Source organism: Myxocyprinus asiaticus, chromosome 8 (genome assembly GCF_019703515.2).
Source record: "Myxocyprinus asiaticus isolate MX2 ecotype Aquarium Trade chromosome 8, UBuf_Myxa_2, whole genome shotgun sequence".
In the NCBI taxonomy this organism is placed as follows: domain Eukaryota; kingdom Metazoa; phylum Chordata; class Actinopteri; order Cypriniformes; family Catostomidae; genus Myxocyprinus; species Myxocyprinus asiaticus.
This window is the reverse complement of record NC_059351.1, coordinates 20,558,907-20,628,480: the sequence shown is the minus strand read 5'-3', so window position 1 is coordinate 20,628,480 and position 69,574 is coordinate 20,558,907. Positions and strand designations below refer to the sequence as shown.

At 38.6% G+C, this 69,574-nt stretch overlaps 2 protein-coding genes across 5 annotated transcripts; both read right to left on the bottom strand.

Annotated features, from left to right (window-relative positions):
• Positions 1–10,413: 10,413 nt before the first annotated feature.
• LOC127444694 (sodium/potassium-transporting ATPase subunit alpha-1) lies at positions 10,414–38,942 on the bottom strand. 4 transcript variants are annotated; one of them, XM_051704232.1, is made up of 23 exons: positions 30,852–31,099; positions 27,519–27,625; positions 23,369–23,529; positions 22,970–23,029; positions 22,643–22,846; positions 22,424–22,537; positions 22,202–22,336; positions 21,976–22,093; positions 21,524–21,792; positions 21,090–21,398; positions 20,095–20,229; positions 19,815–20,007; positions 19,545–19,720; positions 19,293–19,429; positions 19,066–19,216; positions 18,809–18,977; positions 18,569–18,723; positions 18,355–18,478; positions 17,465–17,610; positions 17,247–17,377; positions 17,070–17,171; positions 13,785–13,876; positions 10,414–13,096 (listed from the first exon to the last, which is right to left on the bottom strand). In XM_051704232.1, exons 3-23 carry the CDS (start codon positions 23,396–23,398, stop codon positions 13,068–13,070), a joined length of 2,979 nt encoding a protein of 992 aa, XP_051560192.1. In that variant the 5' UTR covers positions 23,399–23,529; positions 27,519–27,625; positions 30,852–31,099; the 3' UTR covers positions 10,414–13,067. The 4 variants fall into 4 exon arrangements, with proteins under 4 accessions (XP_051560192.1, XP_051560193.1, XP_051560191.1 ...); XM_051704233.1 differs by having other exon boundaries at positions 23,369–23,488; XM_051704231.1 differs by lacking the exons at positions 27,519–27,625; positions 30,852–31,099 and adding an exon at positions 38,924–38,942 and having other exon boundaries at positions 23,369–23,488.
• A 4-nt stretch (positions 38,943–38,946) lies between these two features.
• Positions 38,947–42,935, bottom strand: LOC127444695 (sodium/potassium-transporting ATPase subunit alpha-1-like). Its single transcript, XM_051704234.1, has 6 exons — positions 42,610–42,935; positions 42,391–42,525; positions 42,026–42,142; positions 39,658–39,806; positions 39,156–39,366; positions 38,947–39,067 (listed from the first exon to the last, which is right to left on the bottom strand). The coding sequence occupies exons 1-4, from the start codon at positions 42,637–42,639 to the stop codon at positions 39,780–39,782; spliced, it is 309 nt and encodes a 102-aa protein (XP_051560194.1). The 5' UTR covers positions 42,640–42,935; the 3' UTR covers positions 38,947–39,067; positions 39,156–39,366; positions 39,658–39,779.
• Between the last annotated feature and the right edge of the window lie 26,639 nt (positions 42,936–69,574).

The window sequence follows — 69,574 nt, the reverse complement described above, 5'->3', positions numbered from 1 at the left end:
CTAGAATCCCTCTACTGCTTCGCCATCGACTACGCGAGTCAGCAGGCAGGATCTTCATGCAACGAGAAGACTTCTCCGCTGAAGAAAGATCTTCTCTCTCAAACACAAGGCACAGTTTGGCATCCCCAGCCAGGGCTGCGAAGCCTACACATTTGGCCTTTGAACGGAGCATACTAAATGCGCCAGAACTGACGCATTCAGTCATGAACACCATTTTACAGGCCAGAGTGCCTCTACATGCTAAAATGGAATGTGTTCACTGATTGGTATCCTTCCCAGTAAACTGCCCCATACATGAAATTCTCATATTTCTTCAAGAGCGATTAGACGCAGGACTCACTCCTGCGTCAACACTCAAAGTTTATGTACCGACTATATCTGCACATCACGCACCTGAAGCCAGCACCACTATAGGCAAACATGATTTAATCATAAAGTTCCTTAGAGGAGCAAGACGATTAAATCCACCTCTGCATGGCTACATTCCTGACTTGAAACCTAACTTTGGTCCTAAAAGTGCTTACAGAGCCCCCCTTCGAGCCTTTGGACTCTGTTGATTTGCGCATGCTCTCCATTGAGATCGCACTACTGCTGGCCCTGTCCTCAGTAAAACAGGTCGGTGACTTACATGCATTATCAACTGACAATTCATGTCTGGAGTTTGACTTTAAAAAGCCATTGTCAAACCCAGAAAAGGCTATGTGCCTAAGGTTCTAACCACACCCTTCACAGTGCAGGTGGTTCACCTTCAAATCTTCTTCCCTCCTCCATTTAATTCGGATGAGGAACAATCTTTACATTTGTTATGACCTGTGCGGGTGCTACACGCATACATTGAGCGCACCCGACAGTTCAGACTGTCTGATCAGCTCTTTGTGTGCTATGGAGGATGCACAAAAGGAATGTCCGTCTCCAAGCAAAGACTTTGTAACTGGATCGTTGATGCAACTGCCCTGGCTTACATGTCGCAGGGTAAGATTTGCCCAATTGGTGTTAAAGCATGATCAACTGGAGGCATGGCTTCCTCATGGGCATGGAGGAACGGTGTGACTTTAAGACATATGTTTTGCAGCAGGATGGTCTTCTCAAAACACATTTGCAAGATTTTACAACCTAGACGTAACGACTCTCACTTCACAAGTCCTCTCTGTTTAGAGCGCTTGCTATTTCATTTGCCAAAAATATATTTATGCCCCTCTCTTTAAGTACGGGCTCCCCATAATTTTACACAACGACCTGCATTCAGGTTGTTGTAATTTACCATAAAGTCACAAGCACTTTCATTATAAATAAACTCCCTTTCCAACTGGGTTTGTGAAGAGGTTAATTCATACTATATGACTATAGTTCATATGTTCATTCTGAGTGCTCCCCTCCTGGCCCAACATGAGGGTCACTCACTTGTGGCATACTCATGTCGGTCGCCGTCCCGCGGGACTGTGGCGTCATGTTTCCTCTCTGGAAGGTTATATTGAGTAGTGCAGCGTGATGGGATTCTGTTCCCCATATGCGTTAGCTAACGCAATGTCAAGTGTACTGAGTCTTAAGGGAATGTCTCAGTTATGTATGTAACCTCAGTTCCCTGAGACGAAGGGAACTAGACATTGCGAATGCTGGCCGCACTACAAGGCTCAGAGTTCTTTTGAGGTGTGAGTGATGCGCTCTTTGTCCCTCAGTCAGAAAATGAGGATTAGTGTTTGCACGCCTGCTTTTATAGGGAATAAATTCACACTTAAAGTGTGGGGCTCAAACACCATAGCCAATTAAAATATTTGCATTATTGTAGAGAGATTTAAACTAGGTCATGTAGAAAGACACTCCCCATATGCGTTAGCAAACGCAATGTCTTATTCCCTTTGTCTCAGGGAACCGAGATTACATACGTAATCAAGACATTTTGTCTCTCACAGGCTACTCTCTCATTTGTTTGGGTGTGAGATGATAAAATACAGACTGTGTCCGCTATAATACGGAACGCAATTCTGATCCCTTAAATATTGGATGTTACGGACTGTTGGCAACTGTTATGCAACACATGATGAAAGTTTGTCAATCAACATGCGGACCTAACCGGCCCAATTTTTGACTGGCCCAGCGGGAATTCTCCCGATCTTCCCGATTAGCCACTCCGGCCCTGGTTTACGTCCTCGAACCTCGGAAGTTATTTGTTTCTAATGCTGTTTACAAGTAGGAATCTCTTAATTAAGGTAATTCCGACATGACGTTAAAGCACCGTTAGCTAAAATTGCAACAGTCCAATACTTTGTTTAAAGAAAGAACACATCTTTGAACAATTGGTTACCTGTTCCATATCTATTTTTATGCAATACAAATGACTGATGAATGTCAATAACCTGTAATACGCTTCCCTCGTCTCATTCAAACCCTGTCATGTTGTATAAATTACCCAACTGTCCTACTTAAGTAAAAGTAAAGATACATTTATGGAAATTGACTCAAGTAAAAGTTAAAGTAGCTCATGAGAAAAATACAGAAGTAAAAGGTAACTGATTTAAAATGTATTTAAGTATCAATGGTACAATTGTTGTAAACAATTCACAACGTTATTAATGTTTAAGCCTAAAAATGTATTAAATTAATTTACAGCCAGAAACACAGATTAAAACAAATCTTACATAAATCTCTTTTCTTTAGATTCTCGAGCAGAGACGCAACACACAAGGCTGTAGCCAACTATGAGGCCACCGAGGTCCGGTAATTATTGAAAAAAGATTTGTCTATCTATAAACATTTTTCTAATAAAAAAACAATCGGCGCTATTTAACTGTATAATTAGGAGTTGAAAACATCTGGTCTATCCTCACAGCGGGTGTTTCCATGGAGCTACATCTTAAATTACTCTCTGATTGGTGCGTGATGCTTATCTCCGTGTTGATTAAATAGCTGCTCAAGTTCATAGCCAGCCGGGATCAAGCAATCCAGCCACATTCCAATGTCAAACTGACCTGGCATGAACTCAAGTATGTGATTAAGACAGCTTACAATCATGAATTAATTAAGTAACCCAGGGTGTTTACTATAAACTAACTCTATAATATTTGTTTTGAATAATTGTAACTTAGTTAACGTTAAGCTAACCTTAAGTGCACGGCACAAGAGAAGAAAGCAAGCAATGCTAAACAATGGCATTCGTTTTTTCTATGCAAATAGTTAGCTAGCTACAAATACTATGTATGTTTTCAAGAAAGACTTATCAACTCTGTTATTCTGGTTGAATTTATTGAAGTATTTTTCGAAGCTAAAAGTGAAAGAAGGAGATGAGGGGACCCTGAACTGGGTCCAAATATGTGCACGTGATTAAGTGCACAACTGCTCTTTCGCATGATTAAGCCCATGGCATCAAAATCTTACTACAGCCAGGTATCCAAACTAAGTAGGCAACCCTGTAAAAGATAAGTTATTGCTAAGAAGTGTTCATTAACTAGAGCATCAATGCTGATACAGTATGCAGCATTTTATATATTTGAAGTAGTAACAGTTAGAGTTAAGGACTCAAGCAAGGCTAGCTGGCTTGAGGTTATGATGGCTAACTAGCTTGTTAACATGTGCAGGACTCAATAAATTCAAACCAGTAGTAAATTATTTTCATGCAACATGCTGTGATGTAATCAATTAAGGTCTAATCAACCTCCATGATCCCTCCTCTCACAGAAAACAAGTCAGACAGAATAGTGAGAAGAATAGTGCCAAAATGTCTTTTATCCTGTTATAGACCACATCACTAGTGAGCTGGATGCCAGGTTCTCTCAAAGGAATGAGCCTGCAAAGCTAGCAGCTTATCTGGTACCAAAAGCTCTAAAAAAGCTGACAGAAGAAAGGTAGGAAGTGCTGGTAGAGTGGTACCGAGAAGACCTACCTGACCCAGACACAGTGAAGCAGGAAATAGAACGCTGGAGGCACAAGTTTCACTCGGAAGATGAGTCCCTGCCTACATCAGCTTTGGAAACTCTGCAAGCAACACAAATGGCCTTCTTTCCCAACATAAAATGTATGTTGAAACTGCTTCTAACACTTCCTGTGAAAGGTCATTCTCTGCCATGCGAAGGCTCAAAACATGGCTCAGAGCCAGCATGTCCAATGAACGGCTCACAGGACTGGTGCTTATTCATGTTCACTGGAAAGTGAAAATTGGCAAAGAGAGAGTTCTCAGGCAGTGGGATGCTTCTGGCCACAGAAGGATCCAACTAGCCTTCCAAAAGATAATGCATGTTGTGAAGATTAATATACCAAGATTGTCACATTTGCACTACCTGATCATAACTTGTGTGTCTGTATCTGCCTTATTTTATGCAATTTCAGTGAGCCAAGAAGTGCAGAGAAAGACCATGATGAACGGCCTGTAGTTAGTGTGTTCTTCAACCAAACATTGCTTTGCCCACTGCCCGGTTCTAGCCTTCACTGCCAGGCAGGAGCCTTAAAGAGCCACTTTGAATATAATTATGGCCTTCTTGGAGCAATCATTTCTCTGTGATTGAAAAGAGATCACTCTTGAAAGTCTTTAAATTGCAACTTATTATTCTCCCTGTTAACCAGAACAAAGAAATGTTATACATTGTGTATCATACAGGGTTTCCAGCACAGATCAGTGTATTAACACCTCAGAGGGGGTTGGCGTGGTTGTAATGTTTTTGTTCCAAACTGTATATAAGTGGCACTGACATTAATGCACATTATGGCTAACATTATAGTATCTGCAAAATGCTGTGGATCTCCTTTTTTGCATCTGTATTGTCACTTTATATAGTGCACAATATAATCTCAGTTTTTACATAAGAGAATATGAAAACTGATGTAATCAAATAGTCTTTTTCAAAATTGTTTAATAGCTTTTTTGGTCTTATCTTCTCCTGACTCTCTCTCTCCCTTTCTTTTTTACTATCTATCTCTCTTCTCTCTCTCCCTCTCTGTCACAAAACTGACACACACAGAGAAGAAGAGATTGTGCAGCTTTAATAAAAGTATTTTTGCCAACAGTTCCCTCTGTATGTATTTCATTATAGATAATGAGTTTGTGTGACTGTAGTGTATAACTTTGATTGTGTTTAGATGTAATTTTGGTATGAATTGCCATAAATAAGATCTATTAAAAGAAGAAAAAAATCTGGACCTCACTAATTTCTAAACCCTGGCTATGGCCCTGGCAACACATGCTGTTCGGGGTTCCCTAGTGATTTTGATTCAGATTCCAAATTCATTTGGAAAATAAATCATTCAGACCAGCTTTTGAACCAGTTTTAAAGATTCAAAAGAATCAAATTTATCAAAAGATTAGAATCAAGTGCATGCAGTTTACATTTACAGTTGTTATTGTTTGTTTGTTCACAAAAGTAACAAAAGGGAATTTCTTCTTCAAAATGTAGTGAAGTAAATGTGAAAGTCATCAGAAGTATTTATACAAGATTAAAGTAAAAATATATAAAACAGTATGCAACCTGGTCTCATAGTGAAAACATGACTCTATATACATTTTTGCAAAACTTATGCGTTTTGTCTCCAGGTACAATTAAAATGCAGTTTCCAGGTGAAATGAACACTAGAGGCGATACAACAGCTGTGTGTTCCCTATCTGTCACTCACTCAACGTTGTGTCGATGTAGTGACACTAGGGGTCACTCTTGGGAGCCCGAAACACCTCTGGTCTTTGATAAAAGGCCAATGAAAATTGGCGTGTGGTATTTGCATACCACTCCCCCAGACATACGGGTATAAGAGGAGCTGGTATGCAACCACTCATTCAGATTTTCTCTTCGGAGCTGAACGGTCGATGCTCACGTAGTTGAATTCCCACGGCTGTTCATTGACCTTTGCTGGATCTGATGGCGCATTTCAGCGGCTTCTCCCCCTTTGCACTGGTGCACTGCAGAGAATGCCCCTGGGCGCTAAATAAGAGTATATTTCTCTAAAAGAGTATATTTCTCTAAAAGAGCGGCACACACGGAACGTCTTTTAAAGAGGCTTCGTTTTTAAGATGTCTTTCCGTTTGTGTGTTATTCCTGGTTGCGGTTGTTATCTCTCGCCCTCTGATGGCCACGATCACTGTCTTTCATGTCTGGGTGCTGCCACATGGAGACAGCATTCATGGATGGGTCATGTACTCATTGCGAGAACATGTCCATGGCAACGATGCGGTCACGGCTTGCCTTTGTAAGAAAGCAAGCCACCCCAGAGGCTCTCTGCCTCAGTCCTTCTACCCACGGGTATGAGGCCAGCACGGCTAGCACTGGGGGCGATTTGGGGACCCCAATGGGACCACCTCCGCCGGGTATCCCCCCACGGACCTCCCATTCCCCAGCACACTCGTCTGCCCCGATCAGGCTTCTGGATGAGTCCGCCGGCTCGTCTTATGGCGAGTTCAACCTCTTATTCGGAGCCCGCGAAGGTGATGAGCTCTCGAGCGCAGCATTGGAGAGCGGGCTCGTCCAGTCGGGCGCGGAAGCCTCAGCTGGGCTCCTCCCTTCGGGTGCGGTCGTCCAGTCTCAGGCTGACGTGGAGATGATGGACATGCTTTTCCGGGCAGCTGCGAGCGTCGGGCTAGAGTGGAACCTTCCGTTCTCCCCTGAACCCTCGCAGCTCGATGATTGGTTCCTAGGCCTGCGGCGGTGCTCACAGTCACGTTCCTTTCTTCCCGGAAGTGCACGAGGAGCTCACAAAGTCGTGGGAGGCACCTTTTACTGCCTGGTCCCGATCTTTCAGCTCCCACACCCTCACTACCCTCGATGGTGGGGCGGCCAAGGGCTATTTGGCAATTCCCCCAGTGGATAAGATGCTCGCGGTGTATCTATGCCCGCAGAGCACCGCCACCTGGCAAGGGCGCCCAAAGCTCCCATCCAAGGCCTGTAGGTTTACGTCGTACTGACGGCCAAAGCCTACGGTGCCGCTGGACAAGCCGCCTCCGCCCTGCATGCCATGGCTCTCCTGCAAGTCCACCAAGCCAAGGCGCAAAAGGAACTGCACGAGGGTAGTTCTGCCCCGGGATTGATGCAGGAGCTGCGCTCTGTGACTGACCTCGCTCTCCGGGTGACGATGGTCACGGCACAGTCTCTCGGGCGGGAAATGTCCACCTTGGTGGTCCAGGAGTGCCACCTTTTGGCTCAATCTGGTTGAGATGGGAGAGGCCGACAAGGCACGGTTCCTTGCTGCCCCCATTTCCCAGGTTGGCCTGTTCGGTGACACCGTCGAGGACTTTTCCCAGCAGTTCTCAGCAGTGAACCAGCAGACGGAGGCTATCCAGCACATCCTGCCCCGGCGCGGCTCAAGATCCCGCAGCCCGCACCTATGGCCCGGCCCAGGCGTGGAGCCCACCGCAGGAAGCAGACACCACCCGTCTCACGGTCGGCCGCTAAGAACCTGCGAAAGGCTTTGAAGTGCCTCTGAGACGATCCAGGGACGATGAAACCCGCTGCTCTGGAGCTGGTAAGCAGACCACATACAGGGGCTGGGAAGAGAATCTTTTGTTACCTTTACATTTAATTGCGCCGCATGCCCAAATGGCTGCGTACTCAAGAGTTCAGCATGAGCGGTTTCCTTCACCATTCCATTTTTGCAGGTTCGGCGCTCCAGCGGCGGTCTCCCCACCCCTACGCACCCAGCTGTGGCACAAATCCACCCCTGATGTGACAGTCTCCACGGGTCATGAGGACAGGCCTCTTCCTCCCCCGTCCCAGGCTGTTCCGGGGGTGGTCACAAGGAGCCAGTTAAGTGCTTCAATGTCCCTGAACTCAGCACGGTCACGATACGGTGTGGCACCTCAGACTCCGCCCCGCTGCGAGACCATTGCGGCATTGCAGCATCAGGACCCGCACTAGCCAACTGCATGACAGTTTCTTCCCCCAAGAAATCAGACTTTTGAACTCTTAAACTCTCATGATCAATACACATCAGCACTGCAATTTATTAATCGTATTATCTCACATCGGACTGTCATAAAATATATTCTCTCTTAACAACACACTGGCAACTGACTATCAACCGACAGCCTGAATGTCAATACAGTACAATATAACCTACTGTATATTTTATATATACTTTATATACTATATTTATTGTAAGTGTATTCTATATTATGTGTATGTGTATTCTATATTGTGTGTATTGTATACTGTACATTGTATATTATTGTATTGTGTAATTGTGTATGATTAGATATGTAAATTGTGTTGTGTAAATCTGATGTGCATTGTAAATTGGTATATGTCTCATCACTGTCATGACTGCTATGTTGCTCGGAACTGCACCCAAGACTTTCACCCACTGTTGCACTTGTGCATATGCTTGTGTGACAATAAAAGTGATTTGATTTTGATTTGATTTAGGGTCATGGCAACGAAGTTGTAAAATTGGCTATAAATTTACACAGAAAATATTAGTAAGTTATTTTATCGAACTAAAATTATGTTTACATGCATATTGTTTGTCTTGTGGCTATACTTTTGAAAAAGTGAGTATTTTAACATTCAAAAATTGGCCCCCATTCACTTCCATTGTGCCAAGTCTGCGGATTTCCCGCGGAATTGGGCTACATTTAAACTGTTTCCGCCTGTTCATTTTTTGTTCCACAGGTTGGATATTTGACAATGACACGTTTAAATGAAGGCCCCGGCTCTGTACTGGCTTATGTAATGGTTAAAATGGACCATACAATGTGCAAAAGCCTAGAACTGTGTAGAGCTGCTATATTGTGCTCGCAGATAGAGCACTGTGGTGGTGGGGGTGAGGTTGAGCGCAGGCTTGTGAATGGGGAGTGAAATCGGGAGATGAAAACGGCAAGGACCATCACCTGATTGTCTCTAACAGCTGTTTGCCATTGCAGTGAGAGTGGAGACGGGGTTTAAGAGTGAGCCGGGGCAGTTTGCGGATCATTCATCAATGGTTGATTCATTCTGATGTTTCAAAATGATTCACAGCCACGGACATCACAACATTTCAAAAGGGAGGGCATCAGAGAGTGCGCTTATTGTCTCTGACTTTGCCTATGTTTTTTGATTGCTGTCTGTTCACTATGCATGCTCATGCTTGCCAACCAAATGAAAGGAGCCCGATCATTTTGATCAAACGAAAGAGTTATGAAGAGTTATCCCATATAGCCATTCTGTAACATCATACATAAAAACACTGCTCAGCACCAGGTGTGTGTGTGTGTGTGTGCATTGGCACTGAATGGACATGATAAAGAGAAAATGTGAATAACCCAAGGGCAGCGAAATAAACAAAAGCTCTTGCTTTACATAAAAAGTACTATTATAGTTATAGTATCTGTGTTTAATAAACTATGTATAAAGTTTCATTATCACTTACCCAATAAAACTACACTTCATGAAAAAACAGCTATTTTGATGTTACGATACCTTGGTGATCAAGTTATGCTCCATGTGTGTATCAAAAAGAAAGTATAGGTATTCATACTCGTTCTCTTAAAATGCTATCTGTGCATCTCTAGTATTAATTATATTTGAATGAAATGTTTGAATTACATTTTCATATGAAATGCAGTATATACAGTTGAAATCACATGACACCTACAGAAGCATTTTCCATTGATGACCAACCTCAGAGTTCATTGTTTAGAAATATATATTAGATTACTTTGGCCAACTTATCACACGGAAAATCTCAAACTGTTGTATTCTGGAATTCTTATGCGCTGCATTTGCGCTCTCAACTAGGCCAACAAATGAAGAAAAATCATCAGAAAGTGTTTATTAGGTTTAGGAGTGGTATATTTTGAGTTTTGATATTGGGCTAGTTTTATAGGATATTTGGCAAGTTTTGATTGGCTATTGGCTGGTTTTGTAACTAAGACCTGGCAACCCTGATTGTAAGTGCCTCAGTGTAACTTCGGTTTTTGCTTTTTACAGAAAAGGAGAGGCAAGTCAAAATGTATTTTTGTGGTAATCAGTTTTATACCACAAATGCTGTCGATTGAGCTTAACTTGAACTGAAGCCAGAATATTCCTTTAAAATGATCAGAACACCAAAGCATGTATAAAAAAAAATAAAAATAAAAAAAATCTTCAGAAAATGTAAAAATGTAGTTTGTCTTTGATACTATAATACTGTTTTCCATTATGGTGGTGGTAGTTTGAGCAGGTTAGAATCTTTTATGGTGGGCTTTACATAAATTTGACATTTCTCAATTTGTTTTACATGCAATGTAATTTGTTTGTTTTTTTTTTAAAGTGATTACTTTAAATTGAGCAATATTCCTTTTTTCTTTGTCTCTTAGAATGTGCCATTAAATTAAACTTAACCCCAAGCTCTGACATGCTCCATTAATGCTCTTAAGAAAAGTTAATGGGGAATGTGCATTTGCAAATGACTATAGAGGAGACTCCAGGGCCCTTGCTGATTGCTCGCACTCACAATGAAAACAGCGAATGCAACGCTTTTGAGAGACATGGTAAAAAGTCTGCTTTATTGGTTCCACTGTAACAGTCTTCATTCTCATAGGAATCTAATCACATTTAGGATCTGCATAACATGATTTAGTAACATGATCAACAATCTCCACTTTTAATGGATTGCGTTCAGTTTTTGAGTCCAAAATGGTTTGGCATTTATACATATTGCACATGCAAGTCCATCTACTTTTAAGGTTATAAGCACTGAGGCTGGTGACTCTTGATTTGAAGAGTTTATTTGAAGTCTCTTCTAAAGGTTTTTACTCCTCAACTGACCCACATGCTTATTTCAACATTTATCAGAAAACAATGTAGTTTGAAAATGCATAGTCATGTAAAAATCATGCTCAAACACAATGTGAACAAACATGGTTTGTACAAACTGAACAAGAATTTATCTCCCCTCCTTTGTAAAGGATTACTCCCACTGCACTGGACTGTGCCAAGTTGCGTGCACAAACCTCCTCTATTGACCTCCCCCTGACCCCTCGTTTCGGAAGCCCTAGAGAACACTTCAAGTACTCTGCCATTGATTGATGAGTAAAATGGGATTCGTTAACAGATAGCAGAGCTGAAAAAACATGGAAGTTGCAACCAATAGCATAGTGATGATATTTACCACTACATTGTATTAAAAAAACGACATGGCAGTGACGTTCTGCTTTGTATCCAGACATGGCACACTGTAAAAAAATGCAGCTTCAATTTTGTCAGATAAACTAAATTTTAAAAGTTGAATGAACTATCAAAAGACATTTAAGTCAGAGTAAATTTTTAAACAGTGAGCACATACATTGTCAAGTTTTCTGGTGAAGGTAGAACTTACAAGATTTTGAGCATATATAAAGAACATCTTTTTATATATTTTCAAAATTATGGACAGCTGTACTTAAAAATGCAAGTTTACTGAACTTAATAATCATTTATATTTTTTAAGTTTGCTGAACTTATTGTTTTGAATTCATGGAACTTACAATCCAACAATCCAAATTGTTAAGTTGGTGCAACTAATTCACCTGAAGATGAGTAAAGTCAAAAATGCTTTGCAGCTGGTTGCCTAACTTTTTTTTAAGTTAACTTAACTTTCTATTTTTTTACAGTGCAGGGTAATTTTTTTTCCCGCAAAGAAAATAAATACGTAATTATATTTTGTATACATAAAATGAAGCTTATTATGGGACCATTTACAATTAAACGTTCAATACAAGTTAAGTTCAATCAACCGCCACAACATTTTTTTAGACTCATCCCTCCTTTTCTTAAAAAAAAAAAATTTTTATTAGTTTTATTTTACTTAGTTATATAGACAGCAAAAATGACTATTTAAACAACTTTACAGCTAAAATAATACACAAGTTTTAACAGAAGAATTAATGTAAGTGCCTTTATAAAATAATTAGCTTAATATTCCTGCCTTTAAACCCTCCAAAAATTTGCCCCAATCACTTCCATTGTACAGCAAGTGCCCCACTGAAACCAAGATTTTTTTATTTATTTATGAAAAGGGAGGGACGAGTCTAAATTATTTTTGTGGTAATCATCAACATTGCCACAAATGCTGTTGATCGAGCTTAACTTATATTAAACCCAAAATATTCCTTTACATTCATATCAACACAACTTAAATCTAAAAACTACTTGTCAAAATGTAAAAACAAAAATATATTTAAAAATCAGTTCTGTAGTTGTTAGACATTTAACTTATCAATTGGAGAGAGAAAAAAGCATTGGTTAATCTCTACATATATTATTGCATTCACTGCCCACTTTGTTGATTGTGACTCAGGATACTTTGGCCAAAACCATGTAGAGCGGGTTTAGGGACATGGTGCTCCGGTCTCCTCCACGCATGAGACCTGGATTAGACATTTTAAACCTGATTAAAATGTGCCCACTCTCACTGTACAGTAAAGTTATTCATTTGTGTTTTACTTTTTAATAGTTGAGGCTGTTAAAATGGAAAGGAGACTGGCAGAGAACCAGCCAGGATTTCTTATTTGGCTTGCTTGCAGAAACTTGTTTTCAAACAACGTTTAAAAAAAAAAAAAAAAAAAAAAATAATATATATGTTGTTTCCTTACAAGTGTACAATAGTAACCATAGTTTTCACAGTAATATCACAGTTAATGTTTATTGGTCATTATTGGTCATATTAGCCAACCACTTTCGTTCAAAGGACAGAAAGACTCTAAAAGCTTTTTAGATGGCATTATGAAAATGTCATACATTTATTAATTTACAGTAATATCCAATGTAGTTACTATGGTATTTAGATGTAAACTATGGTCACAATGGAAACATAAGAGTGCCAGACAACAAAAACATTGGCATTTGTGTCATGCACACAGGCTCCAAGCACTTGCCAAATTAAAAAGAACAAACAGAGAGATAAACATAATTACAAATTAAAAAGATGGAAATGATACAAACGTGGGACCTGGCTGCAAGTTTATTTTTATATTACACTTTTAAAAACATGTATAAAATTGGTCTGGCTTTAGAAACAAGGCACGCAATGTCTTGGTTCACGATCTCAGTGTTTTTATCAAGCATTCCCTATATAAAAAAAACATCCAAATTACTGAGGTTCAAATTCTGAGCAGCACGACAACCATGCAAATAAACTTTGTGTAATGCAGACTGGATGCTTCAATAGTAGGTCTCCCTCTCCACCCAACCTACAATGAAAATATAAAGTCATATTAGCTCTGCAATAAGTTTAAAAACATGGGCTGTTTATCAACAATTCCATGCATTAAGCCTGTAAACGGAAAAATTACCTCTGTTCCAAAACCTAGTTAGCTGCCTACCTAGACAGCCTTTTATGGCATGCTCCCAACACGAATGCAGGCAGCAACACTACGCTGCCTTTAAGACACGTTTTTTTTTGTGGCCAAAATCTAAGGCAGGAACAAGTATATCCCTCACAGAGAAGGAAATCCCAGAATGCACTGCGAACTCCAAGATGTTGATTACAAATGTACTTGCATTTCATTCAAAATAAAAGCAAATGCTGTTAAAAAGGTTAATTTAAATAATTAAATTTAATTCTACGTAGTGTTATGTTTAAAAAAGTCATTCGCTTAGCAACATGCTAATGCAAAAGTCTACTGGAATCAATTGCAAGTGTTATCTTGTGCGGTTCTCTCTTGAGTAGCGCCATATCTTGCAACATGCATGGTACGGAGTTGATGCCTAAGTAGTGTTTCAAATTGGTCACTTGTGAGGATCCAACCTTAGAAGGTAGCAGTACATGTAGGCAGTATAGGGCAGTCATATCACTAGGTTTTAGAATACTAGGCTCACATTATTATCAAAGTAAAAATAATCTGTTGTCATGAGGGATGATGCGATTGAACATCTTACCTCCTGGGCTGCGTCGGATGATAAGTTTTCGGATTTCATCATAAATAAAGATAAGGAGTGAATAGGGGAAGGCGCAGAACCACCAGTTTGGTCTGATGAAAGAAATGTACAAAAATTACACAATTGTTCTAGACTACAATTATTCATATTATATTAGCAAAAAATTCATTTTGCCTCAAAAACAATTGATACAAACAAATTTCTGTGTAAATTACAAAACCATTTCTTGAAATGTTTTATTGTTTCATAAACAGGGATGCAAATTCATGAGGGGTGTAAAAGGTGAGACACCCACTGATCCACAAACATATTTTTGGGGGATTTCTTTTTTTTTAAGAATAAGCTAATTCCAGCCAATTCCAGCAATTTTAATGATTCAAGTATAGCAAATTAACTGCACAATTGTGCAGAATGAGCTGCAAAAATAAATAGTATTTTGGTGTGGCTTGCTTCTGTTTCACAAATTTAAGTTTTATTAACTGAATAGTTCAGTAACTTCCTTCTGGCGACAAATAAGCATCTTATGTACTATGAGGTATCAGTGAATCATTCTGAGACGTTCATGACCGAAGTCTACCAAGAGACTTTATTGTTTAATCATTATAAGAACAAAGCAGATCTATAATTCTCATTCCATTTGTGAACTGCGGAGCATGACTTTCATCAAAAAAGACAACAATAACAGCCTAATAATAATAATAATTATGAGTTTCAATAATGGCCTTTTGTCAGTGTAAAGCACATTTCACATGAGTTGCGTCGAGGTGTCAACATACCATTCAAAGTCAGCGTCAAGTGACGCTTTGGCCTCCACATGACAAGCGTTGCAGAAAGCGTCAACAAGGGGCGATTTTATGAGTTTGCCATGCAAGAAAGCGGGAGATGTAAACGATAAACATTGGGGGAAAAATGGAAATTGCTTTGACAGCAGAAAGTAAAAAGATGACTCGTCTATGTTTAGGTCTGAGCATTTTCTTGGAGAATGTAATAACTGTAGTTCAATAACTGGGGGACACTCAGAAGCGATAAGGTAATATTTAATAATTTAATTGATTAAGACAGTGCTTCTCAAACTTTTTAGGCCAAGTACCACCTTCGATCAAATCATAGCATTCAAGTACCACCTAGTCACCACCAGCATTCGGCAGGTATACATTTTTCGTGTAGTCTTAAGGATTGTGAGCAACATACACAATGCCATATTTGATTAAAATCAACATTCCTGTAGTTTACACAACCAGCAAGAGTGTGTTTCTAAAATCAAACATACAATATTAACATTCAGAAGTTTTGCAATCCAGTTCAAACAAACTACTATATTTATTTAGAAATTTGGAGCTTAGGCATTGCTAGATCCTGTTTTTCATTTCAGCCCCCCTAAAATTATGCAGCTAGCATCACCCTTAAAAATATGTGATAATGTGCATATGATCTATGAAAACAGCAGCTGCAGTAAGCTATCTGAGGTTCATTTTACTCTGAATCACGCCCTTACCAGTCGTTAACTTTAAAACTTTTCAGACTACGTATTTTCCTTCCCTCTAGTCATAGGTGGACTCGGCCATACGTTACATATCGACAATGTTCGTCACATAGCGCTGCCTTGCGCACAGCTGTCAGATACGCACTCCATTTCTCGATCCCTCATCTGAGCAATCTTCCAGTGAAATCAAAAACAAATACAGCCAAATACAACCCAGTGTCTTTGAGTCAAAAGCACTATTTAAGATCAAAGACTTGAAGGAAGTCTGAGAATATGTAAAACAAATGGAATGATATCTTGCCTCAATCGCATCAGTTTTTGCTGTTCTGTTTTCTGCATGGGAATAATATTGTGTTGTGCACACAGACATCAGCGCAGCTGTGCGCAAAGAGAATGTTACCCATTCACATCCTGCAATGCCGATGTTTAAAAAAGGAAAAAAGCAAAATGTGGGCTATCTTAAACATATATTACAATTGTAATCATACATTAGAAATAAAACATGGAAATCATTTGAATAAAATTAATATATATATATTTTTTTATGTAAATATCCTGGGTCGTGCTGCGTACCACCTGAGGGCACTCAGCATACCATTGGTGGTACCACTGGATTAAGAGATATTGAATGTCTCATAATTCCAGGAATTATTAGTATTTCATCATCTCTTCATAAATTCAGACAGTTTTTTTTTTCTTATTGCTTTGTACCCTCCAAGACAATTATTTAGGCAAAAACATGTCTGAAAAAACACTTTGGTGTAAAGTTGGAGCCGAGGTTGCGCTGGCGCTTCACTCTATACACTTGAATGTATTCGGCAGCACTGATGCGAGTCAAGTGAAAGCTCCTTGGTGTACTGCATCAGTCCATTCTACGCACTAAAAGCTCTTCCGCCCTTTCCGCCGAAGTGAATGAACAACATGCCCCTCTCATTCAGTCGATTGGTACATACCAGATCATTCAGTTTGTTTATGAATGAGAAGTTTCACGAGTGCCGCTTCATGCTCCATTCCTGTCAGACGTGCGCTGCTGTAGCCAAGCACACACTGGCCGTAGCTGTAACCAATCAAGCCATCTGTCTCGGTAGGGCTGCGACTGCTAAGCACACAATTGGCCGCTGCTCTAATTAATCACACGGTGACTGCCCCCCCCCCCCCCTCCCCTCACCCCCTCCAAAAAAGCAAAAACTCTTTGCATGAATCACAAAATTGACCAATTTTGGTTTCAAAACAGCTAATTTCGCCAAAAATTTAGGAGTTTGCATCCCTGCATAAAAGACGGTCATACAGTGTAAAACACAAGCACAACAGATGTGTAAATAATTTATAAAAACTATTCCTGCGTTAACTGTCACGATGCAATGAAAAATGGTTTTTACAAACAAAACTTAAACCTTAATGTGATCATAAAATCATTATTCTGTAAATATTTGCCTCAAATCAAATGTTTTTTGTAAAAAATTTGTAAAACCATTCTTACATAATTTGTTGCATGATGCAATGAAGAATGTTTTTAATGAACAAATCCTAAACTGAAATATAACCATAAAATTATATAAACATAAACTGTCACATAAAATGTAATGGCTTTACAACAAAAAAAATTGTTGTGAAAAACTCATAAAACCATTCTTAAGTAAATTTTTGCTTAATGCAAAAAAAGAATGGTTTTACGTACAAAACTGAAACAAGAAACACTTTAACAAAAATGTATTGTTTAACCTTAAGAAAAAAATACTTACGCATGTTCACAAAGAAATTTGCTCATGTTTTATTAATGACACCCACAGGTTGAGACTTACTTTAGTGGGTACATTCTAAGGGCAACATCCATTCCTGGGCAGTAGGACAGGAAGGCTGCAAGAGCAGTTTCCTCAAACAGTCCAAAGATGAGAATCTTATTCCTGCAAGGAATAGAAAGGAATTAGCTTGTGCATTTAAGGGGTTGCTTTAGAATGAATTATGGGCCCTCTACTTACTTCATTCCTTGCTGGAAGACAGAGTTCCTTCTGGTCTTGCAGATGATCAAGTCAGCCCACTGTACAATTACAATACTGGTGAAGAAAGCGGTGTGGCATGTGAACTCCACAATCTTCCTCTGCTCATATGTCTGAGGTAGCCAGAAACATGAGATTCAGGTTAGATACTGGAGAAAAAGGAACAATTAAAAGCACACTGGAAGACTGAAGACACTCACCCACTGTTGGCCATAACTGTCTTCCAGGTCATTAACATATTTGTCATCCCATAATACACGAATACCCAGCAATGTTGATGGCAGGAAGCCATTTTCAGCCAGGATGACAAAATATGTAAAGAACCCAGCCAGAGCTTGAATCATACCTGTGGAGGCAAGCAGAAGTGAAGAGAATGAGTGACCTAGCTGTCGCTTTTACAGTTTCAAAGACCTCTACAAATGTTATTCATTCAAACCCAAGCAAACCAACTTGAAGGCCAGAAACATACTCAATGCAAGCACGCAAACACAGATCCACATACTTCTGTTACTGTGGCGGTAACAAATCCGCAGTACTCAAAGGGGTGATTGTTTCTTTAAATGTCTTTGCCATTAAACCAGATGAGCTATTCAGGGCCCAGTTGAAAGAAACCCATTAATTTAAGAAAATCCTTAGTTATAATTGTAAGGGTATTGTCGCTTTGGGTTTTCTTAACTTAAGAGGTTCCTTCCAACCGGCCCCAGGTAGCTAACTATAAACATCGACACTTTATCAGCAAGATTCTATTCAAACCGTTGGTCCACCATGACAGTAGCTGACCTAAAAAAGAAAACTGACCGTAGAAGGCATTTACACTGAAGCCTGCTATTGCACCCCTTGTGGCGATGCTTGGAACACAACTTGCAATTGCGTTGAATCACAAATTACATTCAGACACATTTCAGAATGACACAGCATGTAAAAATCAAGCTTGTAAAGTCAGTAACATTTGAGTTCACATACTTGCATAGAGTATGTTCCAGGCCTAGTCACGTACTTCATGTGCCTATGTGGCTGTGTGGATGCAGGCACTACCTTTCGTTAAAACCGTCAAGCAATAAGTTTGCATACACGTATCCAAAAGTCTTACCGATCTGACCGTAGGCTATGCTAATGAGCCTCTCATTCACAAGTTTGTCCGTCTTGGGGTTTCTGGGTTGCCGCTTCATGATGTCGCTCTCAGCAGCTTCATAGGCCAAGGAGATAGCAGGAACCTTGAAGATAAAGAGGACAATAATGTGTATCAAATAACATTATTCCAGCAATTGAAGGACTAATTACTAGTGAAGAAGTCTTGTGCTTACCATGTCAGTTCCCAGATCGATACAGAGGATTGTGACGGTACCCAAAGGAAGAGGAATGTTGGCACAGATGAAGAGGAGGAAGGGGGTGATCTCAGGGATGTTACTGGTCAAGGTGTAAGCAATGGATTTCTTTAAGTTGTCAAAGATCAGACGACCTAGTAAACAAAAATGTAGCAGTATTTTAGGATGCGACTACCCATTTGGAATAGAAGCAAGGAATTTCTTTTCAATGTGTTCTACCTTCTTCTACTCCAGTGACAATTGAAGCAAAGTTGTCATCCAAAAGGATCATGTCAGCAGCCTGTTTGGATACATCAGATCCAGCAATACCCATAGCCACACCAATGTCAGCCTTCTTCAGAGCAGGAGAATCATTCACACCATCACCAGTTACAGCTACAATGGCACCCTATGGACAAACAGGAGTAGGGTAAGGTATTCTCCTCAAAACACACTGGTGAAGCTTTGATGGTCCTGAGACTATAATGCACATTAACCTGTCTCTGGCAGCCTTCAACGATAATCAGCTTCTGCTGAGGAGAAGTTCTGGCAAACACTATTTCTGTGTGGTGTTTCAAGACATCATCTAATTGCTCAGCAGTCAGGTCCTTCAGATCTCCACCATGGATCACACAAGCCTTGGCATCCCTTCAAAGACAAGAACCATTCATATCTAGCCAGAAGGACTGACCATTCAAAATATGCTAATAGAGGAACTTGTTACCTTGGGTCGACTTCGTTAATAGGAATGTTTAAGCGAGCAGCAATGTCTTCAACAGTTTCATTGCCCTCAGATATGATACCCACTCCCTTAGCAATGGCCTTGGCTGTGATTGGATGATCACCTGTAACCATGATAACCTAGAAAGGAGGACAACATATGAATTAGAATCAAGACTCTTCAGTATTTCAAAAATGTTAAGGATGTCTTGGTGTTTGTTTGTAATAGTTACAATTATTTGTAACAATGACGTACCTTGATTCCAGCACTCCTACACTTGCCCACGGCATCTGGGACAGCTGCACGAGGAGGGTCAATCATGGACATAAGGCCAATGAAACACAGGTTCTCAGTCGGGAAGTTAACCTCCTCTGTATCAAACTGGAAGTCCTCAGGAAACTGTTCATCAGGAAGGTTAAAGTGACAGAATCCTGACAAGAAAAAACAAGGAAAGAGTTAAATGGAGTGAACCAAACTTCTGTCAAACTTGGTTGATGTTTTGCAATATAATGAACTTAAAATTACCCAGTACTCTTTCTCCCAGGCCACCAAGTTCCAAGTAGGCATTCTGGAAGGCATCCTTCATCTCATCATCAAGGGGATGCTCTTTTCCCTGGATCAAAATAGAGGAGCATCTGTCCAGGATTCTCTCAGGAGCTCCTTTCATGACCAGCAGGTGTTTGGTTTCAGATGAATTGAGGTTCTTGTGGATGGAAAGCTAAAAAATTCGATACCCAGAGATGTTAGAGATCTGAAAATCATTGCAAGACATTCTTGCACAGGCACAACAGGGAGATGGTGGCACCTGGTATTTGTTGGTGGAATTGAAAGGAATCTCTGCAATCTTGTAGTACTTCTCTCTCATTCCCTTCACTGAACCACAGCAGAGCTCAATACACTTTAGGAGGGCAGATTCTGAGGCATCACCAGCCACATCTCTCTGTGGGCAACAATAGGAAAGTGTGAGAACAAGGTACACCCTAAAAACAGGGATAAATCCTTGCCAATGTTGGTATAAGATGGCCAAACAAACTCTTGATTTGTTAGATTCTAAATAAAGACTGCTTAGACATTGCAGCAAATGCAAAGCACAGAAAAATTGTCTCTTTAACTTGAGATATCCGTCCAACAAATTAGTCCCATTGCAGAATAAGGCAGAATGGACAGAGAATATAGGGTGTTTACAGGGAAACGGTGTTCCAGTTCCAGTCTCTAGGGAGTAAGGGACTCACAGAATCACCAGAGGCAAAGAGCAGAACTAAGTAGTAGCAGACAAACAGGATAAGTAGGTAGTAAACAACTCTCCGACAGCACCAGTATAATCAAGATTTTTACATTTTCTGAAGAAAATGTGAGTGATGCTTGCATTTGCAAAACTTGCCACCATGATAGGGTGTTGTGGGGGCTGCCAATGCATTGCTAAGTGGTTGCTAAAGTGTTCAGAGTGCTTTTTAGCATGTTGCAGGCAGTTGTAAGGGTGTCCAGGATGGTTGCTAGGATGTACTGGGTGGATGCTAAAAGGTTGATAGTTTAGTCTGGCTGGACGCTAGGCAGTTGGTAGAGTGTTTGGATGGATGCTAGATGGTTACTAGGATGTTCTGGTTGGATACGAGATGGTTGCTAGGGTATTTTGTGTGGCTGTTAGGGATTTAAACCCCTAACCTGAAAAATGGACAAGAGTAAAAGTGATGCTTGCCTTAGCAAACACCACTAATCAGCTAAGCTTTGCAAATCCAGATAACGTCTTATAGTTTTATCACAAAAGTGGACAGAGATTTTCACAAACATATCAAAACAGACCTTAAGAATTGGGATGTTTTCTTGCTCAGCAAGGAAGACAGCACGGTTGCACAAGCCAGCGACTCGTGCAAGGGCGGCCCATGTAGATGAGCTCCTATCAAAGGAGGTTCCACTCTGGTTCTCTGTGGTGTCTGCTTCATGAATCTGGTTGTCAAACCACATGTGAGCCACAGTCATTCGGTTCTGGGTCAAAGTTCCAGTCTTGTCAGAGCAGATGGTTGAGGTTGAGCCAAGAGTCTCAACCGCTTCGAGGTTCTTTACAAGGCAGTTCTTCTTCGCCATACGTTTGGCAGTCAGAGTCAGACACACCTGGAAAAGAAGAACTAGTTAAAATTCTAAAGATATCAAACAGACAATGCACCATCAGTATTCTCCAAATTATTTAATGGTTTACAACAGCAACTGAATGCATTATTACTCTAGGTGGCACTTACAGTTACAGTAGCCAAGAGACCTTCTGGCACATTGGCAACAATGATACCAATCAGGAAGATGACTGCTTCCAGCCAAGTGTAGCCAAGGATCAGGGACAGGATGAAGAAGGAAACACCCAGGAAGACAGCTACACCAGTGATGATGTGGATGAAATGCTCAATCTCAATGGAGATGGGAGTGCGACCAACTTCAAGACCAGAGGCAAGGGTGGCGATACGACCCATGACAGTACGGTCACCAGTGTTGATGACGATACCTCTGGCAGTACCTGCATGCAAAACAAATTTAAATGAAGAAACCTTTAAAGGGTTTAGATTTGATTTTCAAATACCGGTGAAGGATGAAATCAATGTAATTTATGGGGCTGAGTTACTGGCATCGTTTCTGTTGTGCCATAACATCATGTCTTACAAAACATATCCATCATAGTCCATATTTCTCATTGCTGTACCTTCAACACAGTTGGTAGAGAAGAATGCAATGTTTCTGGTCTCCAGAGGGTTTTCGTTGGAGAAATCAGGAGTACGAGTCTGGGGCTCAGATTCACCGGTAAGTGAAGAGTTGTCAACCTGGAAAATGTCAAGATCCTTTTTAAACCCTTGTAGTTGTAGAATGATAGAATGTCTTGCCATTTAAAAAAGACAAGATATCACCATGATTTACAATGGCATTTTCACCTTGCATCCATGAGCAGAAATGATACGCAGATCAGCAGGAATTCTGTCGCCACCCTTTACTTCCACAAGATCTCCAACCACCACTTCCTCAGCATTGATATTGTTCTTCTCACCATCACGGATAACCAAGGCTTGCTATGTGACCAAATGAAAATTCTGTCAAAATCACTGAAGGAAAGAAAAAAAACTGAAAACACAGTATAAAAGAATAACTTTCAGCACCTGAGGGACAAGGTTCTTGAAGGAGTCCATGATCTTTGAGCTCTTGGCCTCTTGATAGTATGAGAAACATCCAGTAATCATCACGACAGCAGAAAGCACAATTCCCAGATACAACTGTATAGGACAAAAGAGGAGATGTTAAAAGATACTGCTATAAAAACATTGCAACCTTCAAAAGCATGCCTTTGCAAAAGGGCACCAACAGGGTTTTCTCCTTACGTTGTCATTGGCAGGTTCCTCCTCCGAGGCTGCCTGGATTCCATATGCAAGAAAACAAAGGATAGCTCCAATCCACAGGAGAGTTGAGAATCCTCCAAAGAGCTGCTTGCAGAACTTAACCCATTCTGGGGTTGTTGGAGGTGGAGTCAATGCATTGGGTCCATCACGTGCCAAGATTTCCTTTGCCCGAGCAACTGACAATCCCTGAAGAGAGTTACAGGATGCAAACTTTGAGCTATGAGTAATTACTGCCAACAGTACACCATGGTCGCATTTCCAAGTCAAAACTACCTCTTAATTTCAATTCCAAGACTAAAATAGACTCACCCTGGTTAAATCAGTGCTGTATTTCCTAGTGAGCTCATCCAGTGACAGTCTGTGATCATCCTACAACAGAGTAAAAAGAAAATATTAAATTGCTGGTTGGAAACACCAAGAAGTCTGTGCATTAAAAACCGTTTACACTTGCTTGAGGTAGATACATTTCTAAATTTTGGTAAGAGGACAAATTCCAAAATGCCCATCAAAAAAAGTCAAGTGACTATCTATTTTGCACCAATTTCCCAAAAGTGGCAATTTTGTTCTCTTGAACACTTGGGATGCAACGCTGCTTTATTTTGGATTTTCTGCATAAATTATATACCCAACATTGATGAAAACCTGATTATGAAATAATTTGTTGGTCAATATAACACTAAATAAGTCTAGCGTGAAAAACTGACTCACCAAGTCCACTTCTTTTTTGAGTTCATCCATATCTTTATCCTTTTCTTTTTTGCCCTTGGACTTTGACTTCTTGCCCCCCTGCTCTGATGTGGCCGCCAGCTCATATTGTTCTCGACCTTCCTGTGGTGGAGAGGGGGGGCATTAAATCTCCTGTGGATGGTCTTAACAACAGTATTTTTTCAAAAGGTTAAAAACTGAGGGCTACACATCACAAAAACCTGCTAAATAAATTAAAACATTGCTGTTATATTGCTTACATTCACTTGATGGGTGTTGGTTTTAAGTTAGTCTAGTGAAAGCTAAATCAACTGATATTACACAACTTCTGCATGTAAAAATGTGTGTAAAAGTGCAAAATATTAGCAAAAGGTAAGAGTGCATATTACCAAACAGATCAGGTGATGCCAATGGATAAAATGTAGTAATTAACATTTAACTTCAAGAGCAATTAACCTTGGACCTCAACTACTGTTGAGCAACAGATTTTATCATTGTGAATACAATAGTTGACTCGTTGTCTTAAAACGCTTAGTCATCAGCACTAATATGCATTTGGTCACCTTTCATACAGCGATCAGCCACAACATTAAAACCACCTGCCTAATATTGTGTAGGTCCCCTTCATGCCGCCAAAAACAGCGCCAACCCGCATCTCAGAATAGCATTCTGAGATGATATTCTTTTGAACAGAGCGGTTATTTGAGTTACCATAGACTGTCAGTTCGAACCAGTCAGGCCATTCTCTGTTGACCTCTCTCATCAACAAGGCGTTTCCATCTGCAGAACTGCCATCACACGGATGTTTTTTGTTTTTGGCACCATTCTGAGTAAATTCTAGAGAATGTTGTGTGTGAAAATCCCAGGAGATCAGCAGTTACAGAAATACTCAAACCAGCCCGTCTGGCACCAACAGTCATCCATGCGATTATCTAATCAGCCAATCGTGTGGCAGCAGTGCATAAAATCATGCAGATATGGGATAGGAGCTTCAGTTTATGTTCACATCAACCATCAGAATGGGGAAAAAATGTGATCTCAGTGATTTGGACCGTGGCATAATTGTTGGTGCCAAATAGGCTGGTTTGAGTATTTCTGTAACTGCTGATCTCCTGGGATTTTCACACACAACAGTCTCTAGAATTTACTCTGAATGGTGCCAAAAACAAAAAACATCCAGTGAGTGGCAGTTCTGTGGACGGAAATGCCTTGTTGATGAGAGAGGTTAACGAAGAATGTCCAGACTGGTTCGAACTGACAAAGTCTACAAAAACTCAGATAACCCCTCTGTACAATTGTGGTGAGAAGAATATGATCTCAGAATGCCATTCTGAGATGACGGTTGGCGCTGTTTTGGTGGCACGAGGGGGACCTACACAATATTAGGCAAGTGGTTTTTATGTGGTGGCTGATTGGTGTACACTGCATGTGTGTGAAAGGCTGAAAGAAAGTGTGCCAAAGGACAAAAAAAAAAAACAAATCAACCATGGAAGAACCCTTAACCTATTGTGGTTCATATTTGTAAAAGAATATTTAATCTGGATGCTCTAAAATTCATAAAATACCATTTTATTCCCATGTCTTTCCCTTTGCACGTGAGCTAAAAATGGTTCACTCAAGCATATCAACCGTCTCATACTGGGACTTAAACTTGTTGCCATGGTAAACTGAACCACACCTCTAGACCCGTGAATGGGTTAAGTCACGTGTCTAACCCAACTCTTGGTTTCTGAAACGGCAAATAAAGAGTTGAGGGTGTAAAGGAAACAGTGTACAAACTTGCCCACACCAGCCACAGGGTAATCAGTGCTATTAAGCTTGAGCTCTACATAAGCTCATTTCAGTTGAAGAACATTGACAGAAAAGAAAATGTACAGTTGGGTTCAAAATAATCCTGAGACCACAAGTGAAAACAAATGTTATCATCACCATAACAATTTTGAGTGAAAAGTTTAAATTTGACATGATTTTAGAATGTCTTCATATTTAGTACGTCCCTTGTTACTTTAATGACAGCATGCACTCGAGCTGGCATGGACTCAAGTTGTGTAAAACCAGATGATCAGGGTTATACTAGCATTATTTGAGAATTTTCAATGAATGGAAGCAAGGAACTATGACCTTTTGTACAACAATTTAACATGGTCAGTATCACAAATTTGCTGACATCTTGTTAATGCCCAAAAGAAATAGTGCAGAATATTAAATATTTCTTAATTATTATGTCATACATAATTTCACGTAATAAACTTATGTCCAATGATAAACATTCCTGTCAGATGGGACTGTGTCTGATGAATGGAAAGACTGTTAAACCGGTCTTAGCTTATATACACACACTCGGGGAGAAGAGAATATACAGCTGTGATCAACACCTGATGCTGACCATAAAGCACCCACTATACTAACATTTACACTGATCAGCCACAATATTAAAACCACTGACAGGCAAATTGAATAACATTTATTATCTCGATACACTGGCACCTGTCAAGGGGTGGGATATATTAGGCAGCAAGTGAACAGTCAGTTTTTGAATTTCATGTGTCGGAAGCAGGTAAAATAGGCAAGCATAAGGATCTGAGCGACTTTGACAAGGGCCAAACTGTGATGGCTAGACTACTGGATCAGAGCATCTCCAAAACAGCAGGTCTTGTGGGGTGTTCCCGGTATGCAATGGTTAATACCTACCAAATGTGGTCCAAGGAAGGACATGGGTGCCCAAGGTACAATGATGCATGTGGGGAGCAAAGGCTAGCCCGTCCAATCCCATAGAAGAGCTACTGTAGCACAAATTGCTGAAAAACGTAATGCTAGCAATGATAAAATGGTGTCAGAACACACAATGCATCGCAGCTTGCTGCGTATGGGGCTGCATAGTCACAGACCGGTCAGAGTGCCCATGCTGACCCCTGTCCACCACTGAAAGCGCCTACAATGGGCATGTGAGCGTCCAGAACTGGACCATGGAGCAATGGAAGTAGGTGGCCTGGTCTGATGAATCACATTTTCTTTTACATCATGTGGACGGCCGGGTGCGTGTGCGTCATTTACCTGGGATGGAAGCAGAGTGCACCATGAGAAGAAGACAGGCCGGTGGAGGCAGTGTGATTCTCTGGGCAATGTTCTGCTGGGAAATCTTGGGTCCTGGCATTCATGTGGATGTTACTTTGACACATACCACCTACCTAAAGATTGTTGCAGACCACATACACCCCATCATGGCAACGGTATTCCCTGATGGCAGTGGCCTCTTTGAGTAGGATAATTCGCCCTGCCACACTGCAAAAATTGTTCAGGAATGGTTTGAGGAACATGACAAAGAGTTCAAGGTGTTGAATTGGCCTCCAAATTCCCCAGATCTCAATCGCATTGAGCATCTATGGGATGTGCTGGACCAACAAGTCCAATCCATGGAGGCCTCACCTCGCAACATACAGGACTTAAAGGATCTTCTGCTAACGTCTTGGTGCCAGATACCAGAGGGCCCCTTCAGAGGTCTTGTGGAGTCCATGCCTTGACAGGTCAGAGCTGTTTTGGCGGCACGAGGGGGACCTACACAATATTAGGCAGGTGCTTTTAATGTTGTGGCTGATCGGTGTATATGTGAACTGAAAACGTTATTTTAACCTAACAAAAAAGTACAATGGGATTATCACTTTTGGACACTACCATGATGGTGATAAGAATGTATTAATATAAATTGGGAGGGGGGGGGTATAATAGGAATATTAGGGAAGATGTGTTCCCTAATATCAGAAACATTAATCCACTAGGGTGTCGATATAATCAAATAGCAATATATCACGATACTTTTTCTCACGATATTGTATCGTTATATATTGTGATATTTTCAGTGCAGTCAGAGATGCTCCTATGAGGCACAAAAGAGACTAAAACCGATCCTGCACCATTCAGGGTTTCTCTCACAGACATGCTGGAACTCTCTCACGTTTGGATCTAGGGCTGGGAAAAAATACAGATTTCTGCTTAATCTTCATTTATACGATCGCAATATCAATTCTTAAAATGCCAAGATCGCTCTCTTTCTATCTGCAATCCCCAACAATCATATGTGCGTAAATACTTCCCATATGCTACAAAATGTCTGTGTTTAGCCACTGGCTGGTAATTTGTTTTAGATTTCACTCACCAGTGTTTGAGTGATGTAGTGGTGAAGAAGTTCAGCACCGAGATCTTTTCACTGCGTGCTGAGAGTAAAAGCTCTTTGACTCTTTCTGTGTGATGGGAGTCCAAAGACTAGATCCAAGCAAACCATTTGTTGTTTAATAATGTCTCTTTTAAAATCCTTTTTGTTCTCTACAGTCAGTTATTTACCAAAAACAACAAAATAAACATTTAATTCTAATCACACATAGCATGAATGCGGTAAAGAAGCATTCGACCAAAAACAAACACTACTGTCAAAGTACCTGCCACAGGTCTTAAAGAGACGGTACAATTTTAGCACTTGTTCTACATATCTAATACTTGTAAATAGTACAAATTAGGCATGTAAACAACAAACATGTAACAATATACTGTATATATGCAATATATGATATTACAATACATCATATTTATTGATGTAATACAAGTAATACTATATTTTTAAAAAAGCTAAAGTCTCACCAAAATGATTAAAACTAATGATAAAAAAAAATTTGTCAAATTGATATGTCCATAAGCCTGTAAAATTAATAACAGCATTAGCTGAAAGAATTTCTTTCATACTGTAAGCAAAATGGACATAATTGAAATATTCCCAAATTAATTAATTAAAAGCTAAATCTAATCATGATATTGTGATATATCGTGATATACTTTATATCAAAACGTGACATGTGTATTGCAATATGTATCGTATCGTGAGGTAGCTGGCCATACCCAGCCCTAAAATACACTTTGTACTACCATCTGATATCACTGAACCATAGTAACATAGGGAAATAATTTTATTACGCAAACCTGTAAATGTACATTATTATTAGGATATGACCCAGAACAATTCTAAAAAACTGAACAAACTAAGAATATTAGATCATTTTATTTCTTATCGGTCTCTTGCATGCAACACATCCACACAGTGTCAGCAGAGGAGAGACATCTGCCCCGTTGCTGTGGGGATGTGATGAGTTGGGGGCGTAGCTCAATGCACCAAACCCAGATGAAACATGCAGATGTCTGTTTGCTCTCATCACATGGGGTACTCTGGGATTGAATTCATAATTTACATCTACAGTGATGCTCAGTGCCTCACATTAGGGAGTGGCATTCTGCTCTTATGCAATGCTACTGTATTCTGGAATCACATTAATGGGGGTTAATGGACCCTATAAGAAGCAAATCATAAGATTGTGACTGCATGTGCAGTTTTTTATAAATGTTAATCTGATCATAGTCAATTATCCATGGTCAAGCAGTTAATAAGCTATTTTACAGTTAAAAAATTCAATTTCCATTATGATAAACGTCCATAATTTCAGATTAGAGGACACAATATGTTTTCATAAAGGCCTTTTTTCAGGAAAAGCCTTGTTGAACTAACTCCGTCTTCTCTAGTTATAAAGACGACAAACATATGCCATAATAACAGCCTGTGTACCCCGAGATATCTATCATCTCAGACTACACACCATTATTTAACACTTTTTACTCTGCATTACTGCATACTGACAGAAATATAATGAATCTTCTTTTACACCTCCACATCATCACGACATTAAACTGAGGAGTTTAAGGGTTTCTCTTGTGGTTTCAAGTCAAGGTATTAATAGTACAGACTAGGTATATCGTCAGTCTCGTGGTTTGGAGTCAAGTTAAAGTAAACACCCGTTTTCTTGCAAGGTTTTAAATTACCAGGTTAAATTTACCACAAGTATCTCTACATCTTAAATTGGGGAGCTAAAAATGTCTAGTTAACGGAGTGTATTTCGACATTTTAGAATTTGTACTTTGTCGTCGTAGGTATAAAGTAGAATCGTTAAACAATGTAGACCTATCTCGCAGTTTTAAGATGAATAGTTACTCAAGATTTTAAGGAACTAAACTTTTTATCTTGTGCATTCTGGAGGTTTTAAATCGAGTTTTCACTGAATAGTTGTTAATCTAAAGCATGGTAAATACAGAATAAATTTAGTCTCAAGTTTCACACAAAATATTGCATAGGATTTATCCAGCCACACACGTCTTGGAAGATATACATTGAAAATGTCATATACTTAGGAATTCTGTGAACTGGAGAAAGAAACAATTATTAATTTGTTTTATCTTTGTATTTATTCAAGATTGTTTTGGAAGGATTTGGAAGCCAATATTAAGAGAAAATTGGGATGTGTGACAAAAATGTGTGTATTTTATATGTTGCTTTATTTTGAAGATGATATTTTGCAATGTAAAGAACAATATCAACCAAATGTCTTCCATTTTGTAAATGAATTTGAATCGTATATAAACCTTTTGGAAAAAACAAACAACAACAACAAAGAAGCACTGAAAACGTTAAGTTTTAAAGGAACAGCAATTTATGTAAAAGTATTTTGTCTGGCAACGTTTATAAGGCCCATGTCATTAATGTGACTATACAACTTTTTCGTATGGCACTGAATGAATAAAAAAATGCGTAAGTTAAACTTAGCCTCTCGTTTATCTCGAGGTGATAAACATTGTATAATTCTCAAAAGTCGCAAATGTTACAGTCTTAGGATTTAATTTACAGGGATCCGTAGCTATGTATGGTCGTTAAACTGCATGGTTTTACAGCAGTTAAACTACGCGTCTCGTTCATTTCGAGGTTTTAAACTTTGTATCTCTTTTAACTGTTTTAAGACTTAACAGTTAAACTGTTGCTTATCTGCTGCTTTAAACTGAGGAGAGTTTCGTTCAACCTCGAGGTTTCAAATGAGGCAGTTGAAACTATCTGGCGGATTCATCTTAGTCGGAAACACGTTGTCGCGTTTAAGTATTCGTGGCTTTTTTCATACTGGTCAAAGAGCTGGAACACTTTTCCCATGACCCAAACAACAGGGGCATACAGTGTTCGTCTCGTGACATACATGATTACTTCAAATCGCCAACGCTTAAGTCAATTGCTGACTGACTACATTTGCTTCGCAAACAAGCTGTACCACATCGAGAACATATAAAGAGGAAGTTCACGAGCTTGCTACATTTCTGTAATATTGTCAATAAACGCGACCTGCTCTGAAAATGGAGTTTGAATGACTTTGTGTAACCGTAGATTTAAAATATGTTGCTACATTAAAAAATACTGACATAAAATGGTTTAAATACACATAGACATATTACATTCATTCAAATGAGACACGTCTGAATGTTCAAACTGCGGAAGTGTCCTACTTCGGAAAGCCATTAAAGAAGAAGAAGAAAAAAAAAAAAAAAACACACACACAAGAAACTACAACATACTTAAAATTCCTAGACAGCCTTCAATAATAAAATGACAAACACGTGAGTTCACACTTACTCCTCGTCCCATTTTGCTTTTTTGATTAAAACACGACCACCTGGGTTCCCAAAAATCCAAGTTTTCTTAAAAACAACACATTCAAAGTCCCCAAATCCCGTTTCCTTTTTCTTCTGATATTTTCCCTTGGTTACTGCTGTACGTGTCTTTTCACCGGTACACGCATCCAAGCCGCGTTTCCGTGAGGGTTCAAACGTTTATATACAGAGCGATTTTTCGTCTTGATTTGTGCCCGTTTTACCATGGTAACGCAGAGAAAGGGGGCGTGGTCTGCACGAGAACAGAGAGGTCAGATTATGCCGGCGATTGTGTCAGACTTTCCCCTCTGAACTTTGATCGCGGTGAATACAGGTACATCTCAATAAATTAGAATGTCGTGGAAAAGTTCATTTATTTCAGTAATTCAACTCAAATTGTGAAACTCGTGTATTAAATAAATTCAATGCACAGACTGAAGTAGTTTAAGTCTTTGGTTCTTTTAATTGTGATGATTTTGGCTCACATTTAACAAAAACCCACCAATTCACTATCTCAAAAAATTAGAATATGGTGACATGCCAATCAGCAAATCAACTCAAAACACCTGCAAAGGTTTCCTGAGCCTTCAAAATAGTCTCTCAGTTTGGCTCACTTGGCTATACAATCATGGGGAAGACTGCTGATCTGACAATTGTCCAGAAGACAATCATTGACACCCTTCACAAGGAGGGTAAGCCACAAACATTCATTGCCAAAGAAGCTGGCTGTTCACAGAGTGCTGTATCCAAGCATGTTAACAGAAAGTTGAGTGGAAGGAAAAAGTGTGGAAGAAAAAGATGCACAACCAACCGAGAGAACCGCAGCCTTATGATTGTCAAGCAAAATCGATTCAAGAATTTGGGTGAACTTCACAAGGAATGGACTGAGGCTGGGGTCAAGGCATCAAGAGCCACCACACACAGACATGTCAAGGAATTTGGCTACAGTTGTCGTATTCCTCTTGTTAAGCCACTCCTGAACCACAGACAACATCAGAGGCGTCTTACCTGGGCTAAGGAGAAGAAGAACTGGACTGTTGCCCAGTGGTCCAAAGTCCTCTTTTCAGATGAGAGCAAGTTTTGTATTTCATTTGGAAACCAAGGTCCTAGAGTCTGGAGGAAGGGTGGAGAAGCTCATAGCCCAAGTTGCTTGAAGTCCAGTGTTAAGTTTCCACAGTCTGTGATGATTTGGGGTGCAATGTCATCTGCTGGTGTTGGTCCATTGTGTTTTTTGAAAACCAAAGTCACTGCACCCGTTTACCAATAAATTTTGGAGCACTTCATGCTTCCTTCTGCTGACCAGCTTTTTAAAGATGCTGATTTCATTTTCCAGCAGGATTGGCACCTGCCCACACTGCCAAAAGCACCAAAAGTTGGTTAAATGACCATGGTGTTGGTGTGCTTGACTGGCCAGCAAATTCACCAGACCTGAACCCCATAGAGAATCTATGGGGTATTGTCAAGAGGAAAATGAGAAACAAGAGACCAAAAAATGCAGATAAGCTGAAGGCCACTGTCAAAGAAACCTGGGCTTCCATACCACCTCAGCAGTGCCACAAACTGATCACCTCCATGCCACGCCGAATTGAGGCAGTAATTAAAGCAAAAGGAGCCCCTACCAAGTATTGAGTACATGTACAGTAAATGAACATACTTTCCAGAAGGCCAACAATTCACTAAAAATGTTTTTTTTTTTTATTGGTCTTATGATGTATTCTAATTTGAGAGTGAATTGGTGGGTTTTTGTTAAATGTGAGCCAAAATCATCACAATTAAAAGAACCAAAGACTTAAACCACTTCAGTCTGTGTGCACTGAATTTATTTAATACACGAGTTTCACAATTTGAGTTGAATTACTGAAATAAATGAACTTTTTCACGACATTCTAATTTATTGAGATGCACCTGTAGATGTCCTTCTCCACATCAGATTATAGATACTCCTCTTGTTTGGTCTTATCCTTGTTAATTGTTGATTTATAGGGGAAAAAGTAGCCCTGTTAAAATTCAACTTCAAAGTGAACGTTTCTACCAGTTAGTGTCTAATTCAGAGAGCATAGTTACTAAATTTTAGATTTTTATGTGAGCCCCTGGTTAAAGTTTGTTTGACTTGGATTAGACTATTAACATGATCTTGTGATTCCTACTTGTGCTTGGAAAAGCAAAAGTAAGCATGTTTAAGAGGTGTTACTCAATCTAAATCCATGACTCATTAGGTTTTCCCTTGTTTTACTCATATTTCCCAGTATTGGTTATAGAGAAGGAATCAGTTTTGCAGTTGCCTAGATTGTTTTATTTGTTAACTGAAAAGAGAAATAAAATGAGCTATTTTGCTTATTAGTTGTATCATGGTGGAACTCAATTCATGAAAGGATATCACAATTATTTCTATTAGTAGGATATCATACAGTAATTTAAGTTGGTCTATTTGGCAGTCTGTTTGTATCACATTTGTCTCAGTAATTATACTGAGATCTTATTTCATGGTCATTATTTCTTAAAGTTTTTCAGGATTATCCTCATTACAGGGATTAAACTCATTAAAGATGTGTATTGGTCGTGCTCATGTTGCAAACTGACCAGTACTGTTGAACCTGAGCCTGTTGGAGAGTGCATCTTCAAAGTAGGAGAACTAAAAAATATCTTGAATTTTATTTACAAGCTGTGGGCTCTAGCCTATAAATGTGTTGTCATGGAAACTATCATGTGTCTCCTCCCCCCCCCCCCCCATTAGTGAATTCTAATGAACCTAATCTAGGAGGGCATGGCGTATAAAATGTTGTTGCTAAGCACACACATATATATGTATATGTATATTTGCATTTTAACGGTATAGGTTATAATTATGCATGTTTTAGCCTCTTTTTAATCTCCTTAATAGAATGTAATGCTATATCGTAGCAGGTCTGTCAGTCTTAATATATTAAAATAGTTTAAAGATCATTTTATATTGATAATGTATGACTTTCGTTAGTTCTTTTCTTAAAAAAATAAATGTGTTAGTTCACTGGGGGTACTTCCGAACTTTACTATTTTAAATATAATTGAACATTGAGATTTCAGATGTGAGTCAGGAAACTGTCCATTGGCTCCTCTGAAAGAGCTGTCTTTATATGGTGTGAAAAGATGTTTGTCAGAGTGTTAAGATAGATAAATTGACTGAGAAAAATAAGTCAAAAGCCATTAATAAGCCCTGCGACCTCAACACATGTTTGTTTTTATATCATACAATATAATACAAATTGTACTTCTGTAGCATCTACAACTGTAGTTGACCAAAGTGCTTTCCAAATAATGCTTAAGAACATATACTGTAAAACATTTAGTAGAAAGGCCTTTGCACACCAAAGGCGAAATGTCTTCGCGATTTCTCGCCGTGATTAACATTTTCAATCGAAACAATGGATTCCTAACGAGCCATTCTCACCTGGAAAAATAGCGCTGATTTGTTTTTTTCTTCGCTGGGCAATGAAATGCCCTGACCAATAAAATATTAGCTTTGGATCACGGGTCAGGAGGTGCTACAGTTATCAAAACCAGCGCAACAGGTGGTACTAAAGAACAGAAAGCTGTTTTGATCACAGACATTAAATGCCTAAAGGTGCAATATGTAAAATTTTTCATGTAATGTTCGGCTTTTTTATTTATTTTTTTTGCCAATGTGTGAACGGCTTGTAAGGCAACTTAAAAAATGAGCCCTTCCCGGACTTCCTAGGTTGCCTGTTAAATCCTGTAGACTGATTTTCATGCGAAGGGAGCGGGTCGCTTTTGCCAGGAAAATCCAAAGAATGTGACGTTTATGCTCGCTCCCGAGAGCCTTGCCTCAGACAGTAGCTTCTCTTCCACTATTCAACAGTGACAACAAACTGAAACACTAGGTAACGTTATCTTAGAGATGGAATCCAGCAAACGTCCGGCTCCCAGCACAACACCGACTCCTACACAAACTCCGATAAAGCCAAAAAAAAAAAAAACATTTATCTACTGAATCCCGTCTGGCTAAGTGGAAATGTGATCGTGTTCGAGTGAAAACTAGAGTGAACATCAGCAGGATATTTGATTCCTGGAGGGACCTTCATTCGGTTTTGGGGATCAAAACAGACCCTGAATTGGTGTTCTTTTATTGGACAGATAAGCTTACATAACGGCAAAGCATGTGAAATATAGTGTCATAAGGACTGATCTGTGTAATTTTAGCTAACTTGATCTTGCCTGCTAACGCTGACGAATTGCAAGCTACCTTGCTTCGTAACTTTCAAATAATTTCAACGATCTTCTCTTTATACTAAAAGTCAGGTTAATGTCAGTGTTAATCTGTAATTATTCAGCAACATAAACTACAATAATACATGAAATTAATGCTAGACAATGTTCAAGATAATGCAAAAAGCTCCATTCATTAGTGTAACGTAACTTGGTTATACAGAAAATATATACAATCTGTTATTATAAAACAATAGCGCATCGATATATCAAAATGACAGTTGTGATGGAATCACATCAATACTGAATTGTCAACATATTTATAATGTACAGTCTATTTTATAAACAGCTACTGTCATCATCCACCATATTTAGCTAACAGCTATTGATAAAGCTGGTTAGCTAGCTAATGCCGACATAGGCTATCGTATAAATGCAGTCAATGAATCATGCAAAGAAAAGTGATTACTTCAAACTACAGTCTCGCATAGTCAGACCTATATCCACACTTTGTTTTAGCCCTGTTCCAGCACTGGAGAGTCAAATATAATATACAGTCTCAAAGTTTGTAGTTAAACAATCATAACTGTGTAATTTTAATTATGCTACCTCATCTGTCAGCATGATGTCGGTGAATCAAGTTCAGCCTCTTTGTACGTTATGTCATTGTTTTGGTTGATGCTCACGTCCCTACGGAGTGTGTGCGCGATCACGAGCAACAGGTAGCTGGTTGCAGTTCACTTAACGGCCACAAGTGTCATTAATAACAAGGGTTTCTGAATCTTACATACTGCACCTTTAAGTAACTCAAGAAACAAATCCTAAACCAGTAGTGAGGATAGTTAATTTGCATCAAATGCCTTAAAAAATATATTTATTCTCTTAACATGTAAATTAAATTGCTGCATCACTGCCTTGCATCCCCTTTAAAAAATATTCTACGTGGATTATCTTCATGATGTATTCCATATCGCTGCATTTTTTCCCTTTGCATTTAATCTTAAGTGAGTTCATTAGTGCTTTACGCCACCTACCGTACTGGGGTAAAATTGCTTATCGATTAGCGGCACCTATTGTAAAGTTGTCAATCTGCTAACGGTGGTCATTCGCGTCGCTCTCTATGTGCAAGGGCCATTCGTCTGCAATTCACCTCTCATAATCGCGTCGCCTTTTGTGTGCAAAGGCCTTATGAAACATAAACTCAACATACATCATATGTTCAAATCATGGTGGGGACATCCCAGTGAAATCTGTTGTACTTAAAATAAGATAATTATACTTGCTATAGACTAACCCTACAGTTGTTTAAATATGAAATAAAACATGAATTAATAAATAAAGGATTATTTATTATACAAATTTTTATGTTACCCATCAATAAAGCTGTTTTTTTCTTCACAAAGTGATTTTACAGATATTTTAATATTTTGACTGATTTTTTTTTTATTTCTAGAAATTTCTAGAATTTCTAGCTTCTCGCAACCTGTCGTTATATCAACTTGTGTATTACATCATGCTATTTTGCTTATATTAATGTAACTCACTAAATAAAAGGTTATACGTCGCTTGCATCATTATTTTAATAAACTTTTCTGTTTCATAAAGAAGTTTGTATGTAGACCAAAAAACAAATTCAATTCCATGTAATTTGCATGCATATTTTTTGGCTAAAAATGACAACATTCTGCATAATTTTTTAAATATCACAACAAATGTCTCCTTGCATATGTTTGACACATAATCTTTTTTTGTTTTGTTTCAGTAGTATGCTTCCTATTCCACCCAGCCTGAAAGAAAACAGCACAGATATTAAAGCCTTTTCTTCCATAATCTCTCAAAGGAAGGAAAATCAATTAACTGTTGTTATGAAAGTTACTGTATCACTATCTGAGATCCCTTTTTAAAATCCAACTTTCTTCATAGGAAACAAATCAACCTGATCTCATGAAAATTCGTACATATTTTATGAGATGGCTATTTCGTATGGTATGGCACGATGTTGTTCGCATAAACTCGTACGACTTCATCACGTGCAAATTCCCGGATGTCAAATGCGGAAGCGCACGAGGCGTTAAGGACATACTTATTAATATTATGATTTTATGCTAATTGCATTTTGCCCAACAAAGACTACAAATAACTTTTGCTAAAAGTCAGATTTCAAACAGTTTTTAAACAGTTTATATTTCTAAATAGATTTGCAATAATAAAGGACTATATAATTTACTGATAAATGAGAGTCTGTGTATGGGATGTGTTGTATGTTTGTTGTATGTGATGTTGTTTGAGTGTATTAAACATGGACACGTGTTGAAGTGCTTTTCACACTGAAAAAAATTTAAGATACAGATTTCATAACAAAATTCCATCAAATTGAATTAAGTCATCTTTAATAAAAAAAAAAGAACAACAAAAAAAAAAGTTAATGTAATTTATGGAATTTTGATATGAAATTGAAATGTGTAAAACAGTTGCAAAGGCTCTAGCTGTTTGTTGATTGAGCTTAACTTGTATTGAACCCGGAATATTCCTTTAAATGTTGAGATGTGGGGATTGTATTTTGAATTTTAGGTTCCAGTGTTGTGAATTTTGTGTTAAAATGTGTACCTGACATGACTACTCATAATTACACATGCAATATGAAATGATATGGATGGAATAGGCTACATGGAATTTGTAAATTAAAAAAAGGTAAATGGTTAAATAGTTAAAAACAAAATATAAAATAAAATATACATTTTCACAAACTATATATTGCAGAATATATCATTATTTTCCCAAACCAGTTGACAGATAGAGACAAAAAATAAATCTCAGTATATATTATTTCTTTAGATAGGGATCATTTTAGATACAAGTTATCTAAATTGAAAGGACAAACTGAAAATGAAGTTGTAAAATAAAAAACAAAATTAAAATTCGAAACAATAATAACTCTGGTTTTAATGACTAATGCAGCTTTCACTTTCTTTAGTCTTTGAGTGGAGGGGAAAAACCAACAAATTACTGAAATGTCAACAGAACGCAATAAGAAGTTTGTTGAAGGACAGTTTTGTCTTCATACACCTAAAGCATATGCTTTCATTCTGAAACCACTTTGAAGTTTGTTCCGCAGGAAACTAATCATAAAATATAGAGGTTTTTGTTACATTTATATTGAAATTGTGTTTTCTTAGTGAAAGTTAAAATAAGCTTAAAATATTGATGTTGAGTTTATGGTTACAATTTGAATTCAGATTCATGAACAGATTAATTCAGACTCGGACCATTATGGACTCGGTCTTGAGTCCGACTTGGCCCCTTTTGGACTCGGACTCAACTCAGACTCGATTGTTTGAAGACTCGGACTTGACTCGGACTCAACTAAGGTGGACTCGTACCCAACACTAAGTTTCGTACAATATATCAAAGTGTTGCCAAGACAAAGCCACACTTCCTATTTTGTGAGCTTACTGTCAAATTCATTGATGCGCTAAACGCCAATGGTTTGTAATATCAAAAATCTTGAATAGCTAGGTTCATCTAACACAAATTTGGGAAAGATCCAATGTAGAACAAATTTGAAAAAGTATGTTTTCTATAGAATTCAAGATGGCGGAAACCATGACTTTCAGCTGTTGGTTGTGCAACAGGGTTTGCTGACCCCAAATTGTTAAAATTCAGAATAATGTTCAGACCATCCCCATTTAGTGTACCAAATTTCACCACTTTTTTACCTTACCGTTTTAGGGGCTGACAGCCACAGGACAACTAACAATTATGACTTTAAAATACCTTTGGTGTTTGGCCCTTAATTACTGTTTAGGACAACATTCTATAAAAAGTTTTAAATAAAATAATTATTTTTCCTACCATGTCAGTGCCCAGGTCAATACAGAGAATGGTGTTGGTGCCCAAGCGTAGAGGAATATTAGCAATGATGAACAAAAGGAAGGGTGAGATCTCCGGGATGTTACTGTCAATGTGTAAGCAATGGACTTCTTCAAGTTAAACGCCCTAAAGTGAAAGGTATATGTTAAAAAATTAGCGTCAAAGTAACCTTCATAATTCTTCAGTAAATTGGGCCTTCAATAAAATTTCATACCTTCTTCTACTCCAGTGACGAAAACTCCGGTTATAAAACAGCTTTGTTGTCAGTGGCTGAGATGGCCAGTGTATCTTGGATTAACTTCCCCAACAGGAATGTTCAAACGAGCTGCAATATCTTCCACAGTTTCATTGCCTTCAGATATAATGTCAACACCCTATGCAATAACCTTACCTGTAAATGGATGGTCACCAGTAACCATGATAAACTGTAACAAGATTCAGAATTATAATTGTATTAATTTAATTTAAGTCAGGTGCAACATATTCAAACAGTGGATCTTGAGTCAAGGACAACACTTTGATTCAACACCCTTTGCAATACCCTTTTCAATAGCTGTAACTAGATGATCACAAGTAACCATGATAACCTGTGATTGAAGACATAGATGTTTTATTATCTGGCTACTTTAATTTAACATGGGTACAATATATTCAAGCAGTATTGAACATTAAATCAAAGTGAAGCAATACCTTAATTCCAGCACTTCGGCACTCACCTACAGCATCTGGAACAGCAGCACGAGGAGGGTCAATCATAGACATGAGGCCAACAAAACACAATTTCTCAGTGGGGAAGTTCACTTCATCAGTATTAAATGCAAAGCCCTCAGGAAACTGGTCATCGGGTAGCAAAATTGGCAGAAACCTGCGAGAGAGAACACAGAATCATGAATATCTGCTCTAGTACTGTACCGTTTTGTGTGTATACATATTCTTCAGCAGTCATAGATTTAGATTTAGTCAAATACTATTTGCACCCATATTTAAATATTACAGTTTTTCTCAATCTTTTTGGCTCAATTCTCGAATGAGAATTATTTTTTTCTAAACAATAATTAAAAATCGCTGAACAATTAGTTTCTTGCTCACACCAGATTTGAATTTCTTATTCATTTAAGCAAATTGCACATGTTTTGGCACATGTGTGCAAAAGAGTAAGTACAATTGTCTAAAATTGAAATTGTATTTTCTTAGTGAAAGTTAAAATAAGCTTAAAATATTGAAGTTGAGTTTATGGTTACAATTTGAATTCAGATTCATGAACAGATTAATTCAGACTCGGACTGTTATGGACTCGGTCTTGAGTCCGACTTGGCCCCACAATTTGAAGAAAACACAATAACTAAATGCACATGGCTTGCTGATCAAAACTGATGAGCTGATTCTCAGTGAAATTGTCATACTCTTCACAACTTCTAAACATTCTTTCATTGTGTGAGACATCACATGCTAAATGATCCATTCAATTATCAAAATGTATCAGACATACTTGTATATTCCATAAATATCTATGACATGGAATATTTGTGATGTCTGCTAAATCTCTGGCTAGACCAACAAGAGCGACAGGATGTCCACCAAGAAGATGGGAACTTGTAGTGTTACGTACCGTGTGGAGGTACAATTTATTGTTTTTTACAGAACTAACACAGGTTTTTTTCATTGTTGCGGGTTTTTATTTTTTTTTAATTTTATTTATTTATTTTTTGCATAGATGTCATTTTGTGGCAATATTCTGTTCAGTATATATGATTTACATGTAAGAAATGTGTAAAAATGGACATGCAAATTTGAATTTTCTGTTTACATGTAACACATTGCTACAAAAATAAATTTACTGTATTCATACAAATGTGCATATCCTTTTTCTGTGTAATACAGTATTGTACAGTATTGACTTTTCCCAGTAAACATTTACCTACTGCTGAAATCGGTATATAAAAAGCTCAGTGTGATACACAATAGCATTCAGCTAGACAAAACTGACATTTTTGTATAGTACAGTATGCAGTCAGTGTCAACAAAAATGTAGAACAAAAATGAAATTTGTATATAACAAATATTTCCAGGGTTGAATACCATGGTGAAAAAATATCTAAACAATTTGACCAGTACAGCTCATACGATGACAAAAAACTTTTTTCATTTCATTTTGGTGGCACTGGCCAATTTACTGACAAAATAACTAGGTTTTGAAGCATGAATTAAATGTTTTGGGTGAGTTATTACATTTTGCAGACATGCAATAGAGTTGTGATGTCCCATAAAACAGTTGTGACAATTGCACTTACAATTTAGAGAATGTTAAGACTGTTTCAAAAAATGAGCCAAAGCAATTGAGAAAAACTGTAACATACAGTATGGGCATCACTGCAGTGTGTCTATTGTGTTGATTTAGAGTCCCACCGCCACACTACATTAACCTCTACCCCTAAACCTAACTTTTACCACTGCAACCATGGTTTCACCAAGGTATTTTTTGTAAATGTACAGTAAACACAAAATTAACCATGGTTACTATATTAGCACCATATTACTGTACTAACAGACACCATTGTTAATTGCATTAAAACTATGGTTTCTGCCAAAGAACACGGTTACTACAACATTAGTAATACAGTGATGCAATGTACACACAAGTGATGCGAATGCAAACGACAGACCCCGCCTCCGGATCAAACCCTTCTCTGCACTCCTCAACATTCACCGTGACCAAATCACTGTGATGAAATCAAACTTTATATTCATTTTATCTATTATTTTAAGTAGTATTAAAGGAAATATTAAGAGTGGAAACAGGAAATTGAATGGGAAAAAGAGTGGGACAAAAGTTGGATTCGATCCACGATCGCTAGGACAGCACTACATAATCACACACTGTCTCTACAGCCTACGCCACTGCAACAACATCTACTGATTAGTTTGTCACATATTTCAGTGGTTCCACCAGACTATTGGGGTGCAAATGGTTGGCTTGTGTGGCAGATGCTATTTACACCAGGGTACAAATAGACACTCTGGCAATTGTTTCCACAGCTATAGTGTTATTTTATCCAACCTACTTCAGATGTCTTATTTATGCACCTTCAACACAGTTGGTAGAGAAGAACACAATGTTCCTAGTTTCTTGGGGGTTTTCATTGAAAAGTCAGGAGAATGAGTCTGGGGCTCAGATTCACTGGTGAGTGAATAGTTGTCCACCTTAAAAGGAAGAAAGGAAGTTATAAGAAAAGTCATACTGGAAAGCTCTGCTAACATTTTCATGTTGGGACAGATTTATTTATGCTGGCTTGTGCTGGTTTGCTGCTGGTCTAGTTAGTATAACAAGGAAGCCTGGTGGGGACATCGGTATACCAGCATCACATAATGGGGACCAGCATCCAAACACAACATCTTTTTAACAGGGTCAGTATATTTTTGTTTCTGGTCTGATATGCTTTAGATCTTACCTTGCCCCTATGTGTAGAGATGATGCAAAGATCAGCTGGGATTCTGTCTCCACCTTTGACCTCCACAAGATCACCAGCAGCTACCTCCTCAGCGCTGATGCTCTTTTTCTCTCCATCACGCACAACCAGGGCTTGCTAAATGACCAGAATAAATTGGAGTGAATATCCCTAGTTCTATGCAAAACTACGTAATTAATGGAATGATTGTACTTTGTGTACCTGCAGACCAAGGTTCTTAAAATATTCCATGATCTTAGAGCTCTTAGCCTCTTGATAGTTTGAGAAGCATCCAGTGATTATGACAACAGCAGCAAGAACAGTTCCCAGGTAAAGATGCAAAAATGAAATAGTTTTTTTAGTAGGGACGAAGATGTGTGATAGTCAATCTACTGTATGCTACTAAAGAACTATGTGATTATGCTGCTACATTGGAGTATATAAGAACTATTTATGCATATTTATGCTGCATCGTACATTGTCATTGTCTGGATTCTGTATGCCAAGAAGCAAAGAATTGCACCAATCCAAAGCAGTGTCGAGAATCCACCAAATAGATGTTTGCAGAACTTCACCCATTCTGGAGTAGTTGGAGGCGGAGTCAGGGCATTGGGCCCATCACAAGCTAAGATTTCTCTTGCATGGAAGAGGACAAGCCCTGCCAGAAATGATAAAAACTAAAGTAAACAAGGTGTGGCAGGGAAGACAGATGTGGTTGTCAGGCCTCGAGAATGCTTTAATTTGGAATAAAATAGGCATAAATATGAGAGTCCATGTGAATATTGTGCTATATAACTGAATAGTGGGCGTGGTGTCCTCCGTGGTGCTGGGGCATAGTGGAAGTTGAGGTAGTGCAGAGGGGCGGGGTCAGGCAAATCCAGGGGTGTTGCTTCAGCAGCAATAGAAGGGGCTGGGCAGTGCTGACAATGGGTAGGCTGCAGATTGCCTGCTGAATAGCAAGGTTTTGTAATTATATTAGATGTTGTAGTTTTCCAAAACAACTTAAAATACTAATCCAAATCCCATACCTTCTGTGAAATGATAAAAACCTAAAGACATACTTCCCACATAATTGTCAGGTTGGTATTGAAGGTTCTAATTAGACAGGAAAGTCACCTTGAGCTTAATTATATATTTCAATGTTTTGTAATCAAGTTACCAACCAGACTTTTTCCACAAAAAAAAAAAAAGATTCATTGCAATTTTAATTTATTTGTACATTTCTTTTGACAATACATTTAGCTCCAAAGCAGGTTTACAAAGAAAACTTGTTACAAAGATGTTCAAGTTGATGAGACAGAAACCTTGGGAGGAAGATTCAGCGTCTAAAGCCCTCCTCTTTGGGGTAGCATATATTTAAACAAATTTATACAAAGCATACTGTACCAACAAACATGCAAAAATACATAATTGTTCATTTAAACAGATGTAATCCAAATAAAATGTACAAAAATATGCATATGAATCATTCTGTATTTACCGTATTTGTGGTGAAAGAGTTAACTTCCTGCAGAAGAGTAAACTGAGTATTAAAAGTATAAGTCTGTCTATATGTGTATGAATTTCATATCAGATCCACTTCTTTCTTAAGATCATTCATGTCCTTCTGTTTTCTTTTCCCTTTTTTTTTGGCATTTTGGCTCCATCCTCTGAAGTTGCTGCCAATTTGTACTTATCATTCCCCATCTATCAAAAATAATATTTATTAAAAATATTCAACACATACAACAAAATGCAGTGAAAACTGTATGATGAAAACCAGCAGTTTAACAAAGATAGATATAGTCCACTCACTCCAAGCCCCATTTTCCTTATTTATTTAATCCAAAATCTGCTGCTTTTGGATTTCCAATTAAGTCTTCCTGTAAGCCTCTACGGAGACACAATCCCTGTATCTAAGCCAGGTTAAAGAAATGTACACCCTACCCAACTCACCTGGTTTTCAGGAAGGGGTTTTAAGAAAACCTGGGAGGAGTTTGGCTGAGGAAATTTTGTTTTAAAATCTATTCAACCTTTATCTATACAGGTAGGTCATTTCTGTGACACAGATGAAGAACTGGCGTTTTACATATTTTGATGTCTCATTCAACCTATATTGTAGCTTGCAACTAACAGTTTCCTTGCATAAAAAAATAAAATAAAATAAAAACCCTTTTAATGCATCTTTGCAGCATTGTGGTTTGAGTAGTTCTTGTGTCTGTTCTTATGAAACATTTCTTTGTTGATAATCAGCCACCACCTAAATTTATGACTTTTGGCCACTTCTACATTTCAAAAGTAAGTATTTGACGACTGTGTAAATTGTATAAATTGTCCTTTGGCATTCAACACCCTGTAATAAATCAGATAAATCAAACTGCTTTTGTGCACAGGCACAATTGCACCTTAAGATTTTTTAATGTAAATTTTGGCAAACTTTGTCCATGTTTAGCAAATGCTTTGCTAACTTTTGTCAGTCAACAGTGGTTTAAGTTTAGTCCACACTTAAGCCTGTCAGCTGCATAGCAACTTGGCGACTACGGGAGGTAAAACTGTGAACATGGCTTTAACATTTCTTTTCAAGTTTGCATCCATTTGTATGTTAAATGCTCCATGAAACCCAAGTGCAGAACAGCAGCTAGTGCTTTAGCTCAGAGCAGCAGGGTTGTGTCTGTAAATGACGACATGCTTTCAAAAGAATGGGATTCAACAGTGCAAATGCTCAAGGTGAAATCAGGTTTGTGGGAATGTCAACAGTGATGATTACAGTGTAGCTGGAACATTTCATTTGTGATTCAAGCAGAAATCTATTTTGTGGCTACATTTTAATATTTGTTTCCTCATAAAATCTGCCACTCATTAACTTGGGCGACCATGAATGGTATTTTAGAGTAGAAACTTAAGGAAGCAGTCCAGTCTCTGAACACTAACATTATACTAAGATAGGTGGTTTGTGAGTTCACAAAGCAACCACCCTTGCATTACCCAGAATTCAGGTGAATAATACAGAAATTGCTACTTTGCAAGAAACATGCACTTTACAGTGGCCTCTGTTTTCTTGTCTGTAAAGTTGCAACAATGCATTGTTTGAGACTCAGATTACACTCAGTAATTGCAATATACTTTTAAACAGTGAAATCTCTCAGTTAGCAGAACCAGCTCTAGTTCTACTTCATCCCATAGTTGGTCTGTCTGGTACAGGGATTATTCTCAAGAATAAAGGCAGTGTGTTTAAGTCTATGGTTTGCCATGAGACTTTCATTTTGTGCCGAGAAATGTGAAGAGGGGGGCAGGGCACATACCGTCTCTCTATGACACAGGTGATTACAGCAGGGGGCATGATGGACGTGACGAGAAATGGCAGTCGGGAGTCTTTGCTTGGAGTTCTCGAAAAGGAAGAAAATACAATGGCACTTTGTGAAGTTAATGCCTGGCCCATTCAACCAAAATATAATTTTATGGCCAAAACATATTTGAAACATATTGAAAATAGTTGTGGTAAACAGCATGGTTGAAAGAAATGTATTTTATGGGTTTAATTACATTCTGATTAAATGTATGCCTTGAATGCACTGTAAATCACTTTAAATCGTCTGCCAACTTTGATAATAACAATACTACTATAATATTATATATTAAATTATATTATATTATACATGTGCTATTTAAAAATGTTAATATATATTTTATATGTCATGTAAAATATATATATATCTAATATAATATATTTTATGGGTTAAATTACACATGTACTGATTAAATGTATAACATGAATGCACTGTAAATCACTTTAAATTATCTGCCAAATGAATAAATGTAATGTGTAAATGTTGATTACAGTGATCAGAAAAACAAAGGGAAAAGCAACTATTTCTTTACCCTCACTGATATGTTTTAAACAATATTTATGTAAATTTTATTTTATAATGTATAAAAACTGCCAAAAATTATATCAGGAAACATTAATAACAAGGATACTAATATTCATATATTTTAAATGTATACTACTGTATATTAGATCATATTATATTATACTGTATTATATTTTTATAAAATTTTTATATAAATGTGTTATTTAAAAATTAAAATATAAAATATGTCTTTTACATTATGTTTTTTGTATGTATTTTATGGGTTCAATTAGCGGGGCGGTCGCATTGTATGTTCACATTGGCTGCATCTCTTCCACGAGAAACAGCACCTCTGTGCAGGAAATAAAGTTATCTATGGGGTCCTACGCCAAATGTATTATTTACTAAGGTCATAATAAGCTGAGGTTATTGCTGCTTCAAAGACAACAGCAAGCAGTCACTTGCACTTCATCTTTATCAGCACACTTGGTTGTGATTGGTTAATGTTGTGTCTATACTGTACACCTATATACACAGAATGGCAAAATGTCCTGCAGTTTATTAATTCTTTCCTTTATTTAGTTATTTTATTCAGTTTACCTGCAGGCAGACATATAAATTGTACTATAGGTTCGGTTTGAATAATATTGATTTGCTTTTGTGTCTTTTCTCCTGATTATTTTAGTGTTGTACTGCACCCAGAGTCGCTGAGCTCAGCGTGAGCTGTGCGGCAAAAACAAGCTCAACGCTGAAACTATCCGCTCACTGCCCTGTCTGGGACGCGTCACCTCGCGACTCATGCTTGTAGTGTAAACGGTGTCAACTGTTAATATGGGCGCCGAAAAGAAAACACGCCGCTCTCGGAGGATGTCTGAACCCGGCTTTAAACACATACTGATAACATATGTACCTTGAATGCACTGTAAATCACTATAAATCGTCTGCCAACTTTGATAATAACAATACTACTATAATATTATATATGAAATTATATTATATTATACATGTGCTATTTAATATATGTTAATATATATTTTATGTCATGTAAAATATATATATCTAATATAAATCGCTTTAAATATGTGCCAAATTAATACATGTAATGCATATATGTATAAATGCATGTGCACAGTGTGATAAAACAGTGTGAAAAATCAAATAGTCTCCCATATGTATTCAAAACAATATTTATATATTTTAATTTTAAATATACTTTAAATATAATATATATATATATATATTATTATATTACCTTATACAGAGTGTTTATTTGCACCCCGGTGTAAATAGCATCTGCCACACATTGCAGCTATCTGCACCCCAATAGTCTGGTGTAACCACAGAAATACACGACAAACTAACTAATAGATGTTGCTGCAGTGGTGATGATGTGTAAATGTGAAGTGTTATCCAAGGGACCCCGGTTTGGATCCACATTTTTTCCCACTCTTTTTCCTGTTCTATTTCCTGTTTCCACTTTTAATATTTCCTTTAATACTACTACTAGATAAAAATTAATATAAATGTTGATTTCACCGCAGTGATTTGTTCACAGTGAATGTCGAGGAGTGCAGAGAAGGGTTTGATCCGGAGGTGGGGTCACTCATTCCTAAGTAAAATCATGGTTACTGTAGTAACACCAAGGTTATTTTTTATAAGGTAAGTTTAAAGGTGCTGTAAGCAATTTATTTCATGGAAAAGTATGCAAAAAACTCCCTTAAAGATATTATTGAAATAAGTGTCCTGAGATATCTCAAGATGGCGCCGAGTATGGCTGCTGCGTTGCAAGCTCCAACACAACATGGTAGTGTTTTGTTTGTTTTGTTTACAATTCTTATGTTTTTTGTCAAGGATGTTGTCTGCCTTATTGTCTACGACAGACAAACACTTTTGGACATTGGTTCAGCAATTACACACCGTAAACCAGACTTCAAATTCCTCAATGCCGACCCGCTGTTTACAAACACGCAAGCGGTGCTCTTTGTCTGTGCTGCACGGCCGCGGAAACGCAGGAGGAAAAGGGGAAACAGAGCTGGCGTTCTCATCAGAGTAAGACGCCCCGCAAATCGACCCCCGCTACCCAGTATTCTACTGGCAAATGTTCAGTCTCTGGATAACAAGCTCTGCGAGCTGAGAGCGTGGATCTCTTTCCAATGAGAGACGAGGGACTGCTGCATTATCTGCCTTACGGAAACTTGGATGTCTGCTGAGATTCCAGATTCAGCCATTGAACCCGTGGGGTTCTCCATGCACCAAGCGAACAGAGCGAAAGACCTCTCAGGTAAAAGCAGAGGTGGTGGTGTATGTTTTATGATCAACAAATCCTGGTGTGATCAGAGGAACATACATTCTATCAAGTCTTTCTGCTCTCCTGATCTGGAATTTCTCATGCTTCTGTGTCGACCATTCTGGCTACTTAGGGAATTCACAGCGGTCATTATCACTGCTGTGTACATCCCCCCACAAGCCGACGCAGACTGGGCACTCAAGGAACTGTATGGGATTATAAGCAAGCAGGAAACCGCGCACCCTAAGGCTGTGTTTATTGTGACCGGGGACTTTAATAAAGCCAGTTTCAAATCAGTCGCACCAAAATACCACCAGCACATTAGTTTCAACACACGAGCGGTTTTGGACCATTGCTACTCTCCCTTCCGGGATGGCTACAAATCTCTCCCCCGCCCACCCTTTGGCAAATCGGACCACTCTTCCATTCTGCTTCTGCCCGCTTACAGGCAGAAACTGAAACAGGAAGCACCCACCCTCAGAACAATCCAGTGCTGGTCGGATCAATCAGACTCTACGCTACAGGACTGTTTTGATCACACGGACTGGGAGATGTTCCGGTCCGCCTCTGATGACGACATCGAGCTTTACGCTGATAGCGTAATGTGTTTCGTCTGAAAGTGCGTAGAGGACGCTGTTCCGACCAGAACAACACGGATCTATCCGAACCAGAAGCCATGGATAAATAGTGATCTTCGCGCGGCACTTAATGTGCGGACCTCCGCTTTTAATTCCGGGAATGCGGAGGAGCATAAACAAGCCAGTTATGCCCTCCGAAAAACAGAACAGCAAAACGCCAGTACAGGAACAAGATTGAAGGACAGTTTAACACCACCAACTCTAGAAGCATGTGGCAGGGAATTAACATCATCACGGACTATAAAGGGAATAAAAACTCCGCCATGAACACCACTGCCTCTCTACCGGATGAGCTAAATACTTTTTATGCTCGTTTCGAGGGAAATAACACCGCCCTCGTGGAGAGAGCTCTCGTGGCCGAAGCTGCAGAGGTTAGTTCACTCTCCGTCTCTGTAGCGGATGTAACCCGATCCTTCCGATGGGTGAATATCCGCAAAGCCGCGGGCCCAGACGGCATTCCGGGCCGCGTCATCAGAGCGTGCACGAACCAGCTGGCTGGTGTTTTTACGGACATTTTCAACCTTTCCCTCTCTTTGTCTGTAGTCCCCACATGCTTTAAAACATCCACCATTGTGCCTGTACCAAAACAATCAAAAATAACTTGCTTAAATAACTGGCGTCCTGTTGCTCTGACCCCCATCATCAGCAAATGTTTTGAGAGACTAATCAGAGATTACATCTGCTCTGTATTGCCACTCAATCTTGACCCGCTGCAGTTTGCTTACCGCAACAACCGCTCCACTGATGATGCCATTGCATCTACAATACACACTGCTCTCTCCCACCTGGAAAAAAGGAACACTTATGTGAGAATGTTGTTTGTAGACTACAGCTCAGAATTCAACACCATAGTGCCCTCCAAGTGCCCTCCAAGCTAGATGAGAAACTCCGGGCTCTGGGCTTAAACAGCTCACTGTGCAGCTGGATCCTGGACTTCCTGTCAAGCAGACGCCAGGTGGTTCCATTTACATTTATGCATTTGGCAGACGCTTTTATCCAAAGCGACTTACAGTGCCCTGATTACAGGGACAATCCCCCTGGAGCAACCTGGAGTTAAGTGTCTTGCTCAAGGACACAATGGTGGTGGCTGTGGGGATGGAACCTACAACCTTCCACTTATCAGTTCAGTGCTTTAGTCCACTACCACCACCACCACCACTGGTTAGAATAGCAGCAGCAACATCTCCTCATCACTGACCCTCAACACTGCAGCCCCACAGGGCTGTGTTCTCAGCCGACTCTTGTATTGCTTGTACACACATGACTGTGTGGCAACACATAGCTCCAATGCCATGATTAAGTTTGCGGATGACACGACGGTGGTAGGTCTGATCACTGACAATGATGAAACAGCCTACAGAGAGGAGGTGCACACTCTGACACACTGTTGTCAGGAGCACAACCTCTCCCTCAACTTCAGTAAGACAAAGGAGCTTGTGGTGGACTTCAGGAGAAAAGACAAAGAACACAGTCCCATCACCATCAATGGAGCACCAGTGGAGAGCATTAGCAGCTTCAAGTTCCTGGGTGTCCACATCACTGAGGAACTCACATGGTCCATCCACACTGAAGTCATTGTGAAGAAGGCTCATCAGTGCCTCTTCTTCCTGAGACAGCTGAGGAAGTTTGGAATGAACTGCCACATCCTCACACGGTTCTACATCTGCACTGTAGAGAGCATCCTGACTGGCTGCATCTCCACCTGGTACGGCAATAGCACCGCCCACAAATGCAAAGCACTGCAAAGGGTGGTGCAAACTGCCAGACACATCATCGGAGGTGAGCTTCCCTCCCTCCATGACATATATACCAGGCGGTGTGTGAAAAAAGCTCGGAGGATCATCAGAGACTCCAGCCACCCGAGCCATGGGCTGTTCTCACTGCTACCATCAGGCAGGCGGTATCGCAGCATCAGGACCCGCACCAGCCAACTCCATGATAGCTTCTTCCCCCAAGCAATCAGACTTTTGAACTCTTGATCTCCCACGATCAAAATACATCAGCACTGCACTTTATTACTCTAAATCTTATATCTCACACTGGACTGTCATAAATTATATTATTATTATATTATATTCTCTCTTAACAACTTACTATCGACCGACAGCCTGAATGTCAATACAGTACAATACAACCTACTGTACATTCTATATATACTATATATACTTTTTTTAATTGAATAATGTGTATCTATATTGTGTGTATTGTATACTGTACAGTGTATGTTATTATTTGTATACTGTGTTGTGTGTAATTATGTGTATATTAGACTTTAAATTTTGTTGTGTTAATTTGATGTTATTGTAAATTGGTATATGTCTCATCACTGTCACGACTGCTATGTTGATCGGAACTGCACCCAAGAATTTCACACACCATTGCACTTGTGTATATGGCTGTGTGACAATAAAAGTGATTTGATGTGATTTGATTTGATTTGATTTGGTCTCTGTGACAGCTGTAGACTTTGTAAACAGCAAACAAAATGTGTCCGTGCAATGCAGACACTGACGCTTTTAACTTGTCAATAGTTTTGCTCCTTCTCAGTGAGGCTATGATTCATAATGTTTGTCAGTTGAGGGCGCTATTGTGCCACTGTTGAATTTGACAGCCACTGGAACAAACAATGCTGCTCTTTTGCTCAGTTTTGGTCTCAAAATGATCTTTGGAGGGCAGGGTTTTGGAAGGAGAGGGCATGGCTAATTCAACGGCTTAGTCCTGTGAAAGCTTCAGAATGCTAAAATTGCTTGCAGCACCTTTAAGATTAGGTTTAGAGGTAGAGGTTAATGTAGTATATCTGTGGGACTCTAAATAAACACAATAAACACACTGCAGTGATGCCCACACTGTATGATTGTATTTAATTATGGGTGCAATTAGTATCTACCATTATTTGCACCAGGGTTGGTGTGCAAATAATATCTGCCTATATTATATTATATTATATTATATTATATTATTTTATATTATATTATATTATATGCATTATGCAAATGTGTAAATGTGTTATTTATATGAAAAATTATCTTATATAACATAATCTTTATGTATAAATATAAATTTTAAAATATATATTAGTAATATATTTTTGGTGATTTTTGTATATATTAAAATGCTTATAAAATATATCCTGTATATTTTTAGCCATATGAAGGGGTGGGAATGTTATAGCCACTCCAGAATAAAAGATCTGCCAGTCTTTCTGTTGTTTTATTTTCACAATATGGCTTCACTGCATTATCTGCAACGTCAGCTTTGTAAGTGTTCTCTTGAGACCTGCTCATCGGTGCAGTAAGAACTGTGGAGCATCTACAAGAGCTGCTCGCTCTCCTGGGCACGCAGCTGTGAACACGTGGAGTGAAATGTCAGTCACAGACACTGCGAGAGAGGCAACAGAACAACAGAATAATAAACATGACAGCTGTGAAAGAAGGCAGTGTTTCTCTCTTGCATGACTCCTTTGCTTGGCTCATGTGAAGAAGACAACAAGAAACTGAATTTAGAAGAGGACGGTTGTCACATCTAGTGTATTCTCCCAGTTCACTGGCATGGTAGAGTGGCTAATTTTATTAAAGGAATAGTTCACCCCAAAAGAAATATACTTTGTCCTAATTTACTCAACTCTCATTCTCAGTCGTTCCAAACCTGTATGACTTTCTTACTTCCAATGAACCAAAAGGTGATTTTTTTTTATTTATTTTTTTTTTACTTATATTCTGGCCATTATTTACCATATAGTAAAAGTGAATAGGGACTGGTGTGGTTGAGCTCCAAAATAACCATCAAAAGCCAAACTGATCAAAATGTGAATCCGCGACAGTAGTTTGTAAGTTTTGCTGCTTGAAATCTGTGCTTAGAGAAAATTTGAATCACTGCCCCCAGTGGCCGAAGCTGGAAGTGTTGTTGAATGTATGGGCAGCTGTGAGCTCCAGTTTCCAGTTGAAATGTATAGAGTAGCTCTAAAAGTCAGTCATATTTTAGTTGTAAATTATGTAATACACTGACAGTATAATACATATTAATGAACTGTACCCCCTAAACACCTAACCCAAACCCCAACCCTAAACCTAACCATCAGTGGAGCAAAAATGCAACCTCCTAACCGTGCTCTCTATTCTTTAAATGAATGCAATTACTTCCTGGTTCCCAAGGAACCAGAACCGCCTTGGAGGTTGCTTGCACAACATGCTATCGGTACACTGCTGAGTATTTCGGAGTATTTTATCATGTTTTCCAGTAAAAATAAATATGAACATTCTTAAAACAAAATACATTTACTTGAGAAGCAAAACAACAAGATTTGTTTTTGTGATTTTAGAGAACTCTTACGAAATTGAGTAATATTTATGCATAAAAGAAGAAAAAACTATCTGTCAATGAGGTAAGAAAAAAACATGATTCAAACTCCATTGGCAACAAGTTTTTTCTTGAAAACAAGACAAATATCTTTTCTGCCATTCTGCTTCACATGTGTTTTTTTTTTTTTTTTCTGTTTGTTTGTTTTTTTAGGATGTTTCTGTGTTTTTACCAGAAAATACACACTTTAAATTATGCAAATATGTTTGATGGGAGAAGTATGTCAGTTTCTTCTGTGATCAAAGTGGTCCATACAACTCAAGCATTATATTCCAAGTCTTCTGAAGCCATACAACAGCTTTGTGATAAGCTCCCACGTCAAATATGCTGCCACTTCAAAGATATTTAGACTAATGAGCCACCGTGGAGGGAAATATTTTTCCTCATTCATTTTCATTATATGGAAAGAGTGGCCTAGATATTATTCAACTATGAATGGCTTCTGTACAGAATTGTCTCATATATTAAGCTGGGATAAAAGGATGTACTTTAACATTGGAAAAATTACACACTTCACCTTTAAAAAGGTTAATGTCGAAGGCACCTGTAATCACATTTCCCCACTCTGTGGACTCCCTGTGGGAATCGTCAGTGCCCTCGAGGAATCTAAACACATGAAGTCCCTTCACTATGCAGAGTCTCCCGAGACCCAAATCAGTCACTCACATAAGGGCTATTGTGTGTGCAAGGCTTGCTGCATGTGAGAGACCACTGTGTTCCCTCTCTGAGCTGTAGAGGGAGGGAGGAAAATGAGGGAGGGAGAGAGAGAGAGACAGAGACAGAGAGAGAGAGAAGCTTTACCTAACAGAGTCACTGTTCTCAAGAATTTTGTCTCCAGGGTTCAAGTTACCAGATGTCACCCCTCCCTCCCCTCTCTGCCGATTTTATCCCTGAACAGAAATTTCCACTCGTCTTTTCCCTGGAAGACACACAGTCATCCACTGTTTCTCTGCCTTTATCCTCTCATTATATTCTCATTCAAAGCTACAAATAGAAACTAATTTGGAGATGTGTGATATATACACACACAAATATAACTGGACTGAGTAGGCTTCTTTAAAGGCACAGTTCACTGAAAAATGAAAAATGTCATCATTTCCTCACCCTCATGCTGTTTCAAACATGTATGACTTTCTTGCTTCAGTCAGTGGAACACAAAAGGAAATGTAATGCAGAATGTTAGAATCAGTAACCATTCACTTTCATTGTAGGAACAAAAAGTGACAAAAAATGCACTACTCATATCGCGGCAGTTGAGTTTTTTTAAGGTTATAATGTTTTTAAAGGTTATAATGTCATAAAAAGCAATCGTGAGATGAAAAACACAACAGCGTCATTTTCTGGTGCTTCTATGACACATTCTTCTCACGTGTCGACTTGCATGTTCTTCAGGACTCGTACCCTGGTTCTTTGCATCACAAGTGCAATGCTCTATCAGTTGAGCTACTGCGCAATTTGTTCGTACTCGAACAAGCTTGTAAATGTAGTTGGTTATGTAATGCAAACGTTAAAATTTATCACATTAACAGACATGCACTATACTAAAGAGGGTGAAAAGTAAATAAAAGTGAATAAAAGTCATTGTCGTTGTAGTGCCTCTAGTGTTCATTTCACCACAAAACTGCCGTGACACAACGAGACATGTGAAAAAAAACATATTGCAAAAATGTATGTAAAGTATCGAGACCATAATGCGACCAGATTGGGGAAATTTTTGGTTCTACGGAAGAAAGTAAGCCATGGAACAACATGAGGTTGAGTAAATGACCACAGAATTTTTATTTTTCAGTGTACTCACCCTTTAATACTTTGATAAATAATGTAAATCTGTTACCATTTTTAATATTTCTTTCATTTTAAACATTGTCATGTTTTTTGTCACTCTTTCCTGATAAGTTTCATCAGGGATGAACTGCTGAATATTTGGCAGAGCATACCTGATAATTGCCGGTGTTTGATTATTCAGATGTTTTATTAGATATCTTAGTTGGAGGTGACGCGGTGCTCTACAAGTGATCCAAAAGACACATGCGAGGGAAGCGAGCCAGCGTGCTTGTGAAGCTTCGTCAACGCGGCTTTAGGACTCCGCTTCTGAGTATTCATCTGGCGAATGTCTGCTCCCTCACCAACAAAACGGATGAAATGCTTCTATTCATTCAAACAAATAAGGACTTTTCTAACTCCGCTGCTCTGTGTTGCATGGAAACTTGGCTGATTGAAGCCATCCCGGACAGCACGTTACGTCTGCTGGGCTTCTGGCTGTTCAGAGCGGATCGCATTGCAGAATCATCGGGGAAAAAATTCAGGGACATCCAGTGTTTGATGTCTCTAATACATGCTGTGAGTGAGTCAGGAAGAGATGGTGAGTCGGAGCTGGTGGTAAGGTAAATTTGGATGTCATCAGCATAGCAAGGAAATTGAAGGCCATGTTTACGTATGATGTCACCAATTGGAAGCATGTAAATAATAAACAGTAATGGTCTAAGAACTGAACCCTGGGGAACAGTGGTAGTTTTGTAATTTTGTATTGTGACGAAACATTTTCTGTCTGTAAGGTAAGAAGTTGCTACTCAATCTGCACTTATGATCTGTGAGGAGGATGTGTGCCGGGTCTTTCAGAAAACAAAAGACTAGGAAAGCTTCAGGCCCGGAACGGTGTTTCACCTGCCTGACTGAAAGTCTGCGCTGACCAACTGGCCCCCCATCTTCACATAGATCTTCAATAGATCACTGGAACAGTGAATGCTCCACCATCTTTCCAGTCCCCAAAAACCCCAAAATCATAGGACTTAATGGCTACAGACCTGTCGCTCTCACATCTGTGGTTATGAAGTAATTTGAAAGACTGGTTTTGGCCTACCTGAAGGACATCACTGGACCCCTGCTGGACCCCCTTCAGTTTGCTTACTGAGCAAACAGGTCTGTGGAAGATGCTGTCAATATGGGACTGCATTATATCCTGCAACACCATGACAGACCTGGGACTTATGCAAGGATCCTATTTGTGGGCTTCAGTTCAGCCTTCAATACCAACATGCCTGATCTTTTCTCTGATTTGGTGGTTCAGCCACTCTCAGGACAGCTGAGAGGATTATTGGTGCCCCCTGCCCACCCTCCAAGACCTGTACATCTCCAGAGTGAGGAAATGTGCAGGTGAAAACATTTGGCAATAAAGCTCATTCTGATTCTGATTCTAATTCTGATATACTGTATAGTATATATTTTTTAATGTCTGAATGTTAGCCAACTAATAAATGTGCACCCATTATGCTTTGCTCTTAAACTGTAAACAGTTATGCCCTCAAGAAGTCTTTGCTTACCTATAAACAGCATGAAATAAAAAATACAAAAGAGTAACACACATATATGAACACAAAACAGACAGTGAAAGTAAAGATTGAGCATGATGACACAACAAACACTCTATTTCAGACAGAAACATGAAAAAAGCACTCTACTGAAACCAGTGTGAAATACTGTACAAGTTGTTTTCTCTGTAAGGGCTTGTTAATGTTTAAAAATCAGGAAATCAAGAAAAATGACCAGAGATGGGACAGAGATGATGACCATGGAAAGATGACCAAGCAAATCCAGTATGAACCAGTCTTTTCAACAAGGAAAATGTCTCAGCAGATTTAGTCAATGCAAGGTCACCTGCCATAAAATTATCGGCACAAGATAGGAAGACCCTGGCATCACTGAGTAGACACCATCACTATACTCTTTACTCCCTAAAGACAAAGGAAGATGTATAGTGGTACTTCAACGCATTGGACTATTACGCCGAAGTACACAGGCTTTTCAGAGACAAGAATACCACTTAAAAGAGACCCAACCAATAAATAATTCACATACGCAGTTAGCACCTGTGTGAAGGTGACTGCTTTTATGGAATACGTGACTATAAACAAGTACATCAGGTTCACATGGGAATATGTACAGTATATCAAACTATCCTTGCTGGCCAGTGCTATATCCATTAAATAGGATGGTTGCTTGGACATGAAGGTCTACAGGAAACCAACAAAGGCAGTACCTGCTACCCAAGTAGCAAATTTATGTTCTTAAAGCATTTTCCAAACATTTCAGTGTGGTTGCAGGAATGTGAAAATGTTAATTTTTGATTTTATTTTTTTGCTATATGCTATACTTTTAAACTAGGGCTGTCCATTGAACACGTTAATTCAGTGTGATTAATTTTATAATAAATAACGTGTTAAAAAAGTACCACCTATTTTCAGCAGGGGGCAGTAAGCGAAACTCCAGTTGTATAGGCAATGCACAGATGCACAGACAACAAACCACACTCAGTCTTGCTCGACACAAGTGACAGCACAAGATGAGAATGTGTTCTTGCATTCAAATACTGCTGGATGGAGCACAATTCTGAATGCAGGGATCTCGCGACATGTTTTTCCGTCTTTGGCACATGTGTACATTGAAGCATCCTTAGAAAAGCCCTTATAATAAATCTATCTTGGACAGATTGATGAATTCAATTGCAAAATAGATTACTGTGACTGTAGCCCAATGATAGGCTTATGTTCAGTTAAATGGAAATTAACAATATGTTGTCTTCCAAAGCCACTTTTTGTATTGTCACAATGCTTTACTCGTCTGCCACAATATGCCTTTTAATTATCTGAATGATTATATTTATAATATATTTTAAATGTATTATTATTTAAATATACTCTAACTATTTACAATGATATCACTAATTTGATTAAAAGTTTTATTCGATTTACAGCCCTATTTTAAACAGGTTGCATTTGTCCATATACGTCACAGAGGCTGTCTCGATTCAGAAAAACAAGTAGAACACTCCGAAAACAGCCTTTGAAGGCAACCCTCTTTCACAGAAATTCAGAGAATGCAAGAGGTGCATTCTTCATTGGCACTCACAACCCACAAATCTTTGCTTCAACGGAAAAAATGACGCAGATTTACCCGAAAATATGGTTCAAATGCAAATAATGTTTATTCCCAAGAGGAAGTACCTCATAGACCATAGACGGGAGTGAAATATGTAAAGTAAAAAGTAAAAAATAATGTATAATGTAAAGGATCATAAATTAAATATATAAAAGTACACCCACAAAAATTATGAGTGGCAAATTTGTGGCATGTTAAAATAAAAATATATTTTCTCTTCTCAGAGTACTTGTGCAAGTTGAAAGTGACATGTGCTGTCTTTGAAACCATGATACGTTCTGTTTCTGTTTGTTCTACGATGGCTGTCTCGATTAAAAGAGCTAATTTGAAGTTGAGGATGCTTGGTATACTGCCTACAAAGGACGCATCCTACCTAGCCACAGCCTTCAAAACGAGATGCATCTAGTATTTTACATACGTTGCTGGGCACCCATACATGAGGGGCGCCATGTTGAGATCACATGACCAGATGAATATTACCGGCTTTATCTCAATAATCCCCTGTAATTGGACACTTTCACTCATAGAATAAATCAATCATGACTGACTGACTGAATAGCAAATTTTTACATGTGAAGTTGCATTTACGCCACTAGGCAACATAAACATGAATATTGCCGAGTGCACCTTTCACATGATGATTCCAATTCCCTTAAACTAGCTGCAAACTTGTCACAAATTTGCCACTCATTATTTTCACATGCAAATGAGCTTGGAATTTGCTTCAAATGTTTGCCATAAGTTTACAGTTCTTCACCGGTAGTGTTGAACCTGAGAAAACCTTTGGCGACAATGAAGAGTTTGCCGCAAAGCTCATTTGCATGTAAAAATTAATGAGTGGCAAATTTGCAACAAGTTTGCAGCGAGTTTGCAGCAACTCTAGATTTTGTGTAAGGGCAACCGTTGAACTCGTGATTTGTGTTAGAATAAAACTCTTTTCACCAGGAAACTGCTATTTGCGAGTTTGCAGCAAGTTTGCGGATCTTTTGTAAGGGATAACATTCCTGAAATGTGAAAACATTATGAAAAATGTATTTCCCATCTACTTTTTCATTTAAATCTAGTTTAAAGGAGGTACAAATAATGTTGCACTAAGAACAGTTTCTCCTAACATTGTGAAAACTTTTATTGAATACTAGTAATGTTAATTTTCCATTTATGTTTTTAATTTTTACATAATGTTAGCCAAAGTCTGAGCAACAATATGTAATCAAAACAATGAAAATGCAAACATCATCTGTTTTGTTCTTGAACATTGAATAGTTATGCCCTCAAGACATCTTTGCATATCTATAAACAACATGAAAGCAGACAAAAGAATCACACAAATGTATACACAAAAAAAAAAAAAAAAGACAGTGAAAGTAAAGATTACGCTGCAGGTAGCAGGTTGACATAGGATCATGAATAGACACAGCAAACACAGTACTTCACACAGGATCATGAAAAACTGTGTGGCACTAAAATCAAGTTAAATGTTCTGCAAAACAGGTGAGGCTTTTAAGTTTAATGCTTTATCAAGTTTTAAATCAACAGAACCGACCTACCTACCCTAAACCTCAAACTTAAACCCAACCTGATAGTGTCATTAAAAGCAAATGAGCGATAAAACATGCAATTGTTGAAGCAACTACTTAATTTTGTGGTGCTTCTATTATACTTTAGGCTCACATGCCAACGCACATGCTCCTTAGGACTCGTTCTCCTTGCCTTTGAATCACAAGCGCAAACTCTACGAGTTGAGCTACCGTGCAATTTGATTGTACCCGAACAAGCTTGTAAATGTAGTTGGTTATGTAATGCAAAAGTTAAAATGAGTCATGTGCTAGTAAAACTGTTCAGATGTCACAAGATAGCATTGGATGAGGAACTATAAATATTTATGAACTGATAATCACCCTTAAAACAAAAAATCTAGTTGCCGCAAACTTGCTGCAAATTCACCACTCGTTATTTTCACATGCAAATGAGCTTGCTATTCACTGCAAATGTTTACCAGAAGTTTGCAGCTCTTTACTGGTAGTGGTGAACCTGCAGCAAACCTTTGGCAATAATGCCACAAAGCACATTTGCATGTGAAAATTAATGAGTGGCGAATTCGCACCAAGTTTGAGGCAACTCTAGATTTTTTTGTAAGGGCAACCGATTTACTCGTGATTTTTGTTAGAATAAAACTCTTTGTTTTTGCACCTGTTGTTCTTTTCACCAGGAAACTGCTGTGATACATACAACCAGCCACATCAAAAACGTATAGGTATATCAACATGTTTCTATGGGACTAGGTTGTTGACTTCAGTTGGACAGAACAGCATTGGCTACTCAAGACCAAATGCTGCTCAGAATAACAGCAGTTAAGTCTTACCAAGAGTTTACCACTTCATAAGGTTTTCGAGATGTATTTATTTAGAAGGACCAGGCATTCCTGTTTTACAAACTGCTAATTTTTTCCACAAAAATAGCATGTAAAAACAAGGCCCAATACCCAGGCAGATTTACAATTGCAGCAAAGGTACAGAGGTCTACCATTTATGTTGAACAGTGTTTAGTGAAATATGTGCTTTGTTCAGAAAACTCTAGCTAATTATATTTCTCTTCATGCCAAACCTCACTCTCTCAACTTGACAGAAACAGAGAAACACAGCTGCATTAGGTCTGCTTAGAGAAAGATAGTGGACACTAGATTTTGTGTAATAGTTGGCAAAATTTTCATTTGGTAGGTTGGGCTGCATTCACCTTCAGGCAAGAAGTTACTGAATGACTTGCTGAGAGAACAAGTGAGTAAAGAGAAGGAGGGAAGTATGTGTAAGTTGTCCAGATTGTCCACCATTCTCTTTGGCAAAAAGTTGCCCTCTACGTGTAACGGGAGCCAGCTGGTAAATATCATGTCTCCACAGGACTTTCAAAGGAGATCTCAACAAAGTCTTAAACTGTGCTCAGATTTGCCAACACACCATAGTCTGCAATCTCAATATAAACACAAACTTTTCTAATTAAACTTTTCCAAGAGAGGGGGCCTGGGTAGCTCAGAGAGCAAAGACGCTGACTACCACCCCTGGAGTCACGAGTTTGAATCCAGGGCGTGCTGAGTGACTCCAGCCAGGTCTCCTAAGCAACCAAATTGGCCCGGTTGCTAGGAAGGGTAGAGTCACATGGGGTAACCTCCTCATGGTCGCTATAATGTGGTTTGCTCTCAGTGGGGCGCATGGTGAGTTGTGTGTGGATGCCGCGGAGAATGGTGTGAAGCCTCCACACGCGCTATGTTTCCGCGGTAAGCACTCAACAAGCCACGTGATAAGATGCGTGGATTGACGGTCTCAGATGCAGAGGCAACTGAGATTCATCCTCTGCCACCCGGATTGAGATGAGTCACTATGACACCTCGAGGATTTAGAGCACATTGGCAGCCGTTATGAATGTTCTCTGAAAGTTCGTGCTGGTAAAATTTCAAAGCACCACAACAAACTCAAAAACACCTTTTTGGTCAGATTTTGTTCAAAATTACATCATGGTGCTCCAAGTTCAAACTATCTCAGCTTTGATCCCGCTGCTGCTGTCCTTTTGAAGCATCAGCCAATAGTAATGTTTCCATCTAAGTTACAAATTTAATTTATGTGAATCGGGATACCACAAAAACAATTTGGGAATAAAACAGCTTTTCCATCCCGTGTTCCACAAAATCCTCTTACAAAAAATTTACAGTTCTGGAAAAAAGCCGCAAACATGCCACAAATTTGCCACTCATTATTTTCACATGCAAATGAGCTTGTGATTTGCTGCAAATGTTTGCCAGAAGTTTGCTCATTTGTTTTTTATGCGCATTTTGGAGATTTCTTCACGTGTTCCATCCAGCATTTATTATGCGATATCCTAAAATTTGCATAAGCAATTGTGTACAAAACAACAACAAATATTTAGTAATGGTAATTTATTTAAAATATTTACCATATTGCTTCTTTGCATCCAGAGACCTCAGTTCATGAACTAATTTAAATTCACCAAGAACATTCTAATATCCTAATGTAAACGAGTCCCCTTATTACTTTCTGCAATGAAAGTATCAAAGTAGTTGCCAGGACTTTTTCTCTTCCAAGTCCAAGTACGTACATGTTTTCAATGTTTACTGTGTACACCTCCCACTTTCTTGCCTGGCAAACTTATTAAACCGTGTTTCGTAAAATCGTGGCAAACCCTTGTGACTATCTTCAACACTTCTGATGTGGAGTTCAAAGTGGCGTTCAACTTTATTTCAACAAATGTCACGTTTTTGTCTATTATGAATTGTAGAACAAACATCTGAGAAAAAAGCTGATGAAAGAGCACCCTCTGGTTGATAGAAATTTCCTCTGAGGCTTTATCAACACAAATAGGAACATTAAGAACATAACATCTCTGAATGGTACACCAAATACATGACATTTACTTGCTACTTTACTTTGTAAGCCACCTTGAGCTGAAATAATTTAGCAGTACTGAGCTTATGAAACAATGAGTGGCTGAAAGAAGTGGAAAAGTTTTGCACAGGCGATCAGGAGGTGGTCCTAGCATTCACACGTGCCCACCATGTGTGAATGCTAGGACCACCTCCTGATCGCCTGTGCAAAACTTTTCCACTTCTTTCAGTCCTCCTGAACTGGCCATCCTTGTAGCGGTCATTCCTCTATTCACTCACGTTCAGTTGGCTCTAAATAAGGGATCTTTCATTCTAGTTTATGCACTTCACTGGTCTCACATTCCTATTTTTGCTTCAGGGGTTTCAAACTAACGTGCCCTTCTCTCAGGGTCAAGAGAGCGCCACAGTGCTTTGACAGACGGGTGAGCTATCATTGCACAATGTCATTTCCAAACAGTCAGTGTGGTAAAGTTACAGAAAGGCTAGGCATGTTTTATCGTCAGCATTTAGTAGAAAATTCCTGACACATTCCAGGACACTTATTCACTTCTAAACAAATGGCAGTCTTATTAACATGCTTGCGTAACTGGAAAAAGACACTACAGGAGAATGTTGACTTTGTAACTCAGAGAGGACACTCTAACAGAAGAAGAAAGTTACACTCTCACCACAACAACAGTTCAGCACTGTAACTTAAAGTAATGACAGACCTTCATAGATTCAATACACTACTTTCAGTACTAGTTAAAGACATCCCTATTGAACCCCAGGGCTAAAAGCAGCACAAGCTGGTTTGCTGGTCTTACCTGGTCCATGTGTTGGCTAGTTTTAGAAGGGTTTTGTGCATTTTTCAGCTGGTCAGGCTGGGAAACTAGCTGGGCCAGCTGAAGACCAGCTTGGCCGAGCGGGGGGAGCAGCTAAAACAACCTCAGAACAGTTCAAACCTGCTAAAAGTCCAGAAAGAGCGAGTGTGATGTCATTTTGAACAAAATCTGACCAAAAAGGTGTTTTTGAGTTTGTTGTGATGCTTTGAAAGCTTACCAGTGCAAACTTTCAGAGAACATTCATAATGGCTGCTAAGCAGCTTCAAACTGCCATTGCTCTACTTAATCGGTGGGTGTGCTGCCATTGGTCTACTTTGACACCAACATCTTTTTCTGGATAATTTCCTCACAATCGAAATCAACGTGTTCTCGTGCTGAAAAAAGCAAGATGCAGTGCAACAACTAGAATGGAATGCAGGTATCTCAAGATGTGTTTTTAAAATGTGAAGTTCTTTTTAACTTGAAACAGTGACTAAAAAACATGGCAATTCCTGTGCTCCTGTGGAAGATGCGGCACAACGGTCAAGCACGTTTACAGTGAAAAAAACACAAAACAGCCTCTAAGACCAGTCAATGGAACAAGTTCTGATTAAGAACTCTCTGTGTCAGACGGCGTCTTTTGCCATTGTAACACATTTTGCTGCTTTTCAGCATCTCACACCATGAGTGATGCATTTAAATATGCAGTGTCAAGCTCACAAATTTTACAAAATTGACAATCACAGAAATGTAGAATTAACAACAAATTTAAAATTTTAAAGTTGAAAAATTATTTTCATTAACGATCACAGCTGTCAAATCTGGATACTCAGTTACTCTGGTACTCATGCCGATCCCTAGTCCAGGTGCGGCCATTACGTTTAGGCCTGGGTTCACTGATAATTCCTGTTCTTGTAATCAGATTATGGTTCATTTTATAGCACTTTGTCAAACACTGTGTTGTCAGTGATGTTCTGGGATGGTAATCTCATGATACCGTGTATCATGATTAACAGATATTCCTATGTTCTCTCTGATCACACCACCAACATCCCACCAAAAAGAGAGAAGATTCTCAATGTATCCGTATGCACAGATATGCTGATTGCGAAAAGATTAATCTGTGCCTAAAATCCCCCTTGCCGAGTCCTGCAGATGAAGATATGATGCCCTGAAATATACAAGATACTGTAAATGAAAGCGGGGGATGAATTGCACACCACATGAACATATACTGTATATATATATATATATATATATATATATATATATATATATATATATATATATATATTATATATACACACACACACACACACACACACACACACACACTCACTGGCGGCCAAAAGTTTGGAATAATGTACAGATTTTGCTGTTTCGGAAGGAAATTGGTACTTTAATTCACCAAAATGGCATTCAACTGATCACAAAGTATAGTCAGGACATTACTGATGTGAAAAACAGCACCATCACTATTTGAAAAAGTACTTTTTTGTAAAATCTAGACAGGCACCATTTCCAGCAGCCATCACTCCAACACCTTATCCTTGAGTAATCATGCTAAATTGCTAATTTGGTACTGGAAAATCACTTGCCATTATTTCAAACACAGTTGAAAGCTATTTGGTTCATTAAATGAAGCTTAACATTATCTTTGTGTTTGAGTTGCCACAGTATGCAAAATAATGGCATGTCTTAAGGTCAATATTAGGTCAAAAATGGCAAAAAAGAAACAGCTTTCTCTAGACACTCATCAGTCAATCATTGTTTTGAGGAATGAAGGCTATACAATAATTGAAATTGCCAAAAAACTGAAGATTTCATACAAAGGTCTACACTACAGTCTTTAAAGACAAAGGACAACTGGCTCTAACAAGGACAGAAAGAGATGTGGAAGGCCAGATGTACAACTAAACAAGAAGATAAGTACATCAGAGTCTCTAGTTTGAAAAATAGATGCCTCACGTGTCCTCAGCTGACAGCTTCATTGAATTCTACCCGCTCAAAACCAGTTTCATGTACATCAGTAAAGACAAGACTCAGGGGTACAGGCCTTATAGGAAGAATTGCAAAACAAATGCCACGTTTGAAACAGAAAAACAAAATGAAAATGTTAGATTGGGCAAAAAAACACATACGGATCTTAACCCCATTGAGCTTTTGTGGGATCAGCTAGATTGTAAGGTGTGTGAGACGTGCCCAACAAGACAGCCACATCTATGGCAAGTGCTACAGGAAGTGTGGGGTGAAATGTCACCTGAGTATCTGGACAAACTGACAGCTAGACTGCCAAGGATCTGCAAAGCTGTCATTGCTGCACATGGAGGATTAGTTGATGAGAAGTAGTTTAAGAAGTTCTGAATATTTTTTTCAAATTGGAATAGTAATTTTTCATGTTATTAATGTCCTGACTATACATTGTGATCAGCTGAGTACCACTTTGGTGAATAAAAGTACCAATTTCTTTCCATAAGACAAAATTTTTACATTATTCCAAACTTTCTGCCAGCAGTGTACTGTGTGTATATATGTATATATATATATATATATATATATATATATATATATATATATATATACACACACACAGGGTTGGGAGGGTTACTTTTGAAATGTATTCCACTACAGATTACAGAATACATGCTGTAAAATGTCATTTGTAACGAATTCCGTTAAATTACTCAAGGTCAGTAATGTATTCTAAAAACTTTGGATTACTTCTTCAGCACTGGTAGATTTTTTCACTTGTTTTGACTATAAAAACTCTGCTAGTACAGTAAGACAAAATACACATGTTAAAAATACATTCTCTGAAAAACCTAAATATCTTATGCAGTGTTGTTTCTAAAACAAGATAAATCAAATTGATCATGTTTTAAGAATTTTTAGATATTTTTACTGGAAAACAATACAAAAATTATCAAGAATATGATTTTTGCCCTTATATGAAAGGTCTTACTAGAATAAAATAAATTATGATCCAATGTGAATTTTCATGATAAAAAAATATGATCGTGCCAGGGAACATGTGCATGTAAAATGGTTGAAATAGCATTTTAGCTTAGCGTAAAGCTGACAATTTACACAAGGTTTATTTCTATTTCTTTTGCTCCAAACTGACTTCAAACTTACTTCTCTGTCTGCTCGTATGAATATAAAACATCATAAGAAAGTGTTTCACCGCTGTTCAAATGCACTTTGGATCTCATCATTTATATGTATAAATGTTTTCCATCTGAAAGGACTAAATATTAAATGAAACAAATGACAATAAAATGCAAAGTAATCTCTTCAGTAATCAAAATACATTTTGAATGTAACTGTATTCTAAATACCAATGATTTAAATTGTAACTATAGTGGAATACAGTTACTTATATTTTGTATTTAAAATAAGTATTTTCCCATTACATGTATTTTGTTACTCCCCAACCCTGTATATATATATATATATATATATATATATATATATATATATATATATATATATATATATATATGTGTGTGTGTGTGTGTGTGTGTGTGTGTATGTGGAGGTGAGGGCTTGGTTGAGTGCCCGTCTGGGGAGAGAGAAAACGGTAAGGACATCCATCTGAGATTAATTGTTACTAATTACGGTTTCTATGTGCACGGTGAGGTTCGGGGGAAATAAAAGATGGCCGAGTCTACAGAGGGGAGAGAGAGCTGCACGGAGCAGTGTGTTCCAGAGTGCGATTTGTGTTGCTGAAAAGCATTAATTTGAGTGTGCCCACTGAAAAGTGGAACATATATATTTACTGTGAAGCTGTGGGAAATAAAGCCCTTTTGAGTTGGATCTCGCCGTCTCCTGCTTATTTGTATTCAATGCCCCAATGTGAACCAAGCATTGATGAATAGAGGTTTGGTTACAACCTGAATCCACCAAGGCTTGGTATGTACCCCCCCAATACTCAAGGGTATTTGGTATGTCCCAGCTCGATCGGGGGCGGCCTGTGGAGTGTTGGGGAACCGGACCCATCACCGGGCACTGTTTGTGGATGTGACACGGCTCCCCGCAACTCCAACAGACTGGCCTGAACCTCATGCCCACACCGGTGGCAGCAGCTTCCCCCACCTGAGAGGAAGAATGGGTAGAGCCAGGGGAGAGAGAGACAGGAGGGTTACACCCCCGAGGCCGGGGCACTGGTCTTGGGGGATTGTTACACCGTTTCGTGTGGAACAGGATAGGTCGGAAGGAAGTAGAGGAAGAGGTGGGGGAGGGATCACAGAGAGAGAGAGAGAGTGGGGTGCGGTGGTTCATTTATAATTGACATATTTATTCATAGAGTTTTTTTTTTTTTGTTTTTTCTTAAATTAACAGATTGATAATTTATTCCTTCATTCTTTTTTTAAATGACACTCCTGGGCTTCAGCTGACAAATGGAAAAAGAAAAGGAAAAGTCAAAAAATAAAGAAAAGCAACTGGCAAATGGATGAAGAAAAGTAATTGCCAAATGCTTTTTATAATGCATTTTAAAAGGTGTATTTAAAAATGACTTATTAATGTGCTGTTTTATTGCTAAATATAAGTACATTTTAAAACTGTCACAGTCTGTCTCCCTTGTTTTCTTCAAGGATTCTTATTTTGAAGTTTTCTCCTGGAATTCATTTCCCATTGTGCACTGCCCTCATCACTTCCATCTGTTTCTTATTATCCTCACCTGTATTCCATTCCCTTATTTAGTGTATAAATACCCTCTAGTTTTGTTCATCCTTTGTCGGTCCTTTAAGTGTCACAGTGTGTTAATGTCGTGCTACTTTGTGTTTAAGAAGTGTTATGTTTAATAGTTTGTTTCCACTCCAGTGAATGTTCTACTCCAACGAAAATAATTAAAGGATTGAATAAATCTACTCCTGCATCTCCTCTCGTCCACTCCTAGACACCCAACGTTACAAAAACAAGAATTAAATGAACATATTTAAATGTGTCTATTTATTTGTTCATTTATAATTGGTTTATTTATTCACATTTTTATTTTTGAATTAATAGATTTAATTTATTCCTTCATTCTTTTGTAAATGGCACTCCTGGGCATACCAGTGAGGCACTTACAATGGAAGTGAATGGGGGCCAATTTTTTAACGCTAAAATACTCAACTTTTTCAAAAGTATAGCCACAAGACATAAAGGATATGTGTGTAAACATGATTTTATTGTGATAAAATCACTTATTCACCCTTTCTTTGTAAAGTTATAGGCAAATTTACAACTTTGTTACCATGACAGTGTAATGTCAACAAACCCTAAAACTACTGTAAAAATGACAATTTAAACAACTTTACAGCTCAAATAATACATGAGTTTAAACAGAAGAATTAATGTAAGTGCTGTTATAAAATTATAAGCTTCACATTTCTGTGTTAACCCTCCAAAAAATGTCCACGTTCACTTTTATTGCCCCCATTCACTTCCATTGTAAGTGTCTCACTGTAATCTCGATATTTGCTTTTTTGTTTTTAAAGAAAAGGAGGAACAAGTTAAAATTAATTTGTGGTAGTAATCATTATGTCACAAATGCTGTCAATTTGGCTGAACCTGTATTGAACCCAGAACATTCCTTAAGGTTTAGGGTAGGGAGGTCGATTTTGTTGATTTAAATCTTGATAGAACATTAACCTTAAAAACCTCATCTGTTCGGGAGAACATTTCACTTGCTTTTAGCGCCACAATGTGGACATTTCACTTCGGAACTGCCCTGAGACGTGTGATGAACCACATAATTTTATTTTGCAAAAATGTTGCCACAGTCATGCAGTGTTCATTGAATGGGAGAAAGCACTCACGAATTGCAATATCACAGCACCCAACTCCTTGAGACATTGAGAAAAATATTGTTAATAATGTTGTTCGTTTTGTGAACTGTTTTCTGAGATTTGCTACCAAACAAACCTTGCTGTTGAGCAGATGGATGAATTCAATAAAATTCA

Coding starts and splice junctions, on each gene's coding strand:
- LOC127444694 (XM_051704230.1), bottom strand. Junction 17,378..17,464: donor ACAGTTATGGCCAACAGTGG/GTGAGTGTCTTC, acceptor TGGCTACCTCAG/ACATATGAGCAGAGGAAGAT. Junction 13,097..13,784: donor CATCCGACGCAGCCCAGGAG/GTAAGATGTTCA, acceptor TTTTCATTGTAG/GTTGGGTGGAGAGGGAGACC.
- LOC127444695 (XM_051704234.1), bottom strand. CDS start 42,639: ATGGAATATTTTAAGAACCTTGGTCTGCAG. Junction 42,143..42,390: donor TCTCTACACATAGGGGCAAG/GTAAGATCTAAA, acceptor CTTCCTTTTAAG/GTGGACAACTATTCACTCAC. Junction 39,807..42,025: donor CTCTACCAACTGTGTTGAAG/GTGCATAAATAA, acceptor TCTCTCTCGCAG/GTTTCTGCCAATTTTGCTAC.